Raw genomic sequence first — 72089 nt, forward strand, 5'->3', positions numbered from 1 at the left:
TTTTGCTGTGGAGTTCCAGGAGCAGAAAATTCCTGCTTTATTACATGATTTTTGCAGAACTCTTCCATTATCAAATTCTTGAACTCGGTGCCATTATCACTCCTTAAGGTTTTCACAGAATCTTTGACCAATTTATCCAGATGTTTGACATGATCAATCAAGATAGATGTAGTTTCACTTTTTGTGTGCAAGAAATACACCCATGTGTATCTAGTGAACTCATCCACTATGACCAATGCATATTTCTTCTTTGCAATAGACATGACATTTACTGGACCAAATAGATCAACATGTAGTAGATGATAAGTCTCAAGAATTGATGATTCAGTCTTGCTCTTGAATGAAGATTTTCTTTGTTTGGCCTTCTGACAAGAATCACAAAGGCCATCAGGAGCAAATACTGACTTTGGCAGTCCTCTCACAAGATCTTTCTTGACCAGCTCATTTATATTGTTGAAATTTAAATGAGAGAGTTTTTTGTGCCAATTCCAGCTTTCTTCAATTGATGCTCTACTCATCAGACAGATTCCAGAACCATCAGTACTTGTTGAAAGCTTAGCTTCATAAATGTTACCACGCCTGTATCCTTTCAGAACAACTTTGTCTTTGGATTTACTCACAACTTCACAGTGTTCTTCAAAGAAATCAACATGATAACCTCTGTCACAGATTTGACTTATACTCAGCAGATTATATTTAAGTCCTGATACCAGAGCTACATTTTTAATGATGACATTCCCTAGATTGATATTGCCATATCCCAATGTTTTTCCAATGTTGCCATCTCCATAAGAAACACTTGGGCCAGCTTTTTCCACAAAGTCTGATAGCAGGGCTTTATTTCCAGTCATATCTCCTGAACATCCACTGTCCAAAACTAGAATATTTTTCCTGTTGCCCTGCAATCACAAAGACCACTAATGATTAGTTTTAAGGACCCAGACTTGCTTGGATCCTTTGGCCTTATCAAGTTTGTTAACATTTGCAGCGGATTTAGCATCAGAGTTTATGTTAACATTTTTCTTATCAGAACTTACACTATCAGACTTTGAATCAGAATTTACACTAGAAGGAACAATGGAAACTTTCTTCAAAGAAGGTTTTAATTGATAATAATCATAGTATAAACTATGATATTCCTTACAAGTATAAATGGAATGCCATAAATTACCACAATGAAAACAAGGATTCTGTGGTTTATATCTAACAGACTGACTCTTAACTCCTGATTTTGAAGGTAAGGAGTTAATGTTCTTATTCTTCCAGCAAAAAGAAGCCAGATGGTTAGAACTTCCACAGTTATGACATGTTTTCCTAGGAGCATCAGGAACAGGTTTATAATCATTGCTTTTATTCACACCTTCCTTTCCATTCCTATTTTTCCTAGGTGATTTTACCTTGTTTACATTCTTAACATCTTTCAGCTTATGTTAAGCTGCTTCTTTGTCATTAAGCCTATGTTTACTTCAGCTGTCTTTTCCTGTTTTAGTTTGTCAGAAGTTAATCCCTCTCTAACTTCTGATTTATCATTATCAGACTTTACAGTTACAAACTTAACAGGTTTTAACTTTGGCTTTTGCTTAACAACAGGCTTAATTTCTACAGTTTCTTTATCATTCTTATCCTCTCCATAACCTAAGCCCTCTTTCCAATTTTCACTACTTAGCAAATTTTGAGTTGTTCTGCCAGAGTTAGTCCAAGTCCTGATTATCTCTCTTTCCTTTTCTAACTCGGTTTTTAGAGATTCATTCATTTTTAGCACTTCATCCCTAACATAAAAAGCATCATCTCTATCCTTCTGAGTTTGATGGAACATAACTAACTCTTTTTCTAAGAAATCATTTCTTTTCTTAAAAGTAAGATTTTCAGAAGTTAATCTTTCACATGTTAAAGTTTGATCTCTATAACTAACAAACATGGTTTTAAGATATCTTCTCAACTCATTAATATCATCAGTATGAAAAGCATAAGTAGTCTGAGGTACCTTTGTTTCAGCAGCTTCAGAACTGCTCTCAGCACTTTCTTTATCAGCATTTGCCATCAACGCATAGTTCTCCTCACTTTCAGAGTCTGAGGTGTCTGTCCAGCTTTTCTGCTTTGTGACAAGAGCCTTGCCTTTGTCACCCTTTACCTTCTTGCAATCAGGAGATATGTGACCTTTCTCACCTCAGTTATAGCATTTGGCATTGGTATAATCTCCTCTATCAGACTTTCCTCCTCTGCCTTCAGATCTTCTGAAATTCTTCTTATCAGAACTTATGCCTTTCCTGGAAAACTTCTTTCCCTTCCTGAACTTCCTGTATGCAATCTTTGTGATCTCTTTCACCATAAGAGCACACAGCTTCATCATCTCCTCATTTGCATCAGTCTCAGGCAAGCTTTCAGAATCTGAGTCATCATCACTTTCAGAACTTGATGACTCAGTATCAGACTTTGTGAAAAGAGTTTTACCCTTGTCTTTCCTTGAGGTAGCTGCCTTGGGGGATTCTTCTTCAGCCTTAAGAGCAACTGTCCTTGACTTTCCTCCATTCCTCTTGCTTCTTTGTTCCATCTCAAGTTCATGAGTCTTGAGCATTTTTATAAATTTTATCAAGAGTTGTTTCATCAAGATTGTAATTGTCTCTTATTGTTGTTGCCTTCAAATCTCAACATTCAGGAAGAGCTAACAGGAATTTAAGATTTGAATCTTCAAGATCATACTCCTTATTAACCAGTGACAGATCATTCAAGAGTTTGACAAATCTATCATATAAATCAGTCAATGATTCATTAGCCTTTGAGTCAAAGTGTTCATACTCTTGAGTGAGTATTGTCTTCCTGTTCTTCTTAATTGTATCAGTTTCCTGACACCTTGTTTCCAGAGCATCCCATATCTCCTTAGCAGTCTTGCAGTTAATTACCCTGTTTGACATTACATTATCAATGGCACTATGCAGTAAGTGTCGTACCTTAGCATCCTTAGCAATTGATGCGATATCTTCAGCAGTATAATCACTCTTTTCCTTTGGTACGGTCTTTGCTGCTTCACCTGCAACTGCAACAGCGAGCTTGGTTGGTTTGTGAGGCCCTTCCTTGATTCTATCAAGATATTCGGGATCTGTAGCTTTCAGAATCATGGTCATCCTCACCTTCCATATGGCATATTCAGATAGTCTCAGTATGGGAACTCTGATGGTTTCATACCGACTTTGAATTTGTGTCTTTGGAGGTTCTTCAGTTTTGGTAGGCTTAGTTGGAGTTTCTGTGTCAGACATGATTGTGTTTGGATCTTTAACTGTATGTGTGTTAACAGATAAGCTCTGATACCACTTGTTAGGTCACACACACTGTAGAGGGGGTGAATACAGTGTAAAATACAATCAAATCGAACTTTTAATATTTCAAGTAACAGAAAACAAACTTAATTGAAACAATAAACTCTGTTACAGTATGAAACTGTTACCTCTCAGTGATGGACAAATATCACGAGAGCTGCTAGGGTTACAATGAATAATCTTCTCGAATATGATAACACTTATAGTGTAAACCCTATGTCTGTGTTTATATACTACACAGTTACAAGATAATCGCTAATTGATATCAATCAGATATCTTTTCTTCCAAGTATTCAATTCTTCACGGAACTCCTTCTTCAAGCATATCTCTTCTTATGTTTATCTCGATCTTCTTTCCTTTAATCAGCTATTGTCCTTATCCGAACGTCCTTCAGCACTTAAGTTCTGATATCCATCTTCTGATGATTATCTCCTGATAATATAAGTACTGATATCCTTAAGTCCTGACTTCCAGTATAAGTACTGATTCCCAGTTAAGTACTGATTTGTCCTATTAAGTAAGATCTGAAAACTAAACATAAATCATATTAGTCATGACATTATCAAATATATCTAACACATATTATTGCATTTAATGTAATGTAACAGCTATACTATTTAGCTATAAATAATATTTTTATTTATTCAAATACTCTATCACTTGTTTTTATTAAAAATTCATTCCTCTATTAATTTTTTATATAATGTTTGACTTTTATATACACAATTCTAAGTGTTTAAACTGCACAGTTAGAATAATAATTTTTATTTTTTTATAAATAAAAATATATAACTAAAATTTTAATTTACAAAAAAAATTAATTTATCTATGCGATAATTTAATCTTGAAAAAAATCTCGAACATAACTAAAATTGATGAAAAATTCGATTCATACATGTACAAAATAAATAAATAATAATAACTTGTTCTTAGTTTAATTTTTTACAAAATCATAAAATGCGCATTGTCTTATGCGGCGTCCAAAATGTCATATTTGCGGAGTATTTTGAATCAAAAATCTGAAGTGGAGTGACTGGGGCATTAAAATTAAAAATGGGGTTTTTTTGGGTCATCTTCTATTAATTATATACATAATATAGTTTGTTAATTTTTTGAAGATCCCTTTTTAAATAAAAATTCAGATTTAAATTTATCTTTATAAAAATAGCTTAAAATGATTTATCGAACTATAATTTTTTTATTACCTAAGATTAATGTAAAAATAAGTATCTTACGAAAAAAATACTTCCTCCGTACCAAAATACAAGTCTCTTTGACTTTTTATGCGTATTTTAAGGTGAATAAAAGTATATATGCATAAATCATTTTTCAAATTTTCTTTTTCTAAATAAAAGTGTACATATTAAATTTTAATTGAAGAAAAACAAATTAGAAAAAAGTATGTAGACCTTTGATTTTTATACACCTTAAAATATTCCTAAAAAGTCAAAGGAACTTATAATTTGAAATCGAGGAGTATGCAAAAAGTAAGTTTTTTTTTTAATGATTGAAGTCCAAAAACAGAGTTATAAATAACAGTAGTATTGCACGTAGAATATGGTCATTGTATTAATATTCATAAATGTGTATCTTCATCTCTGCGCCTTCACTTAAAATTTAAAGCCTTAAACCTGAAACTTTAAGGACTTATAAGTAATGTCTCATTACTGCATGGAATAATTTATTACCGCATTTGTCACAGACCAATTTTCAATCATTATAACTAAAGAAATTATCCATGCGTATACTACTCTGTAAATCATCACTATCAATAATATCACCCCTACCCCAACCCAATGATAGACCTTTTACCAACATTACCTTTTGCCACCACCACGTGCCGCCCGCATCTACCACAGCTCTCTACCACTTGCTATCAGCACCATTTTACGGAGATGCAAAAAAATCTGAGCCCCAAAATCTGGCGCAGTCTCGTCTGATCAAAATCTGGTCAAATCTGGTCCGGTTAAAAGCCCGGATTTCGGCCCGGTCCAGTTTTTGCCCCGGTCCGATTAAAAATTTGAAAAAACCTTTTAAAATCTGATTTTTCTAATATATTTTCTTATATATTTATGAATTTACATTTAGTATAAATATAAATAATATTTTAAACACACATATATTTATATATTCATAATTAATAATATTATTTATTTACTTTATTGCAGGATTAATGAAAAAGATAAAGTACATGATATATATTTGGATAACATTGATAAAATATATTATTCAATAAATATATTTATTTTTTACCAAACTTAAATATTTTCAACGAAGTAATGTTTTTATAAAATATTTCATATAAACTGATACATTTTTACGATGATTTAGTTGCTAACATATGTAATTTTCAAAATCTCTAATAAAACTCGATCTGATTTAAATTCGAAAAAAATCAAGCCCGATCCGATCTGACCCAAAAAAAAACCCTGTAAGTTCCGCCCCGAGGACCAAAATGGACAAAACTCGGCCCAGTCAAAGTCAAAGCCCGAAAAAACCGATCAAAGCCCTTTTTAAGACCCGGTAAAAATCCGGCCCGATTGGTCTCTTGCGCATCTCTCCACCACCAACCATCTACCACCGTCGTTGACTAATCAACAATCAGTAACTGACAAGTGTATACCAAAAGCAAATTTGGTAATTTGCAAAAAAAAAAAGAAACTGGTAATTTACTGTAAATAAAATGGTGATTGACATTGTACAGGGATTTTTGTAACACAATTTGATAATCTGGTTCGATTTTTAGTTGCTAAAACTAATTTCATATTCTCAGGTGATCATTGCACTAATTGCAACCATCCAAGCATAAATTACATCAATTGTTCTCCATGTCAAAACTAAAGCCACAGTGCCAAAGCCAACTACACATGCACCATAAGTCCATAACCGCCTATACACACAATGATGTATCATCTTTTAATCATGACTTCCTGACACGAGAAATATACCGATGCGACAAACTTGTCCTGCAAAATACTAATCCTACATTGCATCCTAAAATAAACCAGATGGCATAATAAATTACTTTTACAGTAGAACAGGTCTAATGATCCAACAGGGACGTCGATTGTTCTGCATGTAACATCTTAGCAAATTCTTTATGGTTTGTCAGATTTATTTTCTTGACAAAAAAGCAAGACATCTTTGTCTTTACTGACAACTGCTTCTTGAGGGTAATTGATATTCTTCAGCACCGACTTTCTGTCAATGAATGCACAATAGATGTCCAGGTTCCTCCAGCACTCCATGCTGTAATGTAAAGGAGAAGAGTAAGATTTAACCGACAAAAATTCAAAAAAACGTCTAGTAGGGGTGTACACGGTGCAGTTTGGTTGGGTTGGAGGCTAAAAACCAAACCGCAACATGCGATTTTCCAATATCTCCATCCGCAATCAAACCGTTGGTAAAAAAAACCCAACCAAATTTACCCACGTAATTGCGGTTGCGGTTGGCTTGCGGTTCAACCGCTCTTATAGTTTTAAAAAAAAACTAACTTCAATACATTTTGCATGTGCGCAATGAATTATACAGCTTTAACTCAAAATGAATGCTTTATCACTTAAAATCGTGCAAAATGTTAATAGGATAAGTGTGATGAACCAAGTTTCAATAGTCAAGTAGCTTCTATATATGTGTATATTATATATACACCATATATATATGTATATAAGAAAAATATATTAATTCATATATTGAGCAGTTGGCGGCTGCGGTTTTTAAAAAAATGAATCCGCAACTAAACCACAAATTAAGGGTTATCTAATATTACATCCACGACCACCCACATTTTGCGGTTATCCGTAATATGCGGATCGGTTGTTGGTGATTTTTGCGGTTGATGTAGTTGAGCGGATTGAATGTACAGCCCTAACGTCTAGTATTTGTGGCCATCAATACACGATATTGCTTGCAAAAAATCTCTACAAAGAGCCCTAAATGTTGATCCATATTTCCTAAGCAATATTTTTATCTACAATTTTATCTTAGTGTAGATAGGGATAAAAGTAAAAAAAAATATCTCTAAACTTATGAAATATTCAGATTTCCCACCAAAGTTTTAATATCCTCACTTTATTCAGTCAATACCAAAAACCAAATAATCTTTGTTCATACTTAACCGCTGGTATTTTTCCTGTACAATTACTCTACACAGAATATATGCAAACTAGATTTGAAGACATAGGTAAAGTAAACCTTTCGAAGACTGCTCTATCCATGGTCCATTCATTACATTTATGACGCTGCATGCCTCGCTGTATTCCAGATCTGACAGTAGCTTTGGTGTAAGCAAGAAACACCTGAGAATTGTAAACACAACCACTTTAGAGGAAAGCTTAACATAGAGCCTAAAATTCTAATTAAAATTTATTTCAACAAGAAAAGGAAGAAACTATATCTTCTTTAGTAAGCTGAGATGAAATAAGCATACATCGACCAAAGAATTATAGACTTAACGTTTTCCGAATCAAATAAAAACTCTTCTTAACACAAAACATCTGCTTGCTTTCAAGTATCTATTATATCCAACTTGCAATTTTATTAAGAATCAATTGCATTCCAGTGAAAGGAATCCGGTTTTGAAGCAAACACGAGGCTTTATTTTGAATTATCAGGTTTGTGACCCAACTTGTTAAGAAGATTCTCTTTACCCCACTCTTTATTTTTCACCCATGGTGGACACTCAACACTCTAACAAGATATGGACGCTTATCCTTGGCCAAAAGCACAAATAATTTTTCAATAATTTGCCAAACCCTACACTTGGACACTTCACTGAGTAGCAATTGGCAGGTTCGAAAGGTTAGTGGTGTCATCATCTTCTGTTTGTCCGCTATTTATTATAAAAACATAATTATCTGGAAGGTAACTTCTCAATTTTTTAAGTACTTCTACAGTAATATAATGAGGGTGTTTTACTCTTTTAAGAACATTTTTTTAAGATAACAAATTTTATACAAATTTACAATTAGAAACTAGGTTTGGTACTACAATTAGAAAGTGCGTTAATTTCAGATCAGATTCTTAAGCCAGAATCATGTTATTTTATTAATTTATTTATATATTAATCATATTATATAATATAACTTAATTTATTCAAAAATAATATAATATAAATTATTGATACATATTGTCAATATTTCATTTAATTTTTTAATAATAATTTAACGCTTAATTTATTATTATTTAACATAAAGTATCAATGCGGGTCAGGTTCAGGTCATCTATGGGTAATCCGGGTCGAGTTCAGGTCGGGTAATCTGACCCATTAATATTTCGAGTCAAGTTCGAATTGAGTGGAATTTACGACCCGAGTCTGGTGACCCGATATACCCGAAATTGCCACCCCTAAGCCTTAGTAGAGGAATGTTTAAGTGACTATATGAAGTTTTCTAACTGACCATAAGCAAATACATATATATAACAAGCCATTTCAACTTCATGAAGTGGATAACTTTATTAAATGGATGTATAAGTAGCTATTCAATTCAAACTAGAGCCCTCAAGGCAAAAATACTAGAATAATCCAATTTACTGCACGTGAACCAAATACTTACTGTGGTGTATTTGGTTGGCTAGAAGCTCTAACCAACTGCTGAAACATCTTTCTTTCGTTTACAGGATCCATTCCTGCGAAAATGACTAGAGTTATACCTATAAAACATAGCAGCATATACAATAATGCCTACTGTTGTCTCCGTGGAATTTTAAGAAACCTTGGTTGATCTCATCGACAACTCGAAAAGGGCAGTTTGTGAGGTCTTGTAAAGAAACAAGGTAGAGAATAGTCGAAACAGAACGCTCCTGAAAGAGGATCAATGCGTACGTATTAAAATACCCATAAATGATGCAAATCATCATGACTAACAAAAATTGATTTTACTAGCTTACCCCTCCGGATTGATGATGGGCACTTAAAACCTGAAGTTGTCCAGCTTCCCTGTTGATTGTGTAGAATGACATAGATGGAATTAAACCATATTGATATATCATTATAAATTGGGAGTTCAGAGTACAGGAGGAATAAATATATCATCATTAAGTAAGTTAACAAATTAATCCCTACTTGAACCAAATTAATGCAAACAAACCAAGTATGCTTTAAGAATTGTGTGCAATACAATACACCTATGTTACTCGGACTCTTCATTTTACCATCGAGTAGCCGTGTCCGACACTTGACACCCGGACATGAACGCTTATCTTAAAGCAAAAAAATATATTATTTTCAAAATGTTGCCTAGCCCGAAACTTAGACACATAACCATTTCGGACACTTCTACCCGAGTTCGAGTAACATAGCAACAGACAAACTGTCTGAAAGTGGTCCAGAAAAAATAGCTAAATTACATCCTTTTTGTCTTTCCATCCGTAAATTTTCAAGTCACCTTTTATCCACCTCGATTAGCAAAATCAGAAATCAGTAAAGATAATAATTACAAAACACTAAAGAAAAATCAGTGGACGCTAAGTAGATTGAACTATCCAACCAAAGGCATGCTTTTAGTTGAAAAAAATACTTGGCAACTGTTTCCCGCTAGTCCACACATTTACTTCACTTTTGTACAGACTAAAGATAATTTGCTCCATAAATATAGTATTAAACAAACTATTTCTGCAGGATATAAAAGCACTACAAAAACATGAATGCGTTTGACATTAATATAACACAGATCCATAATAATAGTGCTATTTGCACATTGGCATACGCACAGACATACGGATAGAAATTGAAAAAATGGACCTCAATTAACTGAAACTTTACTATTATAGTAGACTGGACAAGTAGTTAATAGTCTTGATTTTGCATGAGGTGCTATAGTTGATCAAAATTCAATATATATAGGTACTGAGGTAGGACTATAACACAAATCATCTAGTACATATTAAAAAGGTCAACTGAGGCAACTATCGAAAGTATGTAATGCTGAACTCACTATTAAAACAGAAACAACCGTAATTTCGAAAATTGATAAAATAATAATTCATTCAAAAATACAGAAAGAGCCTGAGAATATCTTTCAAATAAAGAAAGCATTAAATCATTTGGTAAAATAACATATCCTTTATAAAATACAGAAAGCATCTGAGAATATATTTCAAATAAAGAAAGCTTTAAATTTGAGAATTTGTCATTAACAATTGATTGCAATTTTGAAAACTGTTTCCTTTAAGCTACCATAACCTTACGAACTCAAAATAAAGGGGAATGTTTAACATATATTTTATTCAACTGAAAGTATTTAAGATAGTTTCATCTACTCGCGAGCAGAAGATATTTTGTGGGTTATGTTAACCCAAATCTTTGGTTTTGGTCTCAGTACCCATGCCGTATGTGGACATTATAACCAACTGAAACACCTCAAATGAGAAAGTTTCGGTGCAAAAAGAAAAAAGAGAGGAAGAAAAATTGAGAAATAAAGATGCCTCATTTGTATAGTCCTTCACAATATCCGGTTTAATTTGAGCTCTACTGTCAATTTTTCCAATAAAATGTTGTATAATCTACTGGCTCATTATATACTACGTTGTGTCCCCGTACCCTGGTCCGCAAATTGAACAAGGTGTAATTTTTAGAACTTCCGAGTCCACCATAGCTTGTGTGATTGCACTCGTGTAATCGGTATCTATTTTAAAATGCTGAAATAGCTTTACCCACTGCCTCTTGGTATTCTCTAAATCTCCAAATACCCAAAAGACAACTGTCTTCTCAGATATTCAATCTGTAAAGCATTCAGGAACATTGACACTAATCCCGTGCTTCTATAAGGTTCCATACAACCTAAAGATCCGGGCTGCATCCTAAAACTCCTAGCAATTTAACTACAAAAGTGTTTCAGATCACCATAATGAAAACAACCTCAAATTGATGATAAAATGAATTTAATTCTTGAATAAGACTCATATCACAAAACCTATACTGTCAGCAGTCCACACTTGTGAAATACATGAGTTTTGTGAAATAAATGATTTTTGTAATATCATCTTATCCAGCCATGTAGAAAGCTGTGAATGGAGGATAGAATACAGTCTGTGAAATATTCAATCGTCTATTATAGTTAAAACCTTTTACCATATATATAATTTAAGTTTAGGTAGGAGCAAGTCAATCATTCATCCTTGGAATCAAATTTTAAGTATTTTGTTCATTTAGGATAGTAATACAAGCACTGATAAGCTGATTTCTGCTCGCACAGTAGCGAGGTTTGATATCAATATAAACAATGTCTAGTCAAGCCTTTTCCAGAACTAGACATCGTCCCTAAAGAAATTGAGCAATCGTACTATATTCTGAAGTAAATCTGCCTTTTTTACCACAACATGTTTCCATACCAAAACATAATACTCCATGAATTTATGAAATATCCACAACCGCAATTGCTTACCTGAATTTCACTTTTATAAGTATCCCGTAATTCTCATAGTCTATGTCCCGCTCATCTGGAACAGAAACACTGCATTTATATAGAAGTAAAGTATCCAATCTCTAAACTAAAAAAATAAAGTATATATACATACCTAATGAAACTTCTCCAGCAACAGCCATATCTTTAAAGTTACGACTAAATGTTTCATTTATTTGAGCAACAAGGTTTCTTATTGTTGGAAGCCAGCTTTCCTGCAAACATTCCAAAACTGAGGTAGTTATGATTGAGTAATTAGGTTACGCTAGTATAAGCTTCTGTATTTTTAGTATTTTAATATTCTAATTATAACTCTTCTCCAATACAGGAATCCCATATACAAAAGAATACAAGGCATCCAGCAAACTTCAACAAGTTAAAGCAACTAAATTTTAAACCTTTAAAGCATTAATTTCATCTACGCATCTACGCAGTTCTACTTCAACTGCATCCTGTTTGCCTTCAAGGGAATCTATCTGCAAAACAACGAATGTTGGATATGTACCATCACTGCTATATGTCATGTTTGGGATTATAGATCAGACAAGGATAGATTTACTTTTCTCTGGCGGTTTTCATATTCTTCCAAAATGTTGTGATTAAGAAGAAGTATGGAATTGGCTTCATTCATGGTGTCAAGAATAGCAGCATCCAATTCCTCAATTGTAGACGGCATCTGCAATCATAAAAAACACATCACCATTACCAAACTTGCCATTGAATGTACCATGGAGGTATCCACCTCACAACAATTACTTAACTACACAGAATGTGTAAAAACGGGATGCAACTCAAAAAATATATATTAATAAAAAGATGGATATGACTCCAAATATACCTTACAGCACAAAAAATATGCAAAAAAAAGGCAGGAGCAAAGAATCATAGACAACACATATACTCATTCAAACATAAGAAACCATTTTACCCATGGAATGTGAAGTAACTACGATTAACATATTAGTAACGGCAGGGAATACTTTTAGTGTCGCTAGAATATACTCAGACAATTAATTTATTAACACAGACATACTACGTATCACTGAAAAAGCTGACTCACACCCGCCAAGCAAACTCCCTAAGCATAACTGCATAAGCATCTCAAATATCCTGAGAAGGACGAACAGGCTTTTTCTTGATTAATATGTCTGTGTGTGTGTGTGTCCTTGACCCTCAAATATAATATAATATTTCAGTCTTACCCGTTTCCATTAGTTCAACAGAAGTGGTCTTCGGTGTCTGTCAACTGTATTTAGTCACATAGAGAGGTCCATCAATATCAAACTTATGGGAGCGACGGAAAATCCTTCATATAAAAATATACTTGCCAGGATTTCTTTACAATTTTAATGGAATTAGAAACTCAATAAAAAAAGACTAAGGGTAAACTCGCAATAAACAGGCATGAATTCCCTAGACTTGCAATCACTAAATCCTCCATATCAATAGAAATCTTTTAACATAAAAACACCTTGAATACCCACCAACATTCTCGCTGCCATAAATCATATATCATGACTTGCAACTTTGTCATTAATCTTAAAGGAAAAAAATAAAGAGCAGAAAATCAAAGAAACACAAAAGCAAAACAACATAAAATAAAAAGATTTTGCCTTTAAACAAGCTTGTGTATTGCACACATATCCACTAGTCAACATATTAACCGAATCATCACTATAACAGGTGCAATATAATAGATTCAATATTCTAACAATCCCCCCCCCCCCCGAAAACTATCATGCAATTCCTTTGATCATAACACTAGACTAATACTATACATGGGATCAAAAAACACCTAACAATGGTCAACAAAGAGATAAACTTGAATGTTAAGAAATGTACACCAACAGCTTGGCAAGAAAATAACATATGACATAAGATTTTTGCATACTTTCTCTAGTATATTATTGTGGATAAGGTAGAATAAGAGTTCTCCTTAGGATGCATGTATGAAGATCCAAAGCACTATGTAATAACTGATGAGTGGCTGAACCGCTGTAGTGCAAAAGCACATACAAGTTCGTTCAAGCAATATATTAACCTAATGTAAATAGTATTCTATGATCTTTGTAATGACTCCTCGAATCCTCAACTGACAAAAGGCAAATATAAAGTTATGAAAATCCAGATCCAGGAAAAGCGACATAGGCAATTCCGAATGCATGATCTCATTCACAAATTTTACTATTTAAGTTCCTAAAAATTAGGACAGATGGGTACCAATTCATAGTTTTCTTGAATCTATTATTTAATGTCCATATTTGAAGTAGGACATTTTTGTGCTTCACAACCAATACATAAAATACATGATTGTGTCTTGAGGATCTATTTTGCACGCCTTACATGACAAGTGAAAATGCTATTAACATTATAGACCTCAATAAAAAGCTTTTCAAGATCCGGAGAAATCGTGGAAACTGATTCGGCATGCTTCTTGGCCGCTTGCAATTGTAGCCGAAATTTCTCCACCTCATTTTTACCTGTTAAATAATGCAAAGTTTAAAGTAGTCAGCTATGTGCATAAAGGAATATGCTATTCCATATAAAAAGCAAGATGCACTGTTATTTTCCTATTTCTTCCTGCTTATAATTCTTTGTTCACAATCCTGAAATTCAATAAAATAAGTCTGATGAAAGATAGGTTCTACTCTTTAGTAATCTCATGCAAATTGTACAAACTTGGTTTTACCAAACGACTAAGATTAATCCTGATCATGAAAGTTCTACAATGTAGTCTATAAGATAAACCAGTGATCCATTAGATCAACATTAACTTCATGGACCACATAATTGGTCGCTAAATAAAAGTTGTCCAAACCCAACCCTTTTGAAAAGGGTTTGATAAAGAAGTGCTTAAGCTAGCAAGGCAGCTTCCCCCAAAACTAGGACGCACACATTATATAATTAACCATTTAACCTTCAAAGAACTAATCAACATATATCATACTTGCTTAGAAATTAGACATATTAGAACTAAAAGTATTACAAGCATTGTTATTAGGCCCCAAATGTTATTTTGTCATTCCTAAAGTATTATAATAGCTATGAGAGAGAACTGAGAGAACTTAAGTATTCCTTAGCACATTGAACTCCCAAGTGGTTTTCTCTTGGTTTCACAATTAATCTATTAAAAGCATGTGTACTTCCAGGCATGAGCCTTTCTATTAACCAAATAATAAATTTTCATATCAAAAGCTTACTTAAACCTAATTATTTCTTATATATTGTACAGGCTACTTAAATAATTCTAAAACAATATAAATAACAAATAATTTACTAATGCTATCTATGATTTTATTTTGAAAGACCGTTCAAACCAACTGCATGTTTCAACTTAAATTATGTTTCATGTACTGTTTGGAATTCTGTTTTAAAACTTTCATCTTTCCCAATCCATAAAAAAATTCATTCGGTTTTTAAACACTACTACTATCTAGCATCCTATTTGTAATACCACAATCTTTTTTAAATTTATTATATAATATAACCCAATAATTTTGACACACAGTACTGATGGATGACTAACGACGAAAGATATAAAGTTTGTCTCCAATGTACAGTACATGTGCGCCTTTTCATTCTCCTTTACTCTTTTATTGCATTTCGTGCACCTTCAACTGCCTATTTAGCAGTTACATTTACATATATTCTTTTCAAGATAGGCAGATAGATTCTTTGGTGAGAAGTAGTAGCAGAAATGCTCAACGCCATTTATAGGTCATTATTACTATGATAATTTATAAAGTCACAAGTTCTTTTGATAGTTTTGTTTTAGTAACTGTATTTCAATACTTTCTCCGTCAGCATATTGCATGCTACTTTTCTGTCAACGGAGTGCATGTTCATTCTCTAATTGATATATATTGTCTCTCATCATCTAGATAATGCTCTTGTATCTGTGTTCTGGTTCTCTTTTGTGTTGATTATGTTAAGGGTCATACACTGGAATATTTTATGTGATTTTATGCAAATTTTCTTCAGTAAAAAAAAGGCAACAACATTTTAAAAAGAGAAACTAAACATAATGATTAATTATTCATCATTGAGCTACTGAATCATCCAAAATTAACATATGGAATAACAGAGAGCAATTATATATATCAAGATACTTTTGACCAATTTCTTAGAAACTAAAAAGGATAATCGAAGGCATCATACAGTACTCAAATTGTTGAGATGCTTGTAAAGCAATCTTCTCTTGCTCCTTAACACCAACTTCTAGTTCTCTAATCTGAAATAGGTCAATAAAAAAAAATACAAATGATATTGTAATACAAACATATTAACATATAGAATGTGAACAAGCGTAGCAGGAAGTTCACGAGCAAGAAATAACAAACATACAAATGACAAGATATGATTTGATAGTTTGATTAATGGACAAAGTTTTGCATGCTGTATATATCTTTCTTCTGACACAGATGAAAAGATCATATAAGCGTATATATAAACAATTTTTACCTTTCTACCAATAAATAAATTTATTTATTTGTAAAACGCGTGCATATGGAATATATATATATATATATACATATATATATATATATATTTATATATATACTACACTAGGTTACACTCGGCAGAGTTACTTGAAGGCCAACTACAATTACCGGGCACATGTCATACCACCATAACAATATGCAGTTCTGCATGTTCGGTACATAAGAATTTTTACCCACCACAAGAAGTTAATAAAAACATAAATTACTTTCCTTTCCTTTCTGCCAATAAGAATTTGTGTTTGTGGTTATAAAACTTAATTTACTAAATTTTAGTAATTTAAGAAAGAAATTTTTCCCTCAAACTCAATGTGGATAGACAAGGTGCATTACAATATTGCAAAATATTGACGGAAAAGCCGTGGAGCAAGAGTCAACAGAGAGGATCAGGGATTAGGTTAAACAAATTATAACCTAGCCTAATGTGATGAGTTATAAAGGCAGGCATAACCACATTAGTTTATCCAACATCATAAAAAATAAAAAACACTTGTCCTATATTAAATTAAAATCAGCAATTCAACTATATTCATATAAGCAATCTTACTAACAAATTTTGAAAAATATCGAAATATAAAATATAACTCAAAGTTCGCAGCCAAGATGGTAATTATGAATACATGGTTATTAATTCTTACTAATAGTGTTATCCAGTTATCCTTTATCATGTATTGAGGTCATATAAGCAGTTTAAGGGACATCTTACATGAAAAATCCACATATATTGGTAATAAGATTAAGTGCTTTATGATAATATACTTTGATAACAAAGATTGACAAACATTATACCTTAGACTCGAGTTCAATGACTGTCATATTTTCTTCAGCAGAAGATCTTCTATAAGCCAATGTTTCAATTAGCAAATTCTACCAACAGCCATGTTCATAAATAATGAGAAACAATCTAAAAGAGAAACTTTATGAGACAAATCAAAGGAAGAAACTCATATATAAAAACAATTTGTAGCCAGCCTAAAGGCTAAAACCACCTGTTACTGGCCAATAATAACCCACCTTGATCTCAATTGCACACTGAAATCGCTGAACATTTAAGTCTGAAGCAGAACTTATGAGATTTGCCAGAATAGTGTCCATGTTTTCTTCTGTTTCTAATGATTTTACTTTTGATCTTCTTTGATCTGAAACAACAGAAATTCATTTGTAAAGTATCAATTGTATTTAATATAAGATATTTCCTTAAGTGCATATGACAGTGAGGTGCACTAGGTCAATCAAGTGCCGGAGATACTTACGGACACGACTTTCAAGTTCACGTCTTCTCTTTTTCTCTTGTTGAGCAATGCTAAGAATGTCTTCCTATAAAGTACGATTTGGGAACTAAGTACGTAGATACATGGATACTCAAAATAAAGAAGATAATGTATCGGCTCAACTATTATAAGTGCAACATTCAGTCATTTAGCTTACACGTTCCCTCTGCAGTTTAGCTGCTTCATCTTCATTTTGCCTTTGCTCACTCTGAAGCACTTTCAAACTAGTTTCAAGATCAGAAATTGCATCTTCTAGTTCCTTTTTCTTTGTCCTAAGACTTTCAAGCTCATCAACATCTACATCTGGTGTAGAATAGCAGTATATATTATTGAAAAATACATTCAGTTTGATTGAGCTGTTTAAATAGGTTCCAGGTTCATACTGCATAAAAGAAGACGTGACTGGTTCACCGATTCAACAACTGCTGAAACATGATCGCCATATCTAGATTTGGACCACCTATAGTGGTTTTCAGGGGTCCACAAATCCAGGATACCCAGTCTCTGAACCTCATTAGCTCTCTCATCAGTTTCCTTGGAGCCGATGTACTTAAGAAGACATGGATCAAAGCACATACAGTATATATGTTCTCAAAGGTATCGAGAGTACAGTTAGGATAGAAAAATACTAGACCTTCTACACAAGATATATATACATACAAACATAAATACTTACACACACACACATACAAAATAAATGAAGAGGCAGGATCATATTAAAACTTTGCTCAAACAGAATTAATACCGACCATCGATGAGTGTTTAATCAACAACTAATATTTGTTTGTTCTGTTGCAGAACACAACGTGTTTTTTCTGAAACAGTACATAATGTTTTTTTGGTAAATCATAAATTTGGTGTTTTCTGCAGAACACAATGTTTTTTCTTGTAAATTACATAATATTTGTAAAATATATATTCCTTCAACAAAACACAATCCTTTTCTCATTCTTATAAAACATTTTTAAAAAAAATATTATGCAAAAAAAAAAATGAATAACAGTAATACAACGTTATGTTCTGCAGAACATAATTAGTTCTAAGGTTCTACGAAGAAGTTGGTCCTGATTAGAACCTGACCCTTAGATTAAAATAAGAATTAGAAGCATACGGAATACTCCAGCCCAAACTGTCCTATCAGAACATCTTTGACCGCAGGAGGAGCATCAAAAACTCGATCAAGTCTGGAATATATACCAATAGCATGCATCTGCTGAAAAGAATAATATGAAAATAATTAAAGATGAAAAAATAATAATTGCCTAAATGTTAATCTAGATGAATTCAAGGTTACATGCCTCCTGAGAAACTTGAAAGGGCTCTTTGTTAGGACCTTCATCAACATGATTAATAACCACGACATCAAAAGACATAAGATTTTGAACCAAGAAGTCCCGATCAGCAGAATCCTGAGTTATAAAGGCCTGCAGAAGTTTACAGGAAATAACATGACGCAATTTTAAAAGAAATTATTAAAGTATACAGACGGTCCACTTCTGAATAATTTCAAATTTAAGTTTTGCTAATTTAAAGCTTCATGAATATTAACAAACCTTGGTCCTTCATACCCCTTTCTCTAAAGAGTGGTAGGGAGCTTGAAGAGAGGGAGCCAAAAAAGGAGCTGACCATTTAATAAATAAATTGACGACTCCATCTAAGTCTACTGGATAATTTATCTAGGTCCACTTTCTATTTTATCCAAACTACGCATTGCTTCACTAGGAAATTCTCTATTACCTATAGGTTTGTGCCATATGAAATATACTAAAGATTTTAGGCCTCCATAATGGATGAAATATCACTTGACAGTCTCTTGACATTAATATTTCGAAATAGTATGGCAGCTTTTCCGCAAATAAGCTTCCCAGAAAAGCTGGATAAGAAACTATATATCTCTAGCTTCTTCTTTCGGATAATTTTATTTATTAAGATCACCTACAAAGACCACTCTACCATCTAGACAGCACCATCCATAAAATGATTTATAGAGTTTATGAATGTTCAAGGAGATTGACCTCATATCCACAACATTCGTAAGAACTTCACTTCTTACGTGTAAATTTGCTGAGATATCTTGATTGATAGATTTTATGCTGCAACATATACCGCCTCCAATCCAGATTAAATGATCCTTTTAGTTCAAATATGTTTATGAAATATGTATCCTTTGAATAGCATACCTTCCAAAATTTGATTATCCACATTAATTTTATTTATACATTTAAATCAACATATATACACAGATATTAATCCCGATTTGTAATTTTAAATGCTTATAATTAATGAGTATAATACCTACACTTAGTAGAAAATAGTCCTAGTGAATTTTTTGGACTGATGTCATCAATTCTTTAGAAATAGAAGAAAAATCATGTGAGTTGAGCATCTACCTTATAAGCTTTAGTACTCCAGTTAATTATCTGGTAACAGAATTTACTCGACAGTCGGTTATAATTTAGTAACAACTTCAGTCAGTTAAACACATAACAAGCACCACACCCTCATTGAAGTGGAAGGAAAATCAAAGTTCCTCAGCTGAATTCATTAATAATGATCAAAAGACCTGGGTTTTGAAGACATTTAGTTCACAGTCGTGTATTTATCTTGAACCGGGAAGGTACAATTACTTGAAGCTGTAAAAGCATGTTGACAATGGAAAAGTAAGGAGACATCTCTATGAACGGAAACCCCATCCATGAAAATTTTATTCTCTGAGAGAAAGTTGATGAAGAAGCAACCCATGGATACGGGTAGTATCTAAGCATTAGTAAAAAAAAGAGATATGTTGGCCTTAAAACACCTGATTTTAAGGGTGTTAGATGCAGGTTAAGCTCTGATGCATGGCTTAAAATAAATAGTAAATTCAAGACAGCGTGTTTCATTTTAGTGCATACGTATCGAAATTTTTCTCTTATTGTCATTTTCCTATCCATTTCAACATATGTCCATCATTACTACCGACTATCCTGAAAGATTAAGGAAAAAACTAGAAACAGAAAAGAAAGCATTTTCACTTGAAGTGATCTCGAGCTAAAGATAAAATCATGAAATATGGTTTATTAGTCAATAATTTAATAAATGAGTTTATTATTTAGTGTTTTAAAAAAAATGATATTTGTAGGGACAAACATGAGAAAGTTCTTTATTAAAAAAAAGTCAATCATACTTATAATAGCATCAATTTTGATTTACCTTCCAGATATAGTGAGCAACATGACCTTCCAAGTAGTTTGCATGGATTCTATCTTTGACGTTAACCTGAGTTTGCAGTAATAAAAGGAAAATACTTATTAAGGTAGAAACTATGGTAATACTCTGTACTTTGAACTAATTAGTAGGAAACTGAAAAAACACTCCAACGGAACAGGTTTTCTTATTTCAAACAGTTGTATGTAAAGCTTATGTACCTCAATCAACACAGGACCATACACATCTTTATTGAACTCATGGCGGTGATCATTCACCCATTTATATGCTTCAAATATTCTTTCAGCGCCCGTAGTACGCAAGGCATGTAAACTTTTATTCTTTGAATCCTCCATATTCCTCAACCTGCGTATATATTTTGTCCAAAGATGTAAAAAAACACTTCTAAACTTAATCCTCATAAAAACAGTACACAAGACATATAGGGATGAACAGGCATCTCTCCGCAAATAATTTCTCCAAAGGTACACCACCAGAAAAAGTCAATAAGACTCTACAATCCACATACATCATAAAGTACAAAATGTCAAATAGAGGAAATGAGTAATAATGCATAATGAAAGCATTTCCTCCAGTATAATTTTGTGTGTGTTTTCCCCTAAAAGAATGAAGGTTCCAGAATCCTTCATCCCTATTCATTTAATCTTGTCATCTCCACTCACCAAGACACTCAATTACTCTTAAAAAAAATAGTTGCAGCCCTTTACCTGTCAATACATCGGGCCAAAATTATCTTAGTCTGAGATATGGCTTTCTCCTTGTCCCTTTTCTGAGATCTTATATTATCTGCTCGAGCTTCCCACTCCAAAATCTGAGTACCTAAGCTATCCTGAGACATGCTTCAAGTTTATTAACAGAATCAAGTGTAATGGAGTAAAGAAGGTTATTATTTATATTTTACTGCACAAGGATTTTCAGGTCATCTCCAGAATTATACATGTATGCAAGTATAAGAAAAAATAATCAATGAAAAACTAAGATCTATGAGAATTGAATATCAGCGCACATTATTATCTACTTAAATTTGAAACGGTTTTTCTATGGTGTGCCCATGGGCACACAATAAGCACAAAATTTTATAAGTTTAGCTTGTTTTAATTGCTTACACTTCTTTATAATGGTGGACCCCCCTGCATTCATAACAACCACACCAATCAAAATGCACCAAAATTATAAATTTTAGTGCTTAGCATGTGCCCATGGGCACACACTAGACAAACCCAGTTTGAAACTATAATACTAAAGAAAATTCTCAGGTAAATGCAGTCACTTCCATCAAGAGCTGCATAAAAAGTAGAAATGCAGATATACCCACCGATAACAAAACAATATGAAACATTCTAACAATCCCAAACATCATAATGTAAAATCTTGGATGCCCCTATCTATAATTACAAGTCACTGTTGAACTGATCAGTATGATTGTGGCAGACTATGCAGCTTCAGTAAAACAGATACTTACAAGTTTATCCTTAGGTGGTTCATAATGGGGCAGGTTCGCAAGTTCTGACTCTGACACAGCCAGATCTTCTTTCGCTTTAGAGATTCTTTCCTGACGAGATTGTTCCTGCCTTTTCAGTCCTTCCATTTCCTTATATTTTCCCCGCACTTGTGCACTCTACAAGTTTGTAACCAGAAATTAGATTCCCCCATTCGTATATTTCGAGTCCTACAGAATACTTTTCGTAACTTGTAATTTAAATAGATACCAAAATGTTTTCCCGTTCTGCCAGTTGCAACCGTTTCTTAGAATTGCCGTCTAAGATAGCTCTTAATTTCCTCAATTTAGCATCATGGACAGTTTTCTCTTTCCTGTGGTACCTGAAATCAAATAACAAAGTGAATAAGGAGAAACTTTACCAAAACACAAGATGGATAATTAGTTATAAGTAGATAGCACTCAAAAACTCTTCAAACCCATGAAACTCAAGACAGTTACTACTAAAAGGATATCTCAAAAAATATACCGCATTCTTGTTTTAAAACAAATTTTCCCTCAAAACCCTGTGTTTTACAACTACAACTAAATGTAATATTGCATAAATACAAAATATGTTCTGTATGTACAACCAAAGATAGCTACGGCTATCCTTGCCAGATCAGTTTCTAGAACAAAGGAAACAAATATCTTTGGTACGTGAGTTTTAACCTAAATATACTATTAGCTATAGTCATTTTAGCAATAGGATTAGATTATAAGTTCTATTCTAGCACGCAAAGGGAACTTTTTGGTGCTAAAATACATATAGCTATAGCCCATTCAGAATAAGATTAGACTTGCTTTAAATCAAGCTAAAACAAATTAACCCCGCTTCAAATAAGCTAAAAACATATTAACCCCGCTTCAAATAAGCTAAAACAAATTGCCTACTCTATTGGTCCTTGTAGTTCATTCATAGCTTTAGCAAGCTCGTCAAACTTTTTCTTTGCATCTTTCTCCTTTTCTTTGGCTTCTATGTACTCAGCCTTCTTCATGTCATACTTCAGCCAGGGCAATTTCTTCTTCATATTATTGACCTACAAATAATGAGGATGGTCAGCTTGTTTCTCGTCATCAATGAAACTTCACACTAGGAGAATCGATAATAGGAAATTAGAAGGCAAACCTTTTCTATTAGTTCTTGCCTTTGACGAACGCGCTCAACATCTCTTTCCTGCTCAGCATTAAGTGATTTTAGCTGATCCAAAGTTTCTCGATTTTGCCTAACTGCCTAAAATATATCACTGTGTTTAGTGTTGGTGTACAGATACAAGTCCAAAAACTAATCAAAATATCGTAAAAAAAAAAACTAACTCGTTCAAGGTTTTGCAGCTCATGACTTTTGTTAATAAGAGCACGATGTTGTACAGGTAGTCTTGGGTCACCAACAGCCTTTTCAGTCTCTTCTAGAAGTTGAACAGGAGTCAACTTAGCAAACTCGCAGACCCTGTCTTGTGGCAAAAACTAAGATTCCAACAAAATCAACATAGAAAAGAATGATGTAAGGGCCCAACTAAGTTAAAAAAAGTGCACTGATCAAGGATAAATAAATTAACAAACAAATCATATAGAGGGATGCTTTAATCAACCATATTCTGGTAAGCTAGCTACAAGTAATCATGCCAGATCGAGGGTGCTACAGACGACACAAATGTGGTATTCAAATATGTATGAACAAGTGTCTCTGTCTATTGTAACAAAAGTTGTACAAGAACCCGGTACTTAAAATTGGTACCTAAGGCTGAAATATCCAAAGAGAGAATTTTCTTACTCTCATCACACATGACAAGCATTGCACATAACCATTAGCCTAATCATAATAAAGAGGGGACATGATAACCGTCAAATTCAACTGTATTGAAACCTGTACAGGCTGAGTTGTTCACTCAAGAAGTTTAAGGTGATACGATTGAGCATATTTTTATAGGTATGAAGTTTTTGAGAGCTGAAAGCAGCTGTGCAGATGTTTGAAAACTATAAGGAAGAACAAATGAAGCAAATATTGAAACTGAAATTAGAAAAGAATGGAGTAAAAAATACTTCAACGAGACAGTGTTATTGAAAATTTTATCTATATCATATTTATGAATAAGTGAGTTGCCACTGAAGTAGTATAATAATTTTATTAATTACACATCGCCTTGACCACATCATTCCCATAATAATAGCTCTTGTATTTGTTTGAATAGTATTACTCCCTCCGTCCTTTTCATTTCTTTACACTTTCTATTTTGGGCAGTCCCTTCCATTTCTTTACATTTCTCCAAATAGAAATTTTTTAATATTACTAAACTCAGAAGACTTGCTTTACAGCCACACAAGTATTTTAATATTGCTCATTTATGTCCTTGTTTCTTCAACACAGCAACTTGACAATTACTTTACATTATTCTATTCACTGCCTTTGTCTATGCGCATACACCATTTGATAACTATTCAAATGGACAGAGGGAGTATATTGCAAACCTTGACAGAGAAAAAAACAAGTCAAATCAAAATTAACAGTCCAGTGAAAATTCACAATTTTTTAACATTAGAAGATAACCGTGATGCACACATGTCAGTATTACAAATAAGTGAAGTTTCTATCTCACCTGAGTTAAATTGTTTACTTGAATGTTGAACTTTTTAACTATTTCACCAACATCTTTTTTTGGTACACCAACACCTGTAATCAAAAGAAAAATATAATTCAGTTTCCTCACTGAAAAATAGTTTATTTTTTTCATTTACAAGAGCTCCGGTATGGACACATCTCGTCAGTAAGGTCATAACCAAAGACATTTATAAACTCATAAGCATCCAAAGTTCAAAATGATAATGTAGGAGGTGACTGAAGACATGCTAGTATTGTAGGCAAAATATGAGTAAACCCTATAGTATTTTAATAATCCCTTTTAAAATATTTTTGTGTATTAAAATTTTGAAACCAGATGAATCCACCAATCAGAACTTTACTATCAGGTGATTCAAATGACCGCATTACCAACATATCAGCAACAGTAGAAAACTAACTTACCATTATACAACCACTCGGACTTGTTGTGTACATCAATTTTACGCATTATAGTAATTTTCTCATCATTCTTACTCCCTTTCAAAGTAATCTTAATATGTCCAGATTCTTCTCCACGCTTGACAAAAGCTCCAATTGTCGAAGCCCTCCCAAGAAGCTGCACACATATCAAAAGATCTAAACTTACACACAATTGTATATTCATCACACAATATGGAGACACTTGTTCCCACTAACCTGCGGCTCACCACCAAGACCAAGCGCAATGGCACACACTAAAGAACTCTTTCCAGACCCATTGGGTCCAACAACAAGGTTTAAGCGAGATGCCGGTTGGCATTTCAGTTTATCAAATGTCATAAAGTTACGGATTTCAATATCAACAATATTTCCTGGCATATAATCATCATCTCCCCTAAAAAGTAATAACACATCAAATAATTAGAAATATAATCGAAATCCAATTCAGGTAAAATCCAACTTTAAAATTTTAATAATTGGACATCATTAACTTACTAACAAGTATAACGGGAGTAACATACAAGATTTAACAGAAAATGGGAACTAAAATAAAAATAGAGTGCAGACAGACACTTGTTTACTCCAAAATTTAAACCTAAAAGAAGGAATTTTCAAAGCAGAAGCAAAACTGATATATAAAAGAACACATCAGTAAAAGTGAATTAACAAGTTACGAAAAGGCATGATTGTCGAGAGGTAAAACAAAACACTTGCACACACTAATTTTGTCAAAATCAAACAGACCGGTCCCGTAAATATCAACAAAAGTGAATTATTGAGTACTGTAAAGTCACTATTATTCAGAAATATGACCAAACACAAACACACACACACTAATTTTTTCCTAAATCAAACAGATACGAGAAATGTATATACCAAAAAGCATAATTAAAAGCCAGAGCTACAATTAAACAAGCACAAATCAGTAAAAATGAATTAACAACTTCGCAATTATCGAGAAACATCACAAAACACTCACATACACTACAGTTTTCGCCTAAATCACACAGATAAGAGAAATGTAAAGATCAGAAAGCACAATTAAAAAGCCACAGTTACGAAAAAACAAGTACTACAGATCAGTAAAACTGAATTAACGGCTCCGCGATTATCGAGAACATCAAAAAAAAAACACACACAAACTACAGTTTTCACCTACATCAAACATACACGAATGCAGAGACTGTTATAGCAAATGAAAGGCTTAAGCTACAAATACGCAAGTAAAAATCATCGAAAATGAAATAAAAAGCTGAAAAGGCGCGATTTTCGAGGAGTAAAAGAGGAATAGAGAAGCGAAGAGAGTGAACCTGTTGATTTTGGCGCGTTTAGCGGAGCGTTCGTCCATTGAAAAGGTTTAATCGAGCGTAGATTAGAGATGAATTGAAAAACTAGGGTTTCATACTGTGGGTTTGAAGATGAATGATAGATACAGAAGTGTGTGTAGTGTATAGGAGAGAATTGGCGGCAACAGAAGGGGAGGTACGATTTATTGTTTACTTTTGACTTGGTGAGACTTTAGATTATCTTTTGGTACTCGAATAAAAATACAACTAAAATTCGGAAATTGGTACCCCGTTAATTGAATAATTGATGAGTATAGTCATTATTCTTTTTCTCTTCGTAATCATTGACTACTAACCTCGTCTTGTTTTTCTTAGTATCGTCATGTTCTTGTTTGATTATGAATATTCATTTATTCCGTAAATTCTTCTTTTTTTGCAGGTATTTTATTAAAGACCAAGTTTCATTCTTCTCAAAAAACTCATCTTTCATCCATAACTGATTTTTACTGAACTGAATCATCCACCTATACTACCTCTAAATAATACTGAGGCTGACCGAGGTCAATAACATATAATATGCTGAAGGGGAATATCTTTGTGGTGGCTTCACAATTCTATTAGATTTGTTTACCGCAGTCTGTGGAGTTACCAGAATCCTGTCATCAACATTCTCCGAACTCTCATTATTTCCAGCAAGAACTATTTCTGTAATACTTCAAGCACTGCTTCCTCTTTCTCAAGTTGTTCCTTTGTAAACTCATAATCGACTACAAGTTTATCATTATACACTACATTCTCATTAAAAGTAACATCTCTACTTCTAACGACCTTCTTAGTCAGTTTATCCCAAAAAGGGTAACCCATATCATCTAATAGATATCTATATGAATCAATTGACCTGTTATGTCCTGCACTCGAAAATGGATTAACAGTTCTTGGTACGCAACTTATCAGTTTGGGTCCAGTTGGATTAGAGATATTATTATAAACAGAGATAACAACAGATGCAACCTTATCATGCTAATTCTTATCTTTGACTGACCATTTTCTCCATTTTAATACCCTTGACAAATTTATCTCTAAGCTAGGAGAAAATGGTTCCAACCTTACGTAAGGAGGACTAGCAGTCTTTATATTTACTATCTTATATTATTAAGTTTAGATCAATATCAGATAAGTAATCTATGAGATAGAATAGTAGTTAAAGTTCCTGTGATGGCATAATTGTAACAACTTTCATTAAAAGTAGTTTTGCAATATTTTTGATGAAGCGTCCAAAGAACACTAACTGCCACACACAACTTCGTCACCACGGACATATAAGGAATAGCATCTGTAGTACCTTCTCTCAAGAATCTCTAAATCCCCTGATATATCACCATCCCCACACTTGTCCTCCAGATCATTATAAGTAACATTTCCTAGCTGATCATTTAAAATAGGTTTTAAATATAGACAACTATGGAACACACTCCTCCTGAGGGTAAAATTTTTATTTTTGATATTGATGGACCTCTCTATGTGACTAAATACAGTTGACAGACACCGAAGACCACTTCTGTTGAACTAATGGAAACGGGTAAGACTGAAATATTATATTATACATGGGAGCGACGGAAAATCCTTCATATAAAAATATACTTGCCAGGATTTCTTTACAATTTTAATGGAATTAGAAACTCAATAAAAAAAGACTAAGGGTATACTCGCAATAAACAGGCATGAATTCCCTAGACTTGCAATCACTAAATCCTCCATATCAATAGAAATCTTTTAACATAAAAACACCTTGAATACCCACCAACATTCTCGCTGCCATAAATCATATATCATGACTTGCAACTTTGTCATTAATCTTAAAGGAAAAAAATAAAGAGCAGAAAATCAAAGAAACACAAAAGCAAAACAACATAAAATAAAAAGATTTTGCCTTTAAACAAGCTTGTGTATTGCACACATATCCACTAGTCAACATATTAACCGAATCATCACTATAACAGGTGCAATATAATAGATTCAATATTCTAACAATCCCCCCCCCCCCCCCCGAAAACTATCATGCAATTCCTTTGATCGTAACACTAGACTAATACTATACATGGGATCAAAAAACACCTAACAATGGTCAACAAAGAGATAAACTTGAATGTTAAGAAATGTACACCAACAGCTTGGCAAGAAAATAACATATGACATAAGATTTTTGCATACTTTCTCTAGTATATTATTGTGGATAAGGTAGAATAAGAGTTCTCCTTAGGATGCATGTATGAAGATCCAAAGCACTATGTAATAACTGATGAGTGGCTGAACCGCTGTAGTGCAAAAGCACATACAAGTTCGTTCAAGCAATATATTAACCTAATGTAAATAGTATTCTATGATCTTTGTAATGACTCCTCGAATCCTCAACTGACAAAAGGCAAATATAAAGTTATGAAAATCCAGATCCAGGAAAAGCGACATAGGCAATTCCGAATGCATGATCTCATTCACAAATTTTACTATTTAAGTTCCTAAAAATTAGGACAGATGGGTACCAATTCATAGTTTTCTTGAATCTATTATTTAATGTCCATATTTGAAGTAGGACATTTTTGTGCTTCACAACCAATACATAAAATACATGATTGTGTCTTGAGGATCTATTTTGCACGCCTTACATGACAAGTGAAAATGCTATTAACATTATAGACCTCAATAAAAAGCTTTTCAAGATCCGGAGAAATCGTGGAAACTGATTCGGCATGCTTCTTGGCCGCTTGCAATTGTAGCCGAAATTTCTCCACCTCATTTTTACCTGTTAAATAATGCAAAGTTTAAAGTAGTCAGCTATGTGCATAAAGGAATATGCTATTCCATATAAAAAGCAAGATGCACTGTTATTTTCCTATTTCTTCCTGCTTATAATTCTTTGTTCACAATCCTGAAATTCAATAAAATAAGTCTGATGAAAGATAGGTTCTACTCTTTAGTAATCTCATGCAAATTGTACAAACTTGGTTTTACCAAACGACTAAGATTAATCCTGATCATGAAAGTTCTACAATGTAGTCTATAAGATAAACCAGTGATCCATTAGATCAACATTAACTTCATGGACCACATAATTGGTCGCTAAATAAAAGTTGTCCAAACCCAACCCTTTTGAAAAGGGTTTGATAAAGAAGTGCTTAAGCTAGCAAGGCAGCTTCCCCCAAAACTAGGACGCACACATTATATAATTAACCATTTAACCTTCAAAGAACTAATCAACATATATCATACTTGCTTAGAAATTAGACATATTAGAACTAAAAGTATTACAAGCATTGTTATTAGGCCCCAAATGTTATTTTGTCATTCCTAAAGTATTATAATAGCTATGAGAGAGAACTGAGAGAACTTAAGTATTCCTTAGCACATTGAACTCCCAAGTGGTTTTCTCTTGGTTTCACAATTAATCTATTAAAAGCATGTGTACTTCCAGGCATGAGCCTTTCTATTAACCAAATAATAAATTTTCATATCAAAAGCTTACTTAAACCTAATTATTTCTTATATATTGTACAGGCTACTTAAATAATTCTAAAACAATATAAATAACAAATAATTTACTAATGCTATCTATGATTTTATTTTGAAAGACCGTTCAAACCAACTGCATGTTTCAACTTAAATTATGTTTCATGTACTGTTTGGAATTCTGTTTTAAAACTTTCATCTTTCCCAATCCATAAAAAAATTCATTCGGTTTTTAAACACTACTACTATCTAGCATCCTATTTGTAATACCACAATCTTTTTTAAATTTATTATATAATATAACCCAATAATTTTGACACACAGTACTGATGGATGACTAACGACGAAAGATATAAAGTTTGTCTCCAATGTACAGTACATGTGCGCCTTTTCATTCTCCTTTACTCTTTTATTGCATTTCGTGCACCTTCAACTGCCTATTTAGCAGTTACATTTACATATATTCTTTTCAAGATAGGCAGATAGATTCTTTGGTGAGAAGTAGTAGCAGAAATGCTCAACGCCATTTATAGGTCATTATTACTATGATAATTTATAAAGTCACAAGTTCTTTTGATAGTTTTGTTTTAGTAACTGTATTTCAATACTTTCTCCGTCAGCATATTGCATGCTACTTTTCTGTCAACGGAGTGCATGTTCATTCTCTAATTGATATATATTGTCTCTCATCATCTAGATAATGCTCTTGTATCTGTGTTCTGGTTCTCTTTTGTGTTGATTATGTTAAGGGTCATACACTGGAATATTTTATGTGATTTTATGCAAATTTTCTTCAGTAAAAAAAAGGCAACAACATTTTAAAAAGAGAAACTAAACATAATGATTAATTATTCATCATTGAGCTACTGAATCATCCAAAATTAACATATGGAATAACAGAGAGCAATTATATATATCAAGATACTTTTGACCAATTTCTTAGAAACTAAAAAGGATAATCGAAGGCATCATACAGTACTCAAATTGTTGAGATGCTTGTACAGCAATCTTCTCTTGCTCCTTAACACCAACTTCTAGTTCTCTAATCTGAAATAGGTCAATAAAAAAAAATACAAATGATATTGTAATACAAACATATTAACATATAGAATGTGAACAAGCGTAGCAGGAAGTTCACGAGCAAGAAATAACAAACATACAAATGACAAGATATGATTTGATAGTTTGATTAATGGACAAAGTTTTGCATGCTGTATATATCTTTCTTCTGACACAGATGAAAAGATCATATAAGCGTATATATAAACAATTTTTACCTTTCTACCAATAAATAAATTTATTTATTTGTAAAACGCGTGCATATGGAATATATATATATATATATACATATATATATATATATATATTTATATATATACTACACTAGGTTACACTCGGCAGAGTTACTTGAAGGCCAACTACAATTACCGGGCACATGTCATACCACCATAACAATATGCAGTTCTGCATGTTCGGTACATAAGAATTTTTACCCACCACAAGAAGTTAATAAAAACATAAATTACTTTCCTTTCCTTTCTGCCAATAAGAATTTGTGTTTGTGGTTATAAAACTTAATTTACTAAATTTTAGTAATTTAAGAAAGAAATTTTTCCCTCAAACTCAATGTGGATAGACAAGGTGCATTACAATATTGCAAAATATTGACGGAAAAGCCGTGGAGCAAGAGTCAACAGAGAGGATCAGGGATTAGGTTAAACAAATTATAACCTAGCCTAATGTGATGAGTTATAAAGGCAGGCATAACCACATTAGTTTATCCAACATCATAAAAAATAAAAAACACTTGTCCTATATTAAATTAAAATCAGCAATTCAACTATATTCATATAAGCAATCTTACTAACAAATTTTGAAAAATATCGAAATATAAAATATAACTCAAAGTTCGCAGCCAAGATGGTAATTATGAATACATGGTTATTAATTCTTACTAATAGTGTTATCCAGTTATCCTTTATCATGTATTGAGGTCATATAAGCAGTTTAAGGGACATCTTACATGAAAAATCCACATATATTGGTAATAAGATTAAGTGCTTTATGATAATATACTTTGATAACAAAGATTGACAAACATTATACCTTAGACTCGAGTTCAATGACTGTCATATTTTCTTCAGCAGAAGATCTTCTATAAGCCAATGTTTCAATTAGCAAATTCTACCAACAGCCATGTTCATAAATAATGAGAAACAATCTAAAAGAGAAACTTTATGAGACAAATCAAAGGAAGAAACTCATATATAAAAACAATTTGTAGCCAGCCTAAAGGCTAAAACCACCTGTTACTGGCCAATAATAACCCACCTTGATCTCAATTGCACACTGAAATCGCTGAACATTTAAGTCTGAAGCAGAACTTATGAGATTTGCCAGAATAGTGTCCATGTTTTCTTCTGTTTCTAATGATTTTACTTTTGATCTTCTTTGATCTGAAACAACAGAAATTCATTTGTAAAGTATCAATTGTATTTAATATAAGATATTTCCTTAAGTGCATATGACAGTGAGGTGCACTAGGTCAATCAAGTGCCGGAGATACTTACGGACACGACTTTCAAGTTCACGTCTTCTCTTTTTCTCTTGTTGAGCAATGCTAAGAATGTCTTCCTATAAAGTACGATTTGGGAACTAAGTACGTAGATACATGGATACTCAAAATAAAGAAGATAATGTATCGGCTCAACTATTATAAGTGCAACATTCAGTCATTTAGCTTACACGTTCCCTCTGCAGTTTAGCTGCTTCATCTTCATTTTGCCTTTGCTCACTCTGAAGCACTTTCAAACTAGTTTCAAGATCAGAAATTGCATCTTCTAGTTCCTTTTTCTTTGTCCTAAGACTTTCAAGCTCATCAACATCTACATCTGGTGTAGAATAGCAGTATATATTATTGAAAAATACATTCAGTTTGATTGAGCTGTTTAAATAGGTTCCAGGTTCATACTGCATAAAAGAAGACGTGACTGGTTCACCGATTCAACAACTGCTGAAACATGATCGCCATATCTAGATTTGGACCACCTATAGTGGTTTTCAGGGGTCCACAAATCCAGGATACCCAGTCTCTGAACCTCATTAGCTCTCTCATCAGTTTCCTTGGAGCCGATGTACTTAAGAAGACATGGATCAAAGCACATACAGTATATATGTTCTCAAAGGTATCGAGAGTACAGTTAGGATAGAAAAATACTAGACCTTCTACACAAGATATATATACATACAAACATAAATACTTACACACACACACATACAAAATAAATGAAGAGGCAGGATCATATTAAAACTTTGCTCAAACAGAATTAATACCGACCATCGATGAGTGTTTAATCAACAACTAATATTTGTTTGTTCTGTTGCAGAACACAACGTGTTTTTTCTGAAACAGTACATAATGTTTTTTTGGTAAATCATAAATTTGGTGTTTTCTGCAGAACACAATGTTTTTTCTTGTAAATTACATAATATTTGTAAAATATATATTCCTTCAACAAAACACAATCCTTTTCTCATTCTTATAAAACATTTTTAAAAAAAATATTATGCAAAAAAAAAAATGAATAACAGTAATACAACGTTATGTTCTGCAGAACATAATTAGTTCTAAGGTTCTACGAAGAAGTTGGTCCTGATTAGAACCTGACCCTTAGATTAAAATAAGAATTAGAAGCATACGGAATACTCCAGCCCAAACTGTCCTATCAGAACATCTTTGACCGCAGGAGGAGCATCAAAAACTCGATCAAGTCTGGAATATATACCAATAGCATGCATCTGCTGAAAAGAATAATATGAAAATAATTAAAGATGAAAAAATAATAATTGCCTAAATGTTAATCTAGATGAATTCAAGGTTACATGCCTCCTGAGAAACTTGAAAGGGCTCTTTGTTAGGACCTTCATCAACATGATTAATAACCACGACATCAAAAGACATAAGATTTTGAACCAAGAAGTCCCGATCAGCAGAATCCTGAGTTATAAAGGCCTGCAGAAGTTTACAGGAAATAACATGACGCAATTTTAAAAGAAATTATTAAAGTATACAGACGGTCCACTTCTGAATAATTTCAAATTTAAGTTTTGCTAATTTAAAGCTTCATGAATATTAACAAACCTTGGTCCTTCATACCCCTTTCTCTAAAGAGTGGTAGGGAGCTTGAAGAGAGGGAGCCAAAAAAGGAGCTGACCATTTAATAAATAAATTGACGACTCCATCTAAGTCTACTGGATAATTTATCTAGGTCCACTTTCTATTTTATCCAAACTACGCATTGCTTCACTAGGAAATTCTCTATTACCTATAGGTTTGTGCCATATGAAATATACTAAAGATTTTAGGCCTCCATAATGGATGAAATATCACTTGACAGTCTCTTGACATTAATATTTCGAAATAGTATGGCAGCTTTTCCGCAAATAAGCTTCCCAGAAAAGCTGGATAAGAAACTATATATCTCTAGCTTCTTCTTTCGGATAATTTTATTTATTAAGATCACCTACAAAGACCACTCTACCATCTAGACAGCACCATCCATAAAATGATTTATAGAGTTTATGAATGTTCAAGGAGATTGACCTCATATCCACAACATTCGTAAGAACTTCACTTCTTACGTGTAAATTTGCTGAGATATCTTGATTGATAGATTTTATGCTGCAACATATACCGCCTCCAATCCAGATTAAATGATCCTTTTAGTTCAAATATGTTTATGAAATATGTATCCTTTGAATAGCATACCTTCCAAAATTTGATTATCCACATTAATTTTATTTATACATTTAAATCAACATATATACACAGATATTAATCCCGATTTGTAATTTTAAATGCTTATAATTAATGAGTATAATACCTACACTTAGTAGAAAATAGTCCTAGTGAATTTTTTGGACTGATGTCATCAATTCTTTAGAAATAGAAGAAAAATCATGTGAGTTGAGCATCTACCTTATAAGCTTTAGTACTCCAGTTAATTATCTGGTAACAGAATTTACTCGACAGTCGGTTATAATTTAGTAACAACTTCAGTCAGTTAAACACATAACAAGCACCACACCCTCATTGAAGTGGAAGGAAAATCAAAGTTCCTCAGCTGAATTCATTAATAATGATCAAAAGACCTGGGTTTTGAAGACATTTAGTTCACAGTCGTGTATTTATCTTGAACCGGGAAGGTACAATTACTTGAAGCTGTAAAAGCATGTTGACAATGGAAAAGTAAGGAGACATCTCTATGAACGGAAACCCCATCCATGAAAATTTTATTCTCTGAGAGAAAGTTGATGAAGAAGCAACCCATGGATACGGGTAGTATCTAAGCATTAGTAAAAAAAAGAGATATGTTGGCCTTAAAACACCTGATTTTAAGGGTGTTAGATGCAGGTTAAGCTCTGATGCATGGCTTAAAATAAATAGTAAATTCAAGACAGCGTGTTTCATTTTAGTGCATACGTATCGAAATTTTTCTCTTATTGTCATTTTCCTATCCATTTCAACATATGTCCATCATTACTACCGACTATCCTGAAAGATTAAGGAAAAAACTAGAAACAGAAAAGAAAGCATTTTCACTTGAAGTGATCTCGAGCTAAAGATAAAATCATGAAATATGGTTTATTAGTCAATAATTTAATAAATGAGTTTATTATTTAGTGTTTTAAAAAAAATGATATTTGTAGGGACAAACATGAGAAAGTTCTTTATTAAAAAAAAGTCAATCATACTTATAATAGCATCAATTTTGATTTACCTTCCAGATATAGTGAGCAACATGACCTTCCAAGTAGTTTGCATGGATTCTATCTTTGACGTTAACCTGAGTTTGCAGTAATAAAAGGAAAATACTTATTAAGGTAGAAACTATGGTAATACTCTGTACTTTGAACTAATTAGTAGGAAACTGAAAAAACACTCCAACGGAACAGGTTTTCTTATTTCAAACAGTTGTATGTAAAGCTTATGTACCTCAATCAACACAGGACCATACACATCTTTATTGAACTCATGGCGGTGATCATTCACCCATTTATATGCTTCAAATATTCTTTCAGCGCCCGTAGTACGCAAGGCATGTAAACTTTTATTCTTTGAATCCTCCATATTCCTCAACCTGCGTATATATTTTGTCCAAAGATGTAAAAAAACACTTCTAAACTTAATCCTCATAAAAACAGTACACAAGACATATAGGGATGAACAGGCATCTCTCCGCAAATAATTTCTCCAAAGGTACACCACCAGAAAAAGTCAATAAGACTCTACAATCCACATACATCATAAAGTACAAAATGTCAAATAGAGGAAATGAGTAATAATGCATAATGAAAGCATTTCCTCCAGTATAATTTTGTGTGTGTTTTCCCCTAAAAGAATGAAGGTTCCAGAATCCTTCATCCCTATTCATTTAATCTTGTCATCTCCACTCACCAAGACACTCAATTACTCTTAAAAAAAATAGTTGCAGCCCTTTACCTGTCAATACATCGGGCCAAAATTATCTTAGTCTGAGATATGGCTTTCTCCTTGTCCCTTTTCTGAGATCTTATATTATCTGCTCGAGCTTCCCACTCCAAAATCTGAGTACCTAAGCTATCCTGAGACATGCTTCAAGTTTATTAACAGAATCAAGTGTAATGGAGTAAAGAAGGTTATTATTTATATTTTACTGCACAAGGATTTTCAGGTCATCTCCAGAATTATACATGTATGCAAGTATAAGAAAAAATAATCAATGAAAAACTAAGATCTATGAGAATTGAATATCAGCGCACATTATTATCTACTTAAATTTGAAACGGTTTTTCTATGGTGTGCCCATGGGCACACAATAAGCACAAAATTTTATAAGTTTAGCTTGTTTTAATTGCTTACACTTCTTTATAATGGTGGACCCCCCTGCATTCATAACAACCACACCAATCAAAATGCACCAAAATTATAAATTTTAGTGCTTAGCATGTGCCCATGGGCACACACTAGACAAACCCAGTTTGAAACTATAATACTAAAGAAAATTCTCAGGTAAATGCAGTCACTTCCATCAAGAGCTGCATAAAAAGTAGAAATGCAGATATACCCACCGATAACAAAACAATATGAAACATTCTAACAATCCCAAACATCATAATGTAAAATCTTGGATGCCCCTATCTATAATTACAAGTCACTGTTGAACTGATCAGTATGATTGTGGCAGACTATGCAGCTTCAGTAAAACAGATACTTACAAGTTTATCCTTAGGTGGTTCATAATGGGGCAGGTTCGCAAGTTCTGACTCTGACACAGCCAGATCTTCTTTCGCTTTAGAGATTCTTTCCTGACGAGATTGTTCCTGCCTTTTCAGTCCTTCCATTTCCTTATATTTTCCCCGCACTTGTGCACTCTACAAGTTTGTAACCAGAAATTAGATTCCCCCATTCGTATATTTCGAGTCCTACAGAATACTTTTCGTAACTTGTAATTTAAATAGATACCAAAATGTTTTCCCGTTCTGCCAGTTGCAACCGTTTCTTAGAATTGCCGTCTAAGATAGCTCTTAATTTCCTCAATTTAGCATCATGGACAGTTTTCTCTTTCCTGTGGTACCTGAAATCAAATAACAAAGTGAATAAGGAGAAACTTTACCAAAACACAAGATGGATAATTAGTTATAAGTAGATAGCACTCAAAAACTCTTCAAACCCATGAAACTCAAGACAGTTACTACTAAAAGGATATCTCAAAAAATATACCGCATTCTTGTTTTAAAACAAATTTTCCCTCAAAACCCTGTGTTTTACAACTACAACTAAATGTAATATTGCATAAATACAAAATATGTTCTGTATGTACAACCAAAGATAGCTACGGCTATCCTTGCCAGATCAGTTTCTAGAACAAAGGAAACAAATATCTTTGGTACGTGAGTTTTAACCTAAATATACTATTAGCTATAGTCATTTTAGCAATAGGATTAGATTATAAGTTCTATTCTAGCACGCAAAGGGAACTTTTTGGTGCTAAAATACATATAGCTATAGCCCATTCAGAATAAGATTAGACTTGCTTTAAATCAAGCTAAAACAAATTAACCCCGCTTCAAATAAGCTAAAAACATATTAACCCCGCTTCAAATAAGCTAAAACAAATTGCCTACTCTATTGGTCCTTGTAGTTCATTCATAGCTTTAGCAAGCTCGTCAAACTTTTTCTTTGCATCTTTCTCCTTTTCTTTGGCTTCTATGTACTCAGCCTTCTTCATGTCATACTTCAGCCAGGGCAATTTCTTCTTCATATTATTGACCTACAAATAATGAGGATGGTCAGCTTGTTTCTCGTCATCAATGAAACTTCACACTAGGAGAATCGATAATAGGAAATTAGAAGGCAAACCTTTTCTATTAGTTCTTGCCTTTGACGAACGCGCTCAACATCTCTTTCCTGCTCAGCATTAAGTGATTTTAGCTGATCCAAAGTTTCTCGATTTTGCCTAACTGCCTAAAATATATCACTGTGTTTAGTGTTGGTGTACAGATACAAGTCCAAAAACTAATCAAAATATCGTAAAAAAAAAAACTAACTCGTTCAAGGTTTTGCAGCTCATGACTTTTGTTAATAAGAGCACGATGTTGTACAGGTAGTCTTGGGTCACCAACAGCCTTTTCAGTCTCTTCTAGAAGTTGAACAGGAGTCAACTTAGCAAACTCGCAGACCCTGTCTTGTGGCAAAAACTAAGATTCCAACAAAATCAACATAGAAAAGAATGATGTAAGGGCCCAACTAAGTTAAAAAAAGTGCACTGATCAAGGATAAATAAATTAACAAACAAATCATATAGAGGGATGCTTTAATCAACCATATTCTGGTAAGCTAGCTACAAGTAATCATGCCAGATCGAGGGTGCTACAGACGACACAAATGTGGTATTCAAATATGTATGAACAAGTGTCTCTGTCTATTGTAACAAAAGTTGTACAAGAACCCGGTACTTAAAATTGGTACCTAAGGCTGAAATATCCAAAGAGAGAATTTTCTTACTCTCATCACACATGACAAGCATTGCACATAACCATTAGCCTAATCATAATAAAGAGGGGACATGATAACCGTCAAATTCAACTGTATTGAAACCTGTACAGGCTGAGTTGTTCACTCAAGAAGTTTAAGGTGATACGATTGAGCATATTTTTATAGGTATGAAGTTTTTGAGAGCTGAAAGCAGCTGTGCAGATGTTTGAAAACTATAAGGAAGAACAAATGAAGCAAATATTGAAACTGAAATTAGAAAAGAATGGAGTAAAAAATACTTCAACGAGACAGTGTTATTGAAAATTTTATCTATATCATATTTATGAATAAGTGAGTTGCCACTGAAGTAGTATAATAATTTTATTAATTACACATCGCCTTGACCACATCATTCCCATAATAATAGCTCTTGTATTTGTTTGAATAGTATTACTCCCTCCGTCCTTTTCATTTCTTTACACTTTCTATTTTGGGCAGTCCCTTCCATTTCTTTACATTTCTCCAAATAGAAATTTTTTAATATTACTAAACTCAGAAGACTTGCTTTACAGCCACACAAGTATTTTAATATTGCTCATTTATGTCCTTGTTTCTTCAACACAGCAACTTGACAATTACTTTACATTATTCTATTCACTGCCTTTGTCTATGCGCATACACCATTTGATAACTATTCAAATGGACAGAGGGAGTATATTGCAAACCTTGACAGAGAAAAAAACAAGTCAAATCAAAATTAACAGTCCAGTGAAAATTCACAATTTTTTAACATTAGAAGATAACCGTGATGCACACATGTCAGTATTACAAATAAGTGAAGTTTCTATCTCACCTGAGTTAAATTGTTTACTTGAATGTTGAACTTTTTAACTATTTCACCAACATCTTTTTTTGGTACACCAACACCTGTAATCAAAAGAAAAATATAATTCAGTTTCCTCACTGAAAAATAGTTTATTTTTTTCATTTACAAGAGCTCCGGTATGGACACATCTCGTCAGTAAGGTCATAACCAAAGACATTTATAAACTCATAAGCATCCAAAGTTCAAAATGATAATGTAGGAGGTGACTGAAGACATGCTAGTATTGTAGGCAAAATATGAGTAAACCCTATAGTATTTTAATAATCCCTTTTAAAATATTTTTGTGTATTAAAATTTTGAAACCAGATGAATCCACCAATCAGAACTTTACTATCAGGTGATTCAAATGACCGCATTACCAACATATCAGCAACAGTAGAAAACTAACTTACCATTATACAACCACTCGGACTTGTTGTGTACATCAATTTTACGCATTATAGTAATTTTCTCATCATTCTTACTCCCTTTCAAAGTAATCTTAATATGTCCAGATTCTTCTCCACGCTTGACAAAAGCTCCAATTGTCGAAGCCCTCCCAAGAAGCTGCACACATATCAAAAGATCTAAACTTACACACAATTGTATATTCATCACACAATATGGAGACACTTGTTCCCACTAACCTGCGGCTCACCACCAAGACCAAGCGCAATGGCACACACTAAAGAACTCTTTCCAGACCCATTGGGTCCAACAACAAGGTTTAAGCGAGATGCCGGTTGGCATTTCAGTTTATCAAATGTCATAAAGTTACGGATTTCAATATCAACAATATTTCCTGGCATATAATCATCATCTCCCCTAAAAAGTAATAACACATCAAATAATTAGAAATATAATCGAAATCCAATTCAGGTAAAATCCAACTTTAAAATTTTAATAATTGGACATCATTAACTTACTAACAAGTATAACGGGAGTAACATACAAGATTTAACAGAAAATGGGAACTAAAATAAAAATAGAGTGCAGACAGACACTTGTTTACTCCAAATTTAAACCTAAAAGAAGGAATTTTCAAAGCAGAAGCAAAACTGATATATAAAAGAACACATCAGTAAAAGTGAATTAACAAGTTACGAAAAGGCATGATTGTCGAGAGGTAAAACAAAACACTTGCACACACTAATTTTGTCAAAATCAAACAGACCGGTCCCGTAAATATCAACAAAAGTGAATTATTGAGTACTGTAAAGTCACTATTATTCAGAAATATGACCAAACACAAACACACACACACTAATTTTTTCCTAAATCAAACAGATACGAGAAATGTATATACCAAAAAGCATAATTAAAAGCCAGAGCTACAATTAAACAAGCACAAATCAGTAAAAATGAATTAACAACTTCGCAATTATCGAGAAACATCACAAAACACTCACATACACTACAGTTTTCGCCTAAATCACACAGATAAGAGAAATGTAAAGATCAGAAAGCACAATTAAAAAGCCACAGTTACGAAAAAACAAGTACTACAGATCAGTAAAACTGAATTAACGGCTCCGCGATTATCGAGAACATCAAAAAAAAACACACACAAACTACAGTTTTCACCTACATCAAACATACACGAATGCAGAGACTGTTATAGCAAATGAAAGGCTTAAGCTACAAATACGCAAGTAAAAATCATCGAAAATGAAATAAAAAGCTGAAAAGGCGCGATTTTCGAGGAGTAAAAGAGGAATAGAGAAGCGAAGAGAGTGAACCTGTTGATTTTGGCGCGTTTAGCGGAGCGTTCGTCCATTGAAAAGGTTTAATCGAGCGTAGATTAGAGATGAATTGAAAAACTAGGGTTTCATACTGTGGGTTTGAAGATGAATGATAGATACAGAAGTGTGTGTAGTGTATAGGAGAGAATTGGCGGCAACAGAAGGGGAGGTACGATTTATTGTTTACTTTTGACTTGGTGAGACTTTAGATTATCTTTTGGTACTCGAATAAAAATACAACTAAAATTCGGAAATTGGTACCCCGTTAATTGAATAATTGATGAGTATAGTCATTATTCTTTTTCTCTTCGTAATCATTGACTACTAACCTCGTCTTGTTTTTCTTAGTATCGTCATGTTCTTGTTTGATTATGAATATTCATTTATTCCGTAAATTCTTCTTTTTTTGCAGGTATTTTATTAAAGACCAAGTTTCATTCTTCTCAAAAAACTCATCTTTCATCCATAACTGATTTTTACTGAACTGAATCATCCACCTATACTACCTCTAAATAATACTGAGGCTGACCGAGGTCAATAACATATAATATGCTGAAGGGGAATATCTTTGTGGTGGCTTCACAATTCTATTAGATTTGTTTACCGCAGTCTGTGGAGTTACCAGAATCCTGTCATCAACATTCTCCGAACTCTCATTATTTCCAGCAAGAACTATTTCTGTAATACTTCAAGCACTGCTTCCTCTTTCTCAAGTTGTTCCTTTGTAAACTCATAATCGACTACAAGTTTATCATTATACACTACATTCTCATTAAAAGTAACATCTCTACTTCTAACGACCTTCTTAGTCAGTTTATCCCAAAAAGGGTAACCCATATCATCTTAGCCATAACCAGTGAAGATATACTTCTTTGCTTTCGGATCAAACTTGTCTCTGTCGGAATCTTTAACACACGGATAAGAAACACAACCAAAAACTCGCAAGTGTGAAAGATCTACATCTTTTTCCTGCCACTCTTCTTCGGAAATCTTGAACTTCAAAGAACTTGAAGGTCCTCTATTTATGAGATACGCTGTTGTGCTGACTACATCAACCCAAAACATCTTTGGCAACCCTGCATGTAATCCCATACTCTCGACCCCCTCATTCAAGGTTATATTCATGCGCTCTGCAACACCATTATGTTGTGGTGTCTCTGGAATAGTTTTAATCATTCTAATACCAAATTATGCGCAATAGCTTTTAAACTCATCACTACTGTATTCACCTCCATTATCTGACATCAAACTCTTCACCTTTAAACCGATCTGATTTTCAACTTCAGTCTTCCACTTCTTGAAAGTAGCAAACACATCTGATTTTTTCTTCAAAAAATTAACCCGTACCTTTCTAGAGGAATCATCAATGAAAGTGACATAGTAGCGAGATCCGCCCAATGACATAACTATTGTTGGACCATATACATTTGTATGAATTAGCTCTAACTTCTTAGCCTTAGGGGTCCCCCCTGATTTTGCAAAAATAACATGTTTCTGCTTTCCACGATACCCTTCCTTATCTAATTGATCCATAGATAGCAACATCTTCTTCAGTCCAAGAATGTACTTATGTCTTTCAATTTCTAGCTAGTTCCCAAAGAGATTTTGAGATTAATATCTCTCATGCCCGTATTATCCAAAGTCTCATCTTTAGCAAGGCGAGTTTTACCAAAATTTTCAACTCTGAAATTTAACATAAATCTTTGCAAGGGGTAGCATGAAATGATGCACCAAAATCCATAATCTATGATTTAACCGAACATTCAACATAACAAATCAAAGCATCATCATCCACCACTTCTTCAACTACGTTAGCTAAATTATCCTCTTTACTTTTTCCTTTAGGTTCGTGCACTGGTTCCTGAAGTGACCCTTCTTCTGACAATTTCAACAAACAATATTCTTACGATCTTTGGATGTCCTCTCTGTTGTTGGGTTTCGCGGTATAAAAACATAGCAGAAACAATAAAATAAAACCGTAAAAATATAATAAAATCGAAACCCACCGCATAATCCATGCGAAAAAAATCTTAATTCGTGGATGAGATGTTTACCTTAAAGAGCTTTATGATTATGATTGTCAAAAGGAGATCCTAGATTTAACCGAACACCATATATCCCGCCTTAACGATCTACGCCGTAGAGGTATCCACACGAAAGCTGGTACGGAGGAGCGTGTACCGGCACCAAGAACGAACATGTTTTCCCCCACTCTCTCTCTCTCAGCTTTAGCTGCTAGGGTTTTTATGTTTTTATCTAATAAAAACGTAACCCTAATTTTAGTCTTAAGGATGTTTATATAGAGAGGTCAAAAACAGTCCTAACCCTAATCCAAGTTAGAGTTTATTAAAATCTGAAATTTTATTTATTTAATAATTAAGTTTAACTCAATTATCAAATAACAACTGAATTTCGGATTTATTAATATACAAATTCAAAATTAATTTATCCCGTTAATTAAGTTCAACTTAATTATAATAAATAATTTGAATTTCTTATTTAATTTATATCTGAATTTGAATTAAATATTCCTTCAAGATTTCTTTGTGCGACCCTATAGGTTATTATTACGTTGGCAATAATTTAAATATCTCATATTTAAATTATAAATAATGAGCGACATCTAATAATACATCATTGCTACCCAAGTAATAATAATTAAATCGGTGATTGGTTAAACCTTTCGTAGATAATGTACAATGTAATATAATCCATTTAACCAAGTGTTACAGATTAGACTCGAGGCATGTTATGTGTCGTTCTCTTCATGGTTTAATCCAGGTTTCCTTGATTAATGAGTAGACTATCATTTTAAATGACCATTTGAGCGTGGCGCCATGCATCTCATAGTCTAGCTCATACAAGAAGCCAATAAAGCCAATAATATCTCTCCAAAATTAGGAGGGTTAAATCCTTTCTAGATCATTCATATTTCTCACATGATTCCTAATTTACCTGAAGTCCACTTTTTTCATTAATCGGTCAAAGGTAATTTTTGATGTAATTAAAGTATATTAATCATCGTACAGAAATATACTAATTTCAACTCGAAGGACCATTACATCATTATCACTGTGAGAATTACTTATGACACAACAGACATGTAGAATCTCATATTGGGTCTATCCAGCACCATGTATATTTATATATGCCTGTGTTTTCGACTTTTGTATCATTATACCTATGATCAACGAGATGTGATCATCAGTCAACAAATAGTCTTAATGCATTATTATTGTCCCTTAATAATAATACTCGACCAGAGATATTTGAGAATATCGATATTATTCACATAATCTCATTTCTAAGTCATGTACTTAGAGATATAGAATTCATATCATACTCCAAGGACATCTATTAATCTAATATTTATATCGCAGTAAATTAAGACTTAATAAATTATTAAAAGAATAATCGATATAACATAAACATTAGCAATCTAAATATCATAAACAAAATATAATAGTGTTGTCACTAGGGCACAATTTCTAACAATCTCTCACTTGTACTAGAGCCAATCACCCATATATCTAATATGTAACGATTGGGAACTTTACGTTTATATTATATCATGATTATAATAAAATATGTGAATTAATGTGTCATTTATGTGTGATTATCTGATAAACCCTAACTGTTACGTGATACGTGTATTCCATGTCATTTCTGTATTTTAAGGTATTTTTCAGATATTTTATTATGCATTTATAGGTTTTATTTCAAACGTTTTATGACCCAAACGATGATTTTAAAGCCAGTATTTCAAATAAAATAATGGGCCTTATTTTTCATGAAATGGCTTTTACAATCGCCTTGTTCTGAACATCTAGATAATTTATAAATTTTCTCGTTTTGCGAAAAATGATTTTTTTCGGGCCCCATTGGGTGTCAAAAACCCCACAAAAATCACATTTTTATTTTTATAAAATTATAGGACTTTCATTTATATTATTTCTTTGCATTTTTGCATTATTCACAATTTTTGGGAATTTTTGGCATATATATTGCATATATAAAATATTTATAAATTAAATTTTAATACTCAAAAATTATAAAAATTAGGGCCCAATATTTTTATTTAATGTATAATTAGCCCCTTAATTTTAATTAGGAGTATTATTTTTACTACTATAAATAGCCTAATTTTTATTTAATTAATTATAATTAATCATTAAAATCTGCAAAATTACCAAAAATTCTCTGAAATCGGGTTGGGAAGAACAGGTTCGGGTCGAAGAATCAAGTCGTGATTTCTCACTGATTACAGCATCAAATCGTGTGATTCAAGTACTCAAATCGAAGGTTTTGATCCGTTCTTTCTGTTTCTTGCATCAATTTCACGTTTTATTTCATCATTTTTTATTTTTGATTTTTAGGGTTTATGTTCGAATTAGGGCTTTTTGATTCTGGGGTTATTGTCATGTTTTGATGATTGATATAGCTTTGTTAGATGATTTACAGTCGATTCATGGTGTTTAATTGAACAAACGATGCTTGGATAGTGATTCACGAATTCTAGGGTTTAGGTCGAATTTTCAAAACACAACTCGATGATTTCTGTGAATATTTGGTTCTTGTAATGTTAGGGCTTTGATTGTATATGTTCTTAGCTTCATTTTGCACTATATAACGTTTGATTTTAAGTACGATTCTGCAAATTCGATTTTTGGCCGGAGTTTATGTCGATTTTGCCGGAGAAGTTGATTCAGGAGTTATTCTGTGATGTTTTGGCCGTGGTTGGATTGCTGTGTTGATTTGCAATGAAAAGCACTCAAAAACAGCACCAAACGGTGTTGATTTGGGGCTGATCGGAGCTTGGCCGGACTCCGGGAACTCACCGGAATCTGGAAAAATTCCGGCGTGTTCTTGGTGACCCGGAATCCAACCCGTTTGACCCGTTCAGATTACCCGGTTTTGATCTGTTTTTTCTCAGAAACCAATTTCTGACAACTGTTTCTGAAATTTTGATTTTTATTTTATTTTTATTAATTTTAAAAATCAGTTTTATTTATTTTGTAAATTGATTAATTAATTATTTAATTAATTAATTTATATTATAAATAATTCAGAATTATTTTCTAAAAATCAGATTGAATTATTTTCTTAATTATTTATTATTTATTTATTACTTATTAATTATTTAAAAGTGATTAATTATTTTGATAATTAATCAAATAATTTTCAATAAATCATAATAAATTCAATTTAATTTCAAAAATTATAGAAAAATTATTTTTAATTCTGATTTTCTTAAATAATGATTTAAAAATTATTTTTGGGTTTTAAAAATTAGTAATAATTATTTATAATGATGAATAAATGGAATTATCAGTATTTAATTAATAATAATTCAACCGTTAGTCCGTTTTGCGTGAAACGAAAGCCTGTTAACTCTGAAAAATGAATCCTTTTCATTAAAAATAATATCAAAGCTTAAATTTTTTTTAGAAGTTAGTTGATTTTGTGACTTGTTTGATTATCAGTCAAGTTACGTGCCGAGACGAGTCCGAAAAATTCCGGAAAAATGGGAAACGAGTCAGATAACGATCAGTTGAGCAATCAGCGAGTCGATTTTGGTTTTAAAAATTATTTTAACCATAAAAATGATTATGTGCTTATGTGCTTATGTCTATTACGTGGTTAATCGAGTCTTACTTGCTTATATGTAATACATGAGTCAGTCATAAACGCATGGGTAGATGTTAGGATCAGTTTGAAGTCGATTCAAGATGCAAATGAAGTACGACGTGACTTAACCAGTCTGTTTTGCCAACAGAAGCTAAGCCAGCCAGGCCAGTTGAGTCGGTAATAGTCCAAGGTGATAGACATAAGTGATTCAATTGCAGTAAGTCGCGTAGAAGGCAAGTTTTTCCTCTATTCTACTTTCGGAATAGTGATGTTGATTCAAATATTTATCACATTTACATTCTCTTGATTATTGTTCTTGATCACTAATATACAATCCCTATTCCTTTGTTCATATTTCATTTCAATTCTTGATTTCTCCGTTTCTTTTGATTCTTGATTCATATTCTGTTGGTAACACATGGAGATTGATATATTCTAGTGTTTGGAATATATCAAAGCATACCGATTATCCCGGTTGCTAAGCGATGGACTGGATAAGGATATTTTGTGATTGAGTGTGTCTTAATCCTGAGGACCGGGATGACTGGTGCCTCGACGTGGGCCGTAGTGCCTGGGTACCCGACTGGATCTATATACTGAGATATGGATCTGCATTATATTCTGACTGATCAGCAGAATATAGATGCGAACTTGTGTCCAGTTTAGTTTATTTGTACTCGCCAGTAATGGCCTTCTTTCTATTCTCGTGAGGTTATATCTTGGCAGATATACCTGAGATGGCGGATTCATTTAAAATGCTTTAACACTGTTTATATGTTTGTGGACTTGTTGAGCAACTTTTGGCTCACCCATTTTGTTGTTATTCACCTTATTATTTTCAGTTAAGAAGGAATATGAAACCAATCAGGACTCGAGTGGTAAAGAAGCGAGTCAAGCCTCGGGATCCTCTTATACCCAAGGTGTTGATCCCAATCCAGGAAGAAAGCTTTGAGTTGCCCGAGCAGGTGGAGTGTTGATAGATAGTAGGTGTGTGTGTTTGAATAAAAGTTGAACTTAGCTTAAAATGAATTAGACAATGGTTTGTAATAAAGAGAGTTTGTGAGACTTTGAATGTTGGTTTGTAATAAAAGTAGTTAGTGGTTTTTATTTTCATATTTCAACCTAAAAAGATCCTGGTTAATGTTAAAGGGGTTTAATTTCATTTCTTTATTAATTGTTAATCAAATTGTACAGGTTTGGTGATTAGCTAGTAACCCCCAGACTTATACCCCGGGTCTGGAGGGCGTTACATAATACCCATGGAACTAGTATGATCGTCATGCTTCTGCTGCGACAAAGCCTTAGTCAGTGGGTCTGTAACATTATCATCAATATGCACTTTACATATATGTATATCTCATCTCTCATTAATTCTCGAAGAAGGTGATATCTTCTAGGTATATGCTTTGCTTTGGAATGGGACCTTGGTTCTTTATCTTCCGCAATGGCTTTATTGTTATCGCAATAGAGATCAACTGGATCTGCGATTGATGGAACCACACCAAGTCCCGTTATAAATTCTCACATCCAAACAACATCCTTGGCTGCTTCACTGGCAACAATATACTCAACTTCCATTGTAAAATCAGCTACTGTCTCTTGCTTTGAACACTTCCAGCTTACAACACCTTCATTAAGGCAAAACCCAAAACCTGACTGAGATACTGAATCATCTCTGTCTGTCTGGAAGCTAGCATCAGCGTAATCCTTTACAACTAGCTTCTCATCTCCTCCATACACCAAGAATGAATCTTTAGTCCTCTTTAAGTACTAAAGAATATTCTTGACAACTGTCAAGTGACCCTCACCTTGATTAGACTAGTATTTGTTCGTCATGCTCAAGGCATACGAAACATTAGTATGGGTACATATTATCGCATACATTATAGATCCAATTACCGAAGCATATGAAACTTTGCTCACATGGCCCTTTTCATATAATGATTTAGAGCAGTTATCTTTTGAGATCAATATTCCATGAGACATTGGGACATATCCTCTTTTTGCCTCTTGCATCCCAAAATGATTGATGAGGATCAAGGAATGAATATATTAATTTGGATTTGGTTATGTGTACTTGTGGTGATGCTCAATTGGAGAGGATGCAAAGATGGGTTATGAAGCTTACTTGGACAACAAGGAATAAAGGAGCGATGCATGAAGTTGGACAAGTAGTTGATTATTATATAATTATTAATTCGAATTTTGCTTGCAAGTTTTACCTTTCACTTGAAAGGGTTTTTCTTGTTTTAAGCACTTAGGATTTTATTTTCCTATTTAGATTTGGTTTTTGTCTTTTGTCTTTTTTCTATTCGGATTTGGTTTTTAAATTTGTTTCCTAGAAGGATTCAGATATTGGCTAATTCAAGCTGATATTGAATTTCTCTCGGAATTCTATTGGGTTTGGGTTATTGTCTAAGCCTATAAATACCCTTCTAATGTAATCTTTTAAGGGAGACAATGGATGATATACAACTTGTATTTTGAGATAAACTATGAGTAGTTTTTCTTTCTCTAAACTTCAATTACTGGATTGTTTTGAAGATTAGATTCGAATTACTTAGTTTCTGGATTGATCTAAGCAATTTGAGATTCAAAGTTCACGTTTCTGGCTCTGCTACCAAATTGATGTGGATCTCTCCACAAAGAAAGAAAAGAAGATGAAGAAGAAAAAGGATAGGAGAAGAAGAGGATATTTCAAAAGAACACGATCAATCCAGAAACGTGAACTTTGAATCTCAAATTGCTTAGATCAATCCAGAAACTAAGTAATTCGAATCTAACCTTCAAAACAATCCAGTAATTGAAGTTTAGAGGGAAGAAAAACTACTCATAGTTTATCTCAAAACAAAAGTTTTATATCATCCATTGTCTCCCTTAAATGATTACATGAGAAAGGTATTTATAGGCTTAGACAATAACCCAAACCCAATAGGATTCCAAGAGAAATTCAATATCAGCTCGAATTAGCCAATATCTAAATCCTTCCAGGAAATAAATTTAAAAACCAAATTCGAATAGAAAAAAAACAAAAACCAAATCCAAATAGGAAAATAAAATCCTAAGTACTTAAAACAAGAAAAACCCTTTCAAGTGAAAGGTAAAAACTTGTAAGCAAAATTCTAATTAATAATTATATAATAATCAGCTACTTGTCTAACTTCATGCATCGCTCCTTTATTCCTTATTGTCCAAGTAAGCTGCATAACCCATGTTTGCGTCCTCTCCAATTGAACATCACCACGAGCACACATAACCAAATCCAAATTAACATATTCATTCCTTGATCCTCATCATTAAATTAACATATTCATTCCTTGATCCTCATCAGATATTATGTGAAATAACAAGTGTATCAGTTGTCTATAAGGAATTAAGGAACATGGTGTATAAGGAGTACTTGGATAAGCAACTTGTATTTATTGATAACATCCTCAGCTATTCAAAGAATAAGAAAGTCTGTGTGGAACGCCCAAGAATTTCCCTACGAAGGTTGAAAATGGAGCAGCTGTATGTTAAGATTTCAAGGTATGAATTATGATAGAGATTACCAAAAGATTATGGTATCCTATTAATAATTACTCAAGCAAGACCGGTATATGTGATTAAGATCCCTGAGGTGTATACGAAGGGCGAATGCGAATTCGTGTCGGAAGGATATAGAGATAAAAGTTGAAACATTAATATCACTGGAAGCTTTGCCTTGGAAAGGAATAGTAAGATTTGAGCATAAAAGCAAGCTAAGCCCTAGAAATTCAGGATCGTGTGAGATATTGAGAAAAACAAATAAGTTGTCTATAAGTTAGTGTTGTTGCCATAGCGGCAACACACTCCTAGTGCATTTTGGGTCTTTGTATCAAGGTAAGGTATTCTTTATCTAATTAAAGCAAGGTGTATGACCCAATCTAGATACTAGATCATAGAAAGCGAGACTTCAGGAATAAATTTATTCCTATAGTGAGTATGTTTTGGAAGAATTCCCGAGCAGACGGATCTACTTAAGAGTCAGAGTTAGATATGTTTGTCAAATATAAACACTTATTTAGTTAAATCAGATTCTGAGGACAAGATCTTTTTAAGGGGGAAGGATATAACTACTCGTGTATTTTTGTATTATTTAAATGTATAATTGTAGAATTATTAAATAAATGAAATATATGTATAGTTTTTGTCAGCTCGGTGTTGTTTTATTATTATGTATGTGTGATTTATGGTGTACACGGTGTTGTCCGCGTAATTAATTATGGAGTTGTGTTGAATTATTTTCGCCTTTAAAAGTGGATTTAGTGCAAATTTATTTGTATAAATATGTGGATTGGCTCTAAAATTATTTTTATGGTGTTATAATTACAATAATTATTTTAGGATTTTATAAAATTTAGAAATCAATATTTTATAAATTATATAGCCCTGAATGATTTTCTGATTTCATTTATTTGTAAAATCCGTATTTAATTCCAATTTTTTTCAAAAATTATGAAACTCATATTTATTTAAGCTTGGAATATACCGAAAATTTAAAAGTAATTTGGGAATTTTGGGATTAATTTCATTCGCGCGTCGATTCGTTTAACTGCTAAAAGCGGGTGTAAATTGCGTTTCATAAATTATTTTAAAATTACGAAATTTATGTCTTTATAAACTTCGGGATATTTGTAACATTTTAAAACTATCTACGTGATTTTCTGAATTTGTTTTAAGTGCAGCTCGGTTCGTTAATTGTAAAATGCGGGTACGAGTTACGTTTCAAAAATGCTTTAAAAATTATGAAAACCTTATTTTGTTAGTTTCGGGATTTTTAAAAAAATTTAAGATTATTTTGAATTTGTTCTGATATATTGCCACTTGTAAAATATATCATTAAAAATAGAATTTAGTGTCAGAATTGGGGCTTTCAGAAAAAAAATAAAAAAATAAAAATATATATACATGGATACGTGTCCTTTTTTATTGGACACGTGTTTCGTTTGTAAGGTGCAACCCCATGTTTTATAGCTATTTATCTATTTATATTTTCATCAATCTCTCTCTTCCTTACTCCCGACGCCATCTATGCTCTATTCTTCCGGCGATTTCGCCACCCCTGTTTTCCGGCTGTCTGTTAGTGGGTGGTTGCCGCCTTGGTTCTGTGATTCCCGGTTTATTTCCGGTTATTACTGTAATATCCCATATTTTCAGATGTTATTATTATTAGTATTATTTGAAGTTGTTTATGTGACTTTATGTGAATTTTGGTAAATTGTATGATAATTGGAATTGATGTTTGGATGTTTATAAGTGATAAATTTCGAGTATTTTAATTTTTATATGTCCAGAATAAAATATAGATAATTGTGATATTTTTCTGGTAATTTTTGGACTGTTATATGATTTTATAATGATTTATGGATTTATTAATTATTTTCTGAATAATCACAAAACTATTTTGTAAAGTCGGGAATCGTCCAACCTTAACCGTTTTTACGTTTTCACAACCCGAAACTCTTCCGAAAACTCCTTCCTAACCTAATCTGGATATTCTGAACATTTTCCGTGTTTTAACTTTTTCGATCCGGATTACGGTTTGACCCGTACGCGTCCTGGCGCAAAATTTTCGATACCAGAGTCATTTTAATAAATCTGCAAAACCCGTATTATCGAAAGGCGGGATATTATTACATTATCTTCATATAAAGTGTTTTATAAGAAGCCCATTTTTGATAATTATTTAAATTTGATATTAAATTGTATCATTTTTATCTTTACTTAGGGGCTAAGTAACCTATTTTCGGATCCGATATGATCCAATAGGATAATTGTTACGTGTTTAAGATGCATTTATATGAATCGATCTGTAATTTGGACGTGTGTTAATTTGCGTTATTCGTTTATCTCGTTTTACGTGTGTTGAATGTATTTTGTGTGTTTTCAGGATTTTCTGTTTATTTAGATATCGTTTCTGTTTTTAAAAAATAAACGGATCGGGACCCCATCGGGACGTTAAAGCCCACAAAATTTACATTTTTATTTTTATAAAATCATTCATATTTCAAATACCCGGTATTTCTACATTTTTGAATTATTCGCAATTTTTGGGGAATTTTGATATAAACTTTGTATTTTATGGATTTTAAAATTATTCCCCGTAATTATTATTTTTGGGCCTTATTATTTTAATTGGGGAATAAAAACACCCTTATTTGATTTCTGGGTATTTATTTTCAGGTAATATAAATAACGGATTTTAATTATTTTATTTTATTTTATTTTCATAATTTACTAAAAATAACATTAAAATTCAGAAAATTAGAAATGCGGGTTAGGGTTTGTTCATCAGATAATTGATCGATTGATATAGCTAGAGACATCTGTTTGCTGTGATTTTAATTGCAAATCAAAGCTGGATTCAAGGCCGTTTTTTTGGTGCAAACATCTCGAACTGAGGTTCGGTATTTAACAAAAACCATGTTCGTCATTTTTGCCATTTTTTATTCGAATCGATTGATGATTTTGGGACTGTTTTGATTATTTTTTATGCTAAGAACATGTTTACCATATTAATTTGAAGCCGTACATATAGATTTTGTGTATGATTGTATTCCATTGATGTTAGTCCGAGTTTTTAAGTTTAATCGATTCATAATTTTAAATTTCTGAATTTGTTCTTGAATTGTTGATATTGTGATCACCGGGAACGTATTGTAAAGAATTTAAGGTTTAATTTCATGTATTGAAGGACGATTTTGGGTTAGGAACTGTCGGAATTGTTGTTCGCCGGACCTGGAGCTTGACTCGTCGGTTTTCATGGTATTGTCACCGGAATCGTTGAGCTCTGGGGTAATTGTGGCTGTTATGCATTGTTTAGAGTGGTGGGGGAATTTTGATTCATTCTCGCTGAAGAAGAGACCAAATCGACTATTTTCGGGCTGGCCGGAGTCCGGCAAAGCCTACCGGATTCTGTGTTCAACCCCAGTTTCCTGCGGGTTTTGACCCGACCCGGTTAGGGTTCTTGAAGACCCGTTTCCAACCCGATTGGAAACCCGAGTTTGATCCAAATTATCCCAAATCCCCAACCTGAAACCTGTTTTTGCTTAATTCTTTTATTTTTAAATCAAAATTCAATTATATTTTCTAAAAACTATTTCTTTTAATTTTAAAAATCATTTATTTATTTTCAAAAAAATCATTTACTCATTATTTTAAATTCTAAAAATTATTTTCTTGATTATTTTAAATTCCTAAAATTATTTTCTTTTATTATTTTCAAAAATTCAATTTGATTTAATTATTTATAATTTATTTTAGTTAATTATTTATGAGTCTAATTAATTGATTAAATCATTTAATCAATTAATTTTATTTATAAATAGTTAAATAAATGTAAATTGTTTATAATTAATTCAAATAATTCCTAAAAATTATTTTTAAGATTTTAAAAATTATATTCTTGTATTTAAAAATTAATTAATAATATTATTAATTGATTTATTCCTAATTATTCATATTTTATTCGTAGAAAATAAACCGTTCGTCCATTTAATACGAAACGAACGCGTACAGACTCAGAAAAACATTCTGCTTTCAATAAAAATACTTTTGAGACCCAAATCCTTTTGTTTCGAAATGCCACTTGTTTTACGAATCATTCTGAGTCAATTTTTGAGCAATAAATCATATTTTGACCCGATTTGAGTTTTAAACGTACCGAGTTGAACCTTTTGACGAACCGAGTCATATGTGATTTAAATTATGTGATACGTGGAATATGTGTTTATATGTTATGTGAATTACATTTGTACGTGGGTCATAAGTCTTGTGTTTGACTGTGGTAATTATGTGTGGGCTATTGTATGGGTAGACGATAGGATTTTGACGCGTATTTCGTCGAGTTATTATCATTTAGACGATTCAAGTATGATCTTTTAATTATAGATGCGAGTCTTTCAAGACGACCAGGATCAGATGGAATGGATATAGACTAGAGTTGAATTGTATGGAATATTGGGTTGCAGCACTGTATTAGCCGCAGATCAGAGATGTAGCGAAGTAAAAGACGTTGATGCCTTGGGATGACAGACTAATGTAGAGGTGTCGTTGCGAGTGTGACTAACTGCTAAAAACCAAAGGCAAGTATCCCTATCATCACTTATTGTTCAAGTGATATTTATTTTGAATCCTATTTTGCAAGTATTGCTTTCTTTATTCTCAATTCAAAATAAATAAATGTTTTACATATCGCTGAATTAAATAATTCTGTTTATGCAAGTACTCTTCTGCTATTCTATGTTCAGAATAGCTACGTGATTTTACTTATCAAATTATCGGATTTACAAATATTTTGGGTTTTGAGAAAAATGAGTTGGTTTTGCGCGTATTCCTGCCCAAGTAAATGGGGGAATAAAAGTTTATAAGGGTGTCGAGTATTATGACCCCTTCCAATAAAATATTTTAAGATTGGATGGTTGCGTAAGAGGTCGTGGCGGCGGTCCAGCGGATATTTAGGTATTATACAGGATATAATACCTTTAGGTCGATATGTGCCTCGGGTGCCCCATTTGTTTAGTTGGATATGCTTCGGCATACTGGTGTTGCTCCGCGGCTGATCACCGGCGGCAACACACCGTCATTCGAGGATTCCAATCTAAATTATCATATTGTTTTTGATAATCATAGAATAAATGGTTTATCAATTATTTCTGTTTTGGATTAAAAGTGATATGCGGTTTTGATTCAGTTTCTGATTTATGCTGATACTTACTTTGTTGTTAAATATCAAAGGTGATATTAGTATAGATGAATGATGTTGACTTCAGTATGGGATGTTGTGAGCATCAAAGTTCATATTGATATCTAATTTGATATGACAACAAAATAAGTATTAATATCAAGAGTTCGGTTTTGAGTAAAGTTTATGATTCATTCCATAATCATTACTTCTTGTTATTGTTGTTTATGATATTTCCGTAAATACTGTTTTACGAGTTTTATCCTCGTCAAGATTCAAAGTATTGCTGAAGCATTTCGCTCAAAAATATCAAAATGGTTTTGAACACAATTAAGGAACCAATTCTGGGGTTCCTCAACTAAAACTTTATGATTCAGCAATTATGACTTTAAATTTCTGCTCTAATGCAGATGTCAGTTTAATATCAAAAAGATCCTATATATATTATAATGAACTTGCTGAGCATTTCTTTCGCTCATACTTGAATGTTTTCAAATTTAACCTCCAGTGAGGATTAACTTGCGCTATTTAGCCGCGTAATTCAAGGAAGCAAAGAAGAAGCTTTTGGAAGGTGGTTGGTCCAGGGTTTGCGAACTAGTGTAAGTTCTTTTGTGTAAAGTTGTTTATAGTATATTATATTATACTTGTGTTATTTTATAGTTGGGTCTAGTATGCTTCTTTTCGAAGTTATACTAGCGGGTTAAGTTTTGAGATTGAAATTTGTTGAAAAGAGTTTAAAGAAAGGGAAAATTTATTTGTGGAATTTAGATTTCTTGTTTCTAGCACTGTAACTTTAAAAGATCTTTGATTAGTTTGGGGTCATTAATGATAAATACTTCTTTTAATTTACTGATTTAATTTTATTTTATATTCTTGTAAAAAAATATTTGATTAAAATTTGTGAAATAAAATATAATTGTGTGCATAAATTATTTAATCGATAGAATTTAGCGTTGGAAACCCGAATTAATCGGGTACCCGCGGATTTTACCGCTGTCCGCGATGAATTTCGACGAGCGGACGGTGGACGATGATGATATTTATCTGAGTCCTAATATTTTAAAATAAATAAATATAAAAAAATACGAATAATAATAATTTAGTTTGGATCGGTGGTTGGGATTTAAGAAATGGATTTCAGTTGTGATATTAGTGGAATTAATTATTGAATTGAGATGGCGAATGATGATCTGTTGTTATGAATTGTGATTGTGGACGTCGATTGTATTCGACGGGTAGTCCGATAAATAAAGGAGACGCTGCCCGATTTTCGGGAGCGTATCCTGTGAAATATCGGAACTACCACTCAAATGTAAATAGTTATATAGTTATAAATAAATATTTTGTGAAATATGACAGACAACTTGTTTCCTAAAACGATGAGATGTGTGTTTTCCGAAAACGAATATTGAATCGAGATTTGAGTATTTGAATCATGTATGTTATGTGTACTATAGTAATGTATGTGTTACGAGTCGGGTTTTGTTAACGCACGTGTAGATTGTTAGCAAGGATATGTCAAGTATAAACGAAAGTCTAAATTGGGGTATTTCAACTATGTAGGTTCTAGTCGGAAGGCCCGAGAATTGGCATTGGACGAAAGATAGTTTGGTGGTCAGTCGATAAGCTCAGTAAGGTTCCAATCGAAGGACTTAAGTATTGAGGTCGAATCCAGGGTGATCTAGTGGATAGACAATAAATCCTGAGCATTTGAGTCGGTTCGAAGTCAATTAATAATAATTGTAAATCCCTGCAAGGCAAATACTTCTAAACCTTTCTCGAGATATAGTGCAAATATTTCTAAATTCTCTCGTGACATATTGTTAAGTATTCAAAATAGTTCTGTTTTATATTATGGGTACATCGAATCATACAGCCTTGAACCCGGATCACATCATTTGATCTTTGAGACGTAAGCCATATTCTTTGTAAACCATCCCTTGTTGATTTCCAGATATTAAACCACACAAATATGATACTACTCTCCAAATATATAACCACCAAACACTGGAACATAATTGTTTGAACATACAGAAACTTTTCTACCCCAACCATTCTTTGTAACATCAAAGAACTAAACCTTGAAAAATCAGTGTTCTTCTAATACATGATTCTCTTACACGCTGGAGGCCATTTCTTATACATACTTTGATATACCCTTGTGGTACCCATGAATTGCACCATGCTCTAATGCAAATGTTTTATTACTATTGATTGTGATATTGTTTTATTGAGTTATATTGTTTATCATACTGAACTGCTTTAGAATTGGATAGTTTTCTTTATGTGGACCAGATTTGTGGTCAGACCAGATTCGTGGTCAAATTAGGCTAATGTGTGCCTTGGATCCAGTTTATAGAGCAGAGTTGTGTGCCGTGCTCGGGGTTAGTGTGTGACTGATCAGCAGCCTAACCTTGGTTTTAAAATTTAAAAATGAATATACAATTCTAATGATTATTTAACAAGAAACTTGATTCCTATGAATCATCTCGTTTGATCATTGTTTAACCTCAGTTATTGTTATTTTGACTTGCTGAGCTAGTTAGCTCACTCGTGCGAATCTTTTTATGTATTCTATAGTTAAGAAGGATACAGTTGATAGCGAGGTTTTCCAGTTCAATGTACGAGCTAGGATACCAGATTGAGATGGATCGAGTTAGCAGGAGTTTATTATGGTAATTGAGTTAGCAAGATTGTAAGAATAATTTCATGATCAATTGTAAGTTAAATTAGTTGAGATTTGGTACGTTGTAATAAAAGTAAGGTTGTGGCTTGTTTTCATACTTTAACCTATTGCGATCCATGGTTGTGTAAAGTAGGGTCTTTACAAATAATATTTCTTATACAGGTTTATATATTGTGTACATGTTGTGGACCCCAAACTTTTGACCCGGGTTTGGAGGGTGCCACACAAATGACTCACTAAGTCCACACTCAGGTCATGGGAAGAAGTTCATTTACATGTTCAAGCCTCCATGAAGAAAAAGACATCAAACGACTTCCAATTTCAGTTGCATAGTTTGATTTGAAGTAATGGAGATCAGGGGTTCAGTGATTGAAGCTAGAAGTAACTATCCAAGATGTATCAGCTCTTTAGTGCAAAAGAAATTGAATTGAATCAGCTCTTGTTAGTTGTTTGTGAACTAGAGCAGTGCACTAAACATCAACATCATAGAAAATATTTTATTCAATAATACAGAAGAAAGGATTCTTTGATTACAGCTATTGGAGACTAGAAAATAATCCAAGGCAAATCTCAAGGTCGCAAGTTGCCTATATAGCCGCAAGTTGGCTAAAATGTTGCAAGTTGATTATATGGTAACAAGTTGAGCTAAACGTCGCAAGTTGAGGTTGTAGTCGCAAGTTGTAAAAATGCTGATATAGTCGCAAGTTAGAAATGGTCGCAAGTTGGCTATGGTCGCAAGCTGCTATGGTTGCAAGTTGGATTGTGGTCGCAAGTTAATATATGGTCATAAGTTAACTGTGGTCGCAAGTTGGCATATGGTCGCAAGTTAGCACATAGTCGCCAATTAACACTTGGATGATTTTTAGAATTGGTTTGCAGCAAATTCAATTGAAATGAGTGGTTCAAATTAAGCCACCTGTCCAAATGTATTTGAAGACTACAAAAGCAGCAATTGAAGTTAAATTTCAGTTGGTTATCTTCTTCAGTTTCAACAGAGTATTTACGGGAGCTCCATTTAAAGAACCTCATTTATTAAGCTTGTAAACATAGTGTTGTGCTACTGAATTTATTGTAGCTAATCAATTCATTGATTAGATTGTAGCAACCTCAAGGATTATATTAATAAAATAATATATTCCTCGAATTTTTTTGTGTCTATTTTGATTCCGTACTTATAACAAAGAACTTATAAATGAATCGAAAAAGATTGTAGGTATCATATTCAACCCCTTTTACGATACTCTAGGACTAACAATTGGTATCAGAGCTTGTTGATTGACATACAAATCAAGATCCGGAGAAAGAAACAAGTTCTTGAAAATTTCTTGAAATATTTTAATTTTCAAAAATTCTCATTTTTTGAAATATTTGAATGTTAAATAATTTTAATTCCGCCAAGATGATGAACAAAGAATTGGAAGTATCAAGGTTCTCCCATTCGATAGAGATAATTACAACCTATGGAAGAAAAAGATGATGCTATTTATGAAAACTTCGAATCCACTTTATATTGGGATATTACTGAATGGCCCTTATGTCCCGATGGAAGTAGTTGTTGAATTCACGACTGCAACTGGTGTAAGAATTCCTTCCTCATCCACTCCCAGGGATCCGTCTAAATATACGGAGACTGACAAGGAGTTGATAAATCTGGACATAAGCCTTCAACTCATAATTATGGAATTGACCGATAAAGATATGAGTCATCAACTTCTAGGAATTAATAGTGCAAAGGATATATGGGAAACCATTGAGCTTTTAATGGAAGGTACAGAAGAAGTCAAGGAGAACGTGATGGATATTCAGACTACTAAGTATGAGGCATTCAAACTTCAACCCGGAGAAACACTGTCTTCACTCTTTGAGAGATATACAAGACTGTTAAGTGAATTAAAGCTACAAGGGAAAGTTTATCCTATACAAGAGTCTAACAGAAAGTTTATGCTGACACTCCCATTATACCTGGAACAAAAGAACACATCAATCAGGGAAAAGCTGATTTTATAACTATGTCCCTGGATGTAATCTATGGAAAGTTAAGAACCCATGAACTGGAGTAAGAGCAAAGAGCTATTATCTATGGACCTGGTTCTGTTGACAGTAAGAGTACAGACTTGCAAAAATCACTGCACTTGTAGTTCGTGAACCTGAAAATCAAGAAGTCAAGAGTGCACCGTCCTCAACAATAAAGGAAATTGTTGTAGCTAAAATTTCACATGGTGAGACAGAGGATTAAAGTGAGTTTTACACTCTGGAAGAACTTGAACAGTTGGAAGACAAGTCTATGACATACATGGCTGCAAAATTTAGTCATGTTAGATTCAAAAGGAAACCCAACTATAAACCAAGGGGCTCATCGGGAAGATTTCAGAAAGGAAGCTACTCATCAGGGTCAAGCTCTAGAGGAGGCTACAAGTCAAGTTGGGTAGACAAGAGCAAAACCAGATGTTACAACTGCAATGAATTGGGGCACTTTACATCTGATTGCAGAAAGCCCAAGGCAGTAAATGGAAAAGATTCTTATGAAAAGAAGGAAACTTATAAAGATCTGAAGAGGCAGAATAAGAAGCTGAAACAGAAGCTGAATGCTTATATGGTTAAGAAAAAGGGAAGAATGTATATTGCTAAAGGAAAAAGCTGGGATGATATTGATTCGGATGAAGATGAAGAGTATGTAAATATGTATCTTATGGCAAACTCTGCAGAGTAATCACCATAATCATCTCAGGTTCCTGAACTTACCACTATAGATATGTCTGTGTCTGAATAGAAATCTAATGTGCATGAACTTACTTTAGAATTGTATAATGTTCATACAAGCATGTTTGCATACATACTTGAAAATGATAAGTTAGTTCTTAAAGATGAGAGTTTAACCTCTAGAAATGAAGAACTAGAATTGCTTGTAGTTGGCTTAGAAGACCTTAAACAAAAGAATGAATATCTAGAGAATAAGATTAAGTACAACACAGACATAGAAGCCATTCTTAGAACCCAAATTCCTGACCTAGAAAAGAAATTATAGGCGTTTAAGAATGCAGCTTTGACTCAGAAGGAGATAATAGATAGTCAAAGATTTAAATCTAAGACTTCAATAGGACTTGACTATTCTAAGATGAACAGTAAGAAGCATAGTAGTGCATCCGAGGTAAACATGTTTGTCTCAGAGAAGGTACTATATGTTATTAAGGATGCTATATCTCCACTGTCCACTGAGTCTGTTTCAGAACCTCCGGATGAAGTAAGTTTGCTAATCAATGAGGAATTGATTGCTGAAGATAGAGAGAAGGAGAAGCTAGAGGAATCCCCTAAGACTCCTAAGGCTCCAGCTAGTAAAGCCAAATCCATTGCTGACCTAGGTAATAAGGTGGATAGTAAGGAACCTGACACACTTAATAAAACCAAACCCAATAGTTAACTCTAAGACTGGTGAGAGTGCTAAGGTTAAGGCTAAGAAGAACAGAAATGGAAAGGTAGGTGTAAATAAGAAATCTGATTTTGCATCTTCCTTATCTACATATAGAAAGTTATGTAATTATTGCAATTATGCTGCACACTTTACACATGCATACACAAAAGCTAAGGTAGAATCTATTACAACTTCTAGTATGTCTGCCAAGCCTAACATGCCTAGTTTTCATGAGCCCTGTGGTATAGTTGGATGTATGCCATGTGCATTTGTTACCATGTCTGAATATTTCAAAGCTTTTCATGCAACTGCTAGCACTTGCATTAACACTAAGATAAAAATGAGTAATGAGCACACACAGGCCAAGACTGTTCCTCCTATCTCTAAGTATGACAACTCTGTTGAGACTAACACTGAGAAGGATTCAGTCAAAGTGAAAGCTAAGCCTGTTAAGGTTTCATTTGTTGATTCTATTTCTACTCCTAAACCTTCAGGACCCAAGAAATCTTGGATACCAAAGTCTTCTTAATCAATCTGTGTTTGCAGGGTAAGGTAAGAAAGGAAAAGATCATGTGGATTCTGGACAGTGGTTGTTCTAGGCACATGACAGGAGAAAAGTCCCTGCTCATAGGTGTGGTTGAGAAAGCTGACCCTATAGTTACCTTTGGAGATGACATCAAAGGATTTACTAAGGGATATGGCAATTTGAAAATTGGGAATGTCATCATTGAAAACATATCTCTTGTGGAACGATTGAAGCATAATATTCTGAGCATCATCTAGTTTTGTGACAAAGGATACAATGTTGACTTCAGGCCAAAAAGATATTTGATCACTCACAGGAAAGATGAGAATCTTGCTTTACAGGGAGTGAGGAAAGGTAATTTGTTCATAGTTGACTTGAAATCTACTGTGATGGAGTAATGAGATGTTTCTATATCAAAGCTTCATCAGGACAAAGTTGGTTATGGCACAAGAAGCTCTCGCACTTGAACTTCAAGATAATGAACTCTCTGGTTAAGAGAGAATTAATGAGAGGTCTACCACATATAGAATTTTGTCAAGAAGGACTCTGTGAAGCATGTGAAAAAGGGAAATCAAAGAAAGCATCACACAGAAACAAGAAAATGATAAGCATAACTGAACCTCTTCAGTTAATTCACATGGATTTATTTGGTCCAGTGAATGTGCTGTCACTATCAAGGAAAATATATGCTTTAGTGATGGTCGACGACTACTCCAAGTACACATGAGTGTTATTTTTGCAATCCAAGGATGAAGCACCTCAGCTGATAGTGGATCATATAAAGAAGATTGAGTTGGAAGCGAAATTACCCATCTGAAAAATCAGATCTAGATAATGGGACAGAATTCAAGAATGCATTCCTAAATGAATTCTGTATAGAGAAAGGTATTTCGAGACAGTATTCAGCCCTGGAACTCCACAACAAAATGGAGTAGTAGAAAGGAAGAATCGAACCTTGGTTGAAGTAACAAGGACTATGCTAAGTGAATCAAGGCTTCCTACATACTTCTGGGCTGAAGCTCTCATCACAGCGTGTTACACTCAAAATCGTACCCTGATTAATAAAGATTATGACAAGACTCCTTATGAGATTATTGCTGACAAGAAACCAACACTAAAGTACTTTCATGTGTTTGGAGTTAAGTATTTTATACTAAAAGAAGGAAATGAGCATCTGGGAAAGTTTGATGCTAAAGCAGAAGAAGACATTTTTCTTGGCTATTCTCTGGAATCTAAAGCTTACAGGGTTTATATGATTATTGATCAGAAGGTGATTGTAAGCCTTAATGTAACATCCGACGACACCAAGTTAGCAAACCTGCAAAGAGAAAAGGATTCAGAATCTATGGAATTTAAGAATCTGTCAGCTGATCCTTTAGATATAGAAGAACCTGAGATTGCTAGAGCTACACCTGTAAACCATGACAATGTTGATCCTGAATCAAGTGGTGGTAATGGTGGAAACAATGATTATGATAATTATACATAAACCCTTTCAAGAACTACTACTCAAAGATCAGAATCATTAAGTCATGGTGGCAGCAACTTAGGAGGGATAGGAAGAGGATCTACAGTTCACACTCAACATCATGCTGAACAAGGGGAAACATCAAGATTTTATCTGCCTCGACAAAAGTTTGGAACAGAGACCATCCCTTTGAACTGATCATTGGTGATCCTGACAGAGGAGTGAGAACTAGACATGCCACACATAATGAATGTCACTTTTCAGGGTTTCTCTCGAAAATGGAACCTAAGAAAGTGGATGAGGCACTTGAAGATCCAGATTGGGTTATTTCAATGCATAAGGAACTCAATCAGTTTGAAAGGTAGAATGTATGGAAGCTGGTACCCCGACCAAATGACAAGTCAGTGATAGGCACTAAATGGGTATTCAGGAACAAGTTAGATGAAGATGGCATTGTAACGAGAAACAAGGCCAGACTGGTTGCTAAAGGTTACTCTCAAGAAGATGGTATAGATTATGATGAAACCTATGCACCAGTAGCTAGACTTGAGGCAATCAGGATGTTTCTGGCATTCACAGCACACTAGTATTTCAAAGTTTATCAAATGGATGTGAAGAGTGCATTCCTGAATGGAGAGCTAGAGGAAGAAGTCTATATGGAACAACCTCCAGGTTTTGAAGATCCAAATCTGGTTGATTTTGTGTAATTTTTATTCAAAGCTCTCTATGGTCTTAAGCAAGCTCCGGGGACATGGTATGACACTCTCTCTGAGTTTTTACTTGAAAATGGTTTTACTAGAGGTGTTATAGACAAGACTATGTTTCATAAAATGCATAAATCTGATATGATATTAGTTCAAGTATATGTTGACGACATTATATTTGGTTCTACTAATGATGATCTTTGCAAGAGATTTTCTAAGCTAATGCAGAGTAAGTATAGAATGAGTATGATGGGAGAGTTGAACTACTTTCTTGGATTACAAGTGAGTCAAAGGAAAGATGATATATTCATTTGTCAATCCAAGTATATCAGAGAACTTCTCAAGAAGTACAATCTGGAAGATTCAACTCCAGCAAAGACTCTAATGCCAACAGCCACTAAGCTTGATCAGGATAAAACTGGTAAGGAAGTTGACATCACAAGCTACAGAGGTATGATAGGCTCATTACTTTATCTCGCATCAAGTAGGCCAGATATTATGTTTGCAACATGTTTATGTGCTAGATTTCAAGCTGACCCAAAAGAGTCTCATCTTATAGCTGTTAAAAGAATATTTAGTTATCTTAAGGGGACTCCAAATCTTGGTATTTGGTACCCTAAAGGTACAAGTTTTGACCTAGTTGGCTATACAGATTCAGATTTTGTAGGTTGTAAGATTGACCGGAAAAGTAGCTCAGGAAGCTGTCAGTTTCTTGGAAGAAGATTGGTATCCTGGCATAGCAAGAAGCAACACTCAGTATCCACATCAACTGCTGAAGTTGAATATATAGCCGCTGGAAGCTGTTGTGCCCAAATCTTGTGGATGAGGAACCAACTCCGAGATTATGGTCTGTTGGTATCTAAGATTCCAATATTCCGTGACAATACAAGTGCAATTGCAATCTCAAATAACCCAGTTCAGCACTCAAGAACAAAGCACATTGATATCAGGTATCACTTTATCAGGGAGCATGTCACAAATGGCACTATGGAATTACATTTTGTACCCACAGAGGATCAAATTGCACACATCTTCACAAAATCACTTGATGAAAACACTTTCTCTAAGCTAGTTAGTGAACTTGGGATGTTAAATCTTTATAATTAAGAAATTAGGAATCAATAACTGCAATTTGTCCCAAATAAACCCACTTGTTATTTAATGTCAATATTTTAAGGACATGTGGATTTATGTGTAATTAATCACTTCTCGTATTTCAAATATTTGTGTGTTTGTATCTAACTGATATATATTCTAACACACTCATATTGATAAATTGTTTGAAAATAATTTAATCATTACTGGTTGAATTATGAGTAAAATAATACAATATAACTTTGATCTAACTAAGTGAGAATTTATCAATTCAATGATAAAAGATTCAACAGTAACAAATCAAAGTTGTGATTTATTAATTTTAGTAATCTCTAAATTACTTTTAAGGTTCATTAAATTAATAAGAATGGTAGCGTAATTTATTTCATAATGTTAACAATTGTTTAATTATGAAGAATCAATGAAATGAATTTTCAAATAATTCAATATTTAAAAGAATTCATTTAAATTGAAATTTTGGTTTGCAACATAATTTTCTTGTTGTAATTTTAATATTATTTTTCTGAACAGAAGAATTTTAATAGAATTTTAAACATTAGCAGTTGTGAAACCAAAAATGGAAAGAAGGGAGTTTATTACTTCCTAACTTGCGATGCAGTTACTAGTCGCAAGTTGGAAAGAATAAATTCTCTCAACTTCTAACTTGAGACATAGTTGCTGGTCGCAAATTGGAAAGCAACAATTTTCCTCAACATCTAACTTGCGACGTTATTACTGGTCGCAAGTTAGAAAAAAACCATTTTTATGAAATTCTAACTTGCGCGTAGTTCCTAGTCGCAAGTTGGAAAGCACGAATATTCCCCTTTCTAACTTGCGACCTAATTTACCAGTCGCAAGTTGGTTCAAGGAATATTCTCATCTTCTAACTTGCAACCATACCCTTAGTCGCAAGTTGGCAGTTCAGTTTGTTTGTGCAGTTTCACAGTTTGTATGTATGTATATATAAACCATATTCGCAAGTTAGAATACATACACACAACTGTTCGAAGAGGAAAAGAGAGTGATTGATTTTTTTTGATCAAAAGTATACCGAAAATCTGCCAAAATTATACTTTAAACACAGATTATTGTTGCCTATCCCTGGATCTTTACATTGACTGTAAAATCTAGCCTTTCCACCAGTTAGAAAGTGAGATCCACGATTGTGCAAATATTGACTAAGGCTTTGTTTGGTTTACTCTTTAATCTCTTAATTAATTCAATCAATTGGGTATCTAAGGTTTGATAGTAATATTTTATCACTCGATATATTGTTTGTTTGATATTAGTTACTTGCTTTAATTTTCATGCACAATCAATTTGTTTTGAAATCAAAATTTTGTTCTCATTTTCTTTAAAAATAATGGGGGATAATATTAAGATTGTGAAAACAATTTTTGTCTCGATTATAAAACGTGATCCAACTCAATTAGGTGATTTTGAAAAATGGATACGTTTTCTAAACGAGCATTCGATTGTGCATTATGCCTTAGTTACTAATGTCCAGTTAAATGTTGACCTTCTCAGACATGTTCACAGTACAACTCAACCTTTACCAGATGACAACATGCTTGGTTTCTCCTTTCTCATTGGTGATGAAACAATACAAATCACTGAGGATGACTTTAATGAACATCTACAACTTTCTCGGGATAATTTTGATCCGTCACCAGATAGAGAGGAAATACTTACCTTCTTCAGAGACATCCACAACACCCTCCAAAATGACAATTTGTCCAAACACATCAACAGGAGCCATCTCACAAAACTCTGGCACTTATTTTTCAATATTCTATCCTACTGCCTGACTCCGAAGATCAGTGGATTTCAAGGAATTACACAATTCATGAGGGAAGTTGGCATAGCTGTTGCTAGTAATCTTCGACTCAATTTTGGACGGATGTTTATGAGAGAAATCCTGGACAACCAAGCTCAACATCAAGATCACATTCTGTATGTCAGGTTTCTCCAGATTTTCCTTAATGGTAAGCTCACAGAAGCTCAGAAAGTGGTTATTCTCAGTCAAAACATGGGCTACCCTGATAAGAAAGAATCCCTATCCTAACAACAACGCCATTCATGTGATGGACTTCATGCAAGAGTTCTTTGACTCCATTGCTAAAACACCTGCCTCTGAGTCTGAAAAAGCTCAAGTCCCTAAAAATCAAGCCCCTACTGCTGAGAATGAGAATGCTGAAGGAGCAGAAGCTGAACAAGAAGCTGATCCTCAGACTGCTCATTAATGCTCAACCAATGGATGTTGATCAAGAACCTGTAGTTGCTGAACAACCAGAAAAGATTTCTCAACCTGAAGCTATTGAACAACAAGCCGAAGCTGAGTCACACCAATCAGAAACTAATTTATACAGACCGGACTTCACATGTATGCATGAATCTTCTATGAGCGCTACTTTCGATGACTTATTAGATATAGGTTCACTTAATCTTGCTCAATTTCACACACAACTTGATCAAGAACAATTAAAGTCAGGAGGAAATGAGTTTGTTTTCCTGCAAATTTATAACCACCCTCTAGAGCCCATTCAAACACCTCAAAATCTCTTCACCTAAACCCTGGCGTATAAGGATCATATGGATATAGAGGGAGAAATTGCACACGATGCAACAAATACGGAAGGTACTCTAAGTGAACCCACAACTCTGTCTCCAACGAAGCAAATCAGTATCCCCACTGAGACAACTGTAACCTCCCATGTATCTTCCCAAAAGGATACAATGGCTGAAAAGGCAGATAAACAGTTACTGGATCCATCTTCTCAACAAGGTGGGTCTATTAAAATTCGCCCGCCGGCCACGACATCCTGTAATGAGTTAAACACACTCTCCAATATTCAAGCTCTTGAAGCCTTAAATGCGTCGATTAGAAGAGCTCTTTTTTGATAATGAAGTATTGATGGAAATAGGGCATTCAACCATTTTACGGTTAGAATATCCTGTTCAAGGTCCTTCAATTGATCAACTACCTTCACAGGCGTTAGAAGAGAGTGATATAATTGCTGCCAAATCTAGCACAACACTTACCTCCCCAGGACTAATAAACCTGGATGCATCCGCGGATAGGGGATCCGACATAGGTGCGGATCGGCAACCCATTGGAAGTGAACCAGATTCAACTGGTGAGCCTAAGGGGAAAGTGTCTTCACCGACACTCGAGGAAGCTAAGAAATAGATGCCCAATGTGACGGCCTCAGTGCTCCTCCCAGAGATTCTAACTCTGGATGAGTCATCTAATGATGACAGGAAACTTGTCTCAGACAAGGATCAGGAATTGCGAACTCCCATTGCACCACTGTTGACCTCCTCAAGGATGGATCCAGTGTCTTCTGCAGGTTCAAATGGATCTCGAAGCTATGAGTGGAGTGTATCTGTGAGAATGAGTGACACACATCACCCCCAAACCGAGTGATAGAGTGATGAGTAATACACTGCAAGAAGCCCGTGAGACACCCACTATCCAAATTCACCCATAGATCTGTCAAATTATGTCACTAAATCCTACCTTAAAGAGCAGTTGGCTTTCAAAGACAGTTATCTCAAAGAACAGCCGGCTCTTAAGGATCAATATCTCTAGGAAGAATTATTTCTCAGGGATCATTAAATCGCCAGTCTTTCCGAGCAACTTGAACATCGGCAAGCAGCATTCACCAGTGTACAGGAATTCGTTAAGCGATCTCTATCTCACACAGGAAAAAGAAAGGTAATTGCCAATACTGAGCCAAAGATCTCAGTTAGCAAGCAAGCGCCAATCCCGGTCTCTTCTGAAACAGCTCTTGCCAGTACTGGGCCAATGACCTTAGTCATTAAGCAACTGCCTGTTTCTCTCGAGATCCCTGTCTCGACCTTACATACTCAATCAACACCAGCTCTGAAGGATAACCCAACTGAGGGGGAGAAAAGGGTAGAAGTACAAGAAAAAGTAGCCATGGTTATTGATCTACTTCAAGATGCCTTTCAGAAAACTGGAGCTACCTATGATGAGTTTGGAGACGAGATACAGGAAAAGAATGAAAAGGAAGAAGAAAGAATTGATGAAAGGGTGCTCCTGAAGGAAAGATTCACTAAGGAAAATGCTATATATTAGGGGGAGTAGTCAAGTCATCTGAGCCAAATCATTACAACACAGAAAAATCTATTGTCTAAGATATATGCTCCAAGACCCTTATTCTCTGAAGAGGAACTGGAGGAAGGTGAAATAGATGAAAGTGATGTTCCGATGGGGTGTGAGCCAAGATTTGAAGAAGTGGCTTTTGAAGAAAGAAAGATCATTACTGAGGATGAAGAGTTTGAAGATGAAGATGCTTTCTCAGATGACTGTCTATTCTATGGATTGCAGGAGAAAATTAATCGCTCTTATACAGAAATTCAAGAAGAAATGGAGATATCAAGAGCAAGAATTCAGAGAGCTATCCAAAGAAATGAGAACATAGAGGCAAAATAAGCATATCTTCGAGCCAACGGGAAAGGAAGCAAATGGGAAGAAATAAAACAGAAAATGGACAAATAAGAATCATATCATTATTTAGATCCTGGTAACTCGAATCTGTTGAGAACTGTGGAGCAGTAAAAAAGGACCATACCGACATCCATGAGTTCAATGATCAGTTCAGTAGAATAATTACTGGCACCACTGTGAACATTCTGAAGAATGGATGGAAGATAACTATCAATCACAGAGATGGTCTACAGATGAAGGTGTCTACCAGGTTACTAAAGAAACTGAATATTGTGGAACTGTATGTTTTAGCCTAAAAAATCCCATGGTTGAAATCAAATGAAAATGAATACTTCAGAGATAAGCTTTGGAGAATGATGATGGATATATCTCCTCAAGCCTTCATGCATCCATTCGTGATCAAAATATTTGTCGGTGGCAGAATGTAAAATATCACCAAGTCTAACCAACACTTAAGAACCATTCGATTTCAACAACTAACATTCCTTGAAAGTCAACTCAGGAGCAAAAAAACTAAACTGGAAACTCCAGGTATTAAAAGATCGAAAGCAGATTTTAAAGCTACTGAAGTTTTATATGCTTATAGGCTAAAAAAAAGATCACAGATTTAGAGAAGGATATGAAAAAGGTTGTAATATATAATAGATGATGTCAAAGATTACTGGAGCTAACAATGTCATTAACATCTATGATCTGAGTAGAAGATTAATGAACAGTTATTTTCAGTAATCAGTTAAGCTTGGGGTCAACCCTAAGTAAGTTGTATTGTTATCTAAATTTGTATACAGTAATTATAACACTTAAAGTCTGTAAAATTGCAAAGGAGCAGACTGGAATCTTTTTCCTAAAACAGTATCAAGCCTAAGGATTCTATCTGGAAGAAGATCAAGAAGATCATGCCTCAGAAGAATCTTAAAGAAGCTTGGAGTTGAATATATCTGTTTGGAGAAAAATGTTCTAAGTCAAGATCTCTACAAGTCACAGATTTAATGTTATAGAGAAGTCATTCGAGAACTCCAGAATGACATATCGAGAAGTCATTCAAACTCCAGAGAGTACCGACGGATAAGCAATATCTACTCGACGGATGAGCAATATCTACTCGACGGATGAGCTATATATCTACTCGATGGATGAACAACATCTACTCGATGCATGAGCAATATCTACTCGACGGATGAGCTATATAACTACTCGACGGATGAGCTATATATCTACTCGATGTATGAGCTATATATCTACTCAACAAATAAGCAATATCCACCGGGAGTAGAGAAGTCAGGAAAGCTACTCGAGAACTCAAGAAGATATTGACAAGTCATTATTTCACTAGAGAACTCAGAGTTATCGACAAGTCTATATCCATTCGAGAACTCAGAGATATCTACAAGTCAAGTGAAGGTATGAAGACTCAAGATCTCGATGAGCTGAAGACCTCTACAAGCCAAACTCATTATGGAGTACTAGAGATCTCGATAAGACTTTGTAATTATCGAGATATCAAGTGTTCTAATAATTCAAAATGGAGATCTCGAAGTACTGTCTCAAAGTACAGAATTGCAGATCAGTTTAATATCCAAGATAAACAATCAACAAAAAATCCAACAGCTGGATTGGCAAGTCTACAAAAATTAGCTTGAAGTGTGTGCAAGATCAATGACAAAGATTAACTGACAGAGGAAGATTAAAGTGAACACGGGATGCTAAAGATATGCTAAGCTAGAAATGAAAGATTTGTTTTTTTATAAATAAAAATGACAAGTGACATTTT

The 72089-nt window shown here is 33.6% G+C and overlaps 2 protein-coding genes across 5 annotated transcripts; both read right to left on the bottom strand.

Annotated features, from left to right (window-relative positions):
- Positions 1 to 6208: 6208 nt before the first annotated feature.
- On the bottom strand, positions 6209 to 26742 carry LOC141661476 (structural maintenance of chromosomes protein 5). 3 transcript variants are annotated; one of them, XM_074468500.1, is made up of 30 exons: positions 26522 to 26740; positions 25428 to 25605; positions 25194 to 25347; positions 24769 to 24842; positions 23489 to 23638; positions 23301 to 23405; positions 23066 to 23211; positions 22404 to 22515; positions 22157 to 22312; positions 21402 to 21523; positions 20895 to 21039; positions 20680 to 20745; positions 18786 to 18911; positions 18599 to 18697; positions 17871 to 18036; positions 17645 to 17790; positions 17470 to 17533; positions 17231 to 17355; positions 17006 to 17083; positions 15876 to 15948; positions 14094 to 14197; positions 12277 to 12393; positions 12116 to 12193; positions 11833 to 11932; positions 11700 to 11754; positions 9205 to 9253; positions 9030 to 9117; positions 8871 to 8943; positions 7510 to 7613; positions 6209 to 6564 (listed from the first exon to the last, which is right to left on the bottom strand). In XM_074468500.1, exons 1-30 carry the CDS (start codon positions 26557 to 26559, stop codon positions 6503 to 6505), a joined length of 3153 nt encoding a protein of 1050 aa, XP_074324601.1. In that variant the 5' UTR covers positions 26560 to 26740; the 3' UTR covers positions 6209 to 6502. The 3 variants fall into 3 exon arrangements, 2 of the variants coding, with proteins under 2 accessions (XP_074324601.1, XP_074324596.1); XM_074468495.1 differs by having other exon boundaries at positions 18599 to 18700; XR_012549973.1 differs by lacking the exons at positions 6209 to 6564; positions 7510 to 7613; positions 8871 to 8943 and having other exon boundaries at positions 11700 to 11768; positions 18599 to 18700; positions 26522 to 26742.
- Positions 26743 to 29032: 2290 nt separating this feature from the next.
- On the bottom strand, positions 29033 to 41841 carry LOC141661492 (structural maintenance of chromosomes protein 5-like). Of its 2 annotated transcripts, none has more exons than XM_074468516.1 (21): positions 41622 to 41841; positions 40530 to 40707; positions 40296 to 40449; positions 39871 to 39944; positions 38591 to 38740; positions 38403 to 38507; positions 38168 to 38313; positions 37506 to 37617; positions 37259 to 37414; positions 36504 to 36625; positions 35997 to 36141; positions 35782 to 35847; positions 33888 to 34013; positions 33701 to 33802; positions 32973 to 33138; positions 32747 to 32892; positions 32572 to 32635; positions 32333 to 32457; positions 32108 to 32185; positions 30976 to 31048; positions 29033 to 29297 (listed from the first exon to the last, which is right to left on the bottom strand). In XM_074468516.1, exons 1-21 carry the CDS (start codon positions 41657 to 41659, stop codon positions 29143 to 29145), a joined length of 2481 nt encoding a protein of 826 aa, XP_074324617.1. In that variant the 5' UTR covers positions 41660 to 41841; the 3' UTR covers positions 29033 to 29142. The 2 variants fall into 2 exon arrangements, with proteins under 2 accessions (XP_074324617.1, XP_074324621.1); XM_074468520.1 differs by having other exon boundaries at positions 33701 to 33799; positions 41622 to 41840.
- Positions 41842 to 72089: the final 30248 nt, after the last annotated feature.

This window comes from Apium graveolens, chromosome 1 (genome assembly GCF_009905375.1).
Source record: "Apium graveolens cultivar Ventura chromosome 1, ASM990537v1, whole genome shotgun sequence".
In the NCBI taxonomy this organism is placed as follows: domain Eukaryota; kingdom Viridiplantae; phylum Streptophyta; class Magnoliopsida; order Apiales; family Apiaceae; genus Apium; species Apium graveolens.

Bases quoted from the DNA above. Each gene is read 5' to 3' on its own strand.
- LOC141661492 (XM_074468516.1), bottom strand. From the start codon at position 41,659: ATGGACGAACGCTCCGCTAAACGCGCCAAAATCAACAG. The intron at 33,803-33,887 runs GCATGTAACCTT...TATTCTTTTCAG, and splicing joins CCTTTCAAGTTTCTCAGGAG to CAGATGCATGCTATTGGTAT. The intron at 32,458-32,571 runs GTAAGTATCTCC...CTGTTGTTTCAG, and splicing joins TGAACTTGAAAGTCGTGTCC to ATCAAAGAAGATCAAAAGTA.
- LOC141661476 (XM_074468495.1), bottom strand. From the start codon at position 26,559: ATGGACGAACGCTCCGCTAAACGCGCCAAAATCAACAG. The intron at 22,516-23,065 runs GTAGGCAATTTG...ATTTGATTTCAG, and splicing joins GAACTACAAGGACCAATAGA to GTACCACAGGAAAGAGAAAA. The intron at 8,944-9,029 runs GTTTCTTAAAAT...TCATTTTCGCAG, and splicing joins TGTCGATGAGATCAACCAAG to GAATGGATCCTGTAAACGAA.